We start from the raw sequence: 72,089 nt of genomic DNA on the forward strand, positions 1-72,089 counted from the left end.
CCATCGAAAATACGTCCGCCACGGCCGGGATTCGATCCCGCGACCTTCGGGTCAGCAGTCGAGCACCATAACCACTAGACCACCGTGGCGGGTAAAGCATTTGTTACACGCTCCAAGGTTTCCTTGTTTGCTCGATGGTATTATATGTATTATTGTATTGACTTCTTTCTGCGTTTCCGCGTCGCAGCTTGTGTCAGACCGCGGTGGGACGTCAGCACCTCATAATGATGGTTTGGCAGGGAATAAGCGATAATGCCAGCTCGTTGAGCAAGTTTCTGTTGTCGTTCCTACGTGAACTCACAGTTCACCGCATTCAAGTAATACACTGCGTGACGCGCTCTATATATGTTCGTAAACAAATTTGTCGTCGTCGTGAGTAATCGGAAGTGTCCACCATAGGCAAAAAAGTAAATAAATAAATAAATAAATAAAAAACAGAGGTCCCGTTCATAAAGCTTTGATCTCGTGAGTGATCTTTTGCTTTGAACTACGGCCTTCCGTAATATATTATCTCGGGAATTAGTACTAGCTGAACCAATTTTACGGTCGATTTTAGCGCGAGATTATTTCGTGAACGTGCATGGAAATATTAAACTTCGTGCACTATGTACGGGTGTAAGAGAAAGCGCGTCATCTATAGAGCCGCAGTTAACACTTGAAACGTGACGAAAAAAAAAAATCTCTCCGTTGACTGCACACGGTAGCAAACACGAAGGAAAGAGAAGTCTGGGAAGTAGCATGATGTGACGCCCAACCAGCCTTCATAAAGCAATGTCACGTGATGCTTGAAAGTTCTCTCGATGCTTGAAGTCCTGCAAGCAGCACGCCATACGTGTCTTGGTTCGTGGCAGGCTTGAATATAACTGGGCGCCTGAGGTGCTGCCCCTATCGCCAGCCCGAGCCGTTCGTTTTCGATCGCCGCATTTTATGCATATAGTTTTTCGGCCTCGATACCTGAAAACCTGGTTGCCGCCACACCAACAGTCGCTCCACAGCGGTCGCGTGATTAAATACGCGTAACAGCTTCCGATCGTCCGTGCGAGCGGCGGCATCGACGCACAGACGACGAACACAGCAAAATCACGCGCTGATTGCTATATATAGACTATTTTACGGACCTGTTTCGGTGCCACCATATTGCCGTTTTGTACCCTTAACAAATAAACGAACAGCGCTGCGGTAGACGCATGCGCATGAAAACGGTCCAAGGTGGCGGCGCCCATGTGTCTTACGTAAAATCGTATGTATAGAGAACATCGCTTGACATTAACGCGTTTGCTTAATTTTCTATTACATTCCTTATTATTTAACATTTCTGTAATTTTTATTACTGGGCTTCAAGATTGTGACGTGTATCTCATAGCTTTTGCAGCGGAGCTGTTAAGCGTTTCGTTATGCCGTTTCGCGTCGACAGAAAATGAACCCACGCTCGCTATCTTCGTCCCCTTCACATTCTGCTTCGCTCCCAGAACGCGTGCGCCGATTTGTCCAGCGTGGGATGCAATAACTCTGGTGGGTGAGAGAACGAGTACAGAGAGAAAGAAAAAGAGAGAAAGAGAGAAATTCTCGGCGAAGAAAATTTCTTGAAGAAGCAGGGTTCGAACCCGCGTACTCACGATACGAAGGCGAGCATCGTAACCACTCGGCTATCCAGGCACGCTAGCAGAGCATAGCATAGCCTTGTATAGTACAGACCAGATTTCATATCTGGTCTGTATAGTCAGCCGCGCCGCTACTCTCGACACCAGGCGCCGCCTGGTGGTGCAGACGACGGCGGGAGCTGCTGATGGCGGGAGGTGATAGCCGTGCTTGCGTCGCGTGTTCGCTTGTGTCAGTGCTTTCGGAGCTCTTAGAAAGTAGCGGTCTCAGCTGCTTGCTTGCCGCATACTCGGAACGGTAGTGCAGTGTATAAAAATTCGTCCGAGTGGCACCGCGCCGTCGTTGGGTGCCCGAACAACGAGCGAAAAAAGAAGCGGCCGATGCAACAGACCTGCGACGTTCACGGGAACCCGAGCGGCTTGCGTTTGTGCAGTGTGTATTCTATACGTTTTCAAGGCCCTTGATTTCAATAAGTAATAACTGAGCTGGTGCTCTTGCTCAGGAGGCTATATTTTCTACCTATTCAAACGGCTGCACTGCAAGTACATGGATTACAACAGGACCATCTGCCGGATGAAAAAAATCAACTGAATTACTAGAACGGCCACGACGAATCTTGAAATGAGAAAGATAGTATCCGTGCACCTAACCAGATATTCTCTCGAACTGCGAAGCCAATTAACAAATGTTTCTCAATTTTGCCTGAATACTTACAGGCGCCACCGCAGCTGCCGAGTGGAAACAGGCTTCAGTTATTAACATGCACAGAAATTTCAACACGCGGGCGTTTAAGCTTGCTTACGAAATCCAAAATGCGGCCACCTTGGCTATAAAGGTGGGGAGAGAGAGCAAAGCATAGCATAGAAAGAAATAGAGAGAAAGGAAGGGAAGAAAGAAAGAGGAAGCGAGAAATAGAGAGAGAGAGAGAAAAAGAAAGAGAAAAATAAACAGACACAAACAAGGTCGTCCTGCTCAGCACTTCCTTCAGGCTTGGCCCCACTAGTACGATGATGCCTTAATTCTGTTTTTTTTTTGGTTTTAGGTTCAATAACGTGTTAGTAACGTGTTAATGGAGATGCAGAGTCACATATTCGTACAAATGGTCATCGGTGATTTTTAATCCACTAGACAACTTGACATTGTCCGAGTGCTATAGATTTAATTTGCTTATTAGTTTGCTATGTGAGAGGCATCAACTTTTTAAAGAAATGTAAAAGATTATCAGTTTGCTTATGATTATCAATACCCCGGACTACATCACACATTAGATCTAATGGTTGAGCGATTGTTGAGAGGCTCATACGCAATCCGTACTGCGCAGATGACAATATATGATGTACTTCCAAGTATCTTGTTATGTGTTAAAGGAAAGAAGTGGAAGTCTTAATGGCTCGTTTTTTTCTTTGTTATACACAATATTAATGAGCACCAACAGACAATGTAGCTCAATCATTATTGTCTGTTAGTGCTCATTAATATTGTTATGTGTTTAGTATTACATTTTCTACTAGTCTACTTACAGTTCTAAAAAGTGACGCCAGTCTGTGACTTGCAACAAGAGTTTTACTGCCTGATTTATGTATCGGGTTTATTATCGTGGTCTTGCGCTCTGTGGGAACAGTGCACGTATTCGGTAATTTGTTGAAGATTACTCATATGTACTTAGCTACCCACTACGTATACATTTAAGAAATATGTTGGGCAAGTGGTGAATAGTGTAATTTCTGGGGTCAATATTTAAAAATAGGGAAGTTGAGCAGACTGATTTTGTGACTGTTAATGACGTGATTTGTGTACGGAAGGACGGTTCTTTGAAAGGTGGGTATTCATCATCGAGAGTACAAACTGGAAGTAATCAATGAGGGAGTTTACAAGAGCGTTGCTGCTTCAGAGGAGTGGCGTGCCCGTCACTTTTCTTAGGATTTAGTTACATGCGAGATTTAGTGGGGTGTTCTCGAAAATTTCGGAAGAAATGTTTTTTCTACTATTGTCAGATAAACTATTCATCGCCACCGAAACGTGAACGCACGTTGTGGGAACATATGCTACCTTTAAAATCTGTTTCAGGAGTCCGTATAACCTACACCATTGCACTTACAAAAATAAAATAAAAACTAAAGAGCAAATCTATCATCTTGCCCAAAACATTCAGAGAAAGAGTAAACATCGTTACGAAATCGATGGTTTGTCGATTAATCGTCTGGTCGGAAAGAGGCATAATTAGATCGATTTAGTCGCGAATTCAAAAGCGAAAACAATTTCTGCACGTCCAAAGCAATTTTCTTATGCATAAATTCTAGTCTGCGGTACGAATGTAGTCTGTCTGTTTTTTTCATACATACATTTAAGGCGGAAAGTTGGGCTAGTGGGTAACGTGAATAATAGGACATGTTTACCAGCGAACATGTTTACTATTCCTTCTTCTCGTCCACGTCTTTTTTTTTTCGCTAGTAAACATGTCCTATTTTTCATACATACGGCTGTTCAGCCCCGTATGCTACTGTTAACGCGATAATTTGTTCACTAACGATTTACTCCAGAAACGTTCAAGGAGTTATAAATCAAGAGACAAACTCCGTAACTTAGAGGCCTGATGAGTGGCAAACAAGCCTAAACCCAGCCAAAATTTTACTAAAAAATGAAAGAGAAATAAATAAATAAACAAACAAATAAGTTCTATCGATGTGATTAGACTGCAGTAAACTTCCCCCTTTTGATAGACTAACATGTTCAGATACTTTTGCATTAAACTTATGAACCATCTAACTTAACATTCTCGTATAAAAACTAGCTGCACTGTGAATATAAGGTGACCTGTGAGGAACTGAGACATCTAGCCAAATTTGTGAATATTTCAGAACGCAACACAATAACGCAGCCTCTCGCTATGCTACAGCGATGAAAGACATATTTAGCAAATCAGATGTTGGTGAAAGTGAGGAAACGCAGAAAGTATGCGGGTTTTATACATATCTATTACTGATGCGACCTCTCTGATAATACTAAAGCGAACATTGGAAATGCGCTGCGTAAGGTCCCACAGCAAACTAGCCAGAAATAAAGGCTTTAATAAAATGTTGAATACATGAATACCACTAAGCCTAATAAAGGTGGAGAAACTGGAGCGATAAGGCAGGCTTTTTTCGGCAGATTATCAGTCACGTTAGAGCACAATTAATACTTTCAATAACCCCCCTTTTGTGTGTGTGTGTGTGTGTGTGTGTGTGTGTGTGTGTGTGTGTGTGTGTGTGTGTGTGTGTGTGTGTGTGTGTGTGTGTGTGTGTGTGTGTGTGTGTGTGTGTGTGTGTGTGTGTGTGTGTGTGTGTGTGTGTGTGTGTGTGTGTGTGTGTGTGTGTGTGTGTGTGTGTGTGTGTGCGCGCGTGTGTGTGTGTGTGACCACGTGCGCTCAGTTACTTCTTTTGTTTTGCTCATTTCCTCATTATTTTATCTTTCTGTATAGACATCCAATTAAAATATTGTCATCTGCCTCTCATTTTAGGCTAGAAATAGCAGTTTATTTAACACGTGCGTCACTATCGTTATAATGCAGGCGCAAAAAAAAAAAAAATTTGGCTTCAAATGCTACGAAGATAATGGCCGTGTCCGCATATAAAAAGCGGTTTCCTGAGATGTAGCTCGATCATTAGTGGACGTAGGTCGTCGTGAAATATTGCCGAAATCAAAATTCTTCGTCTGACAACATTTGAACTGAGAGGACTTGATCTTAAAAGTTTATCAGGAGACAATGCGCAAATTATTTCTGCCTTCCATCTGTGGAAATGTTGAAACGCGGTGAACAGGCATTTGGGCCTAATGAACTAAGGACGTTGTAGCGCTCACTCATTCTCAGGGCGCTTCCTTCGTTAAAGCGAAGTAGATGCTGAGCTTTCTAGCGAGGACACCTCACGTGAAAGAAGTCGCGAGAAGTCTTCACTGATGTGACTGAACTTTCTCAAATGAGTATAGTGTTACAAAATATACACTTTGTGTTGCAGTTGAGTTGAAACAGCAAATTACGCTAAATGAATCATAATCTCTTCCGGTGTATCAATTTTCAGGAAAAATTATAACGGTACTGAATCCGGACAACAATTTGTATTATTTGATTTCTTTTTTGTTCTTGTTTTGTTTTTAACAGATATTTTAGGAATACGTTGAAGGGCTTGCTAGTGAAGGAAGCACCGTCGCTTGCTTATCGAAGTAGGGAAGAAAGTTCTCTGTGTCATACGCTTCAATAGTGTATCATGATGCTCAATTGTGTTATTATTTCATTTATCATGACCAGCTATCGCAGCTGGTCGTTCCAGCCCTGATCAGAGGCTATAAGAAGGATAATTTGTATTCTTTCTAACAGTTGGTTCTGGATAACGCAATTTAGCTTTAATCAGCACTACATACGGTCTTTCCTGATAGTGAAGCAGCGCTTGTTCCTTGGATCTAAGGCCTTAACAAATTAACCTGAACGCTAGAGTTATGCGTGCGAAAAAGCTATACAGGGGGTTTCAAGAAAGTTGTCCGACAATCCTCAAAAGTAAAGGAAATTGGATATTTGCTCGCTGCCTTCATACTTACTTTTTTCGCAGCAGCAGGCATCTTAAGATGACTATACGCAATCATGACATCATCAATTATGGAGCTAAAAGTAATTAGCTTTTTAATTAGAGGAAATACGAGGTCGGATCAAATGGGAGAATTGAAGTCCTTCATGCCAAGAGCCCGCTGCCACTTTGAGATTTTCAAAAAGCGGCGTGTGGTAATTAATACGAAGTAAGCAAATTCACCAGCGAAACCGAAACCGAAGCGCCGACGAGCGCAAGTAGCAGACGACCAGAATGAAGTCACTCTTTCCTTAAACGATTAGAGTGGTGTTCGTTCTTCTGCATTCGTTAGCCTACGTGCGCTATGTGAGCTATTGTTATCACCAGCGCAGCACGCACACGTGAAGTGGACCCGTGCTTGATATAACGACGCTCGCTCATTCCGGATCTCTCTGAAAAGTGCGGCAGTTGCGCTCTTCTGCGTTTAAGTCAGGATATCGCCGCCGAAATCGGTCGGATTTCATTACTCTGTAAAAATTACCAGCCGTCGCTTTTTGGAAATCTCAAAATGGCAATGGGCTTTTTGCAGGAAACGGTCCACTTCTCCCATTTGACCCGACCGCCTGTCTCCACTAATTAAATGAATAATTAATTTAATTATTTAATTACTGCCGTAATGATTGTATCTAGTCATCTTAAAATGTTCGATAAATATCGCATTTCCGTTCTTTTTTTAGGATTTTCGGACACCTTTCTTGAAACGCCCTGCATAATACTGAGGCACATCGTAGCAGGGGGCTCCGTATTAACTTCGACCTCCTGTGTGTGTGTCAGGCCCGTAGCCAAAAGGGGGTCAGGAAGCTCGCCCCCCCTCCCCCCGCGCCCCCGAAATTTTGATGACACATGGTGTTTTATCGAAAATAAATCATGAAAATAGGCGTTTTTCTCAAATAGTCAAGGCTTTCAGCAAGTGGGCCCCCCGAAAAAAATTCCTGGCTACGGGCCTGGTGCGCGCGCGCGCACCACGTGGTGCGTGTGTACACGTGGTGTGTACACGTGGTGTGTGTGTACACCTGTGTGTCAGAGAGAGAGAGGGAATGCAGGATAGGCAGGGAAGTTGGCAAGACTATGTCCAATATGGTATACCTTACACGTGTGGATGGGAATAGGGGTGTAAAAGAGAGAGGGAGCGAGAGAAAACTTGAGCAGTGTGTTTAGAAGTGATCACGTCCGTCAGCGGCCTTCAAGAACTGCATGCAAAAAAAATTCGGCAGATCCTACGTGCCATGGGAGTCGATGTTATGCGAAGCATGCGGCGGGAAGCGAAACGTTGCAAATTGACGCTATAGATTTGTATAAATTTTATACGCACACATATATATTGAAGAGCCGCATATGTGTTATATAACCAACGGCAACGTGGGTATAACCAACACCAGAAGCGGTAAGGTGTTATGTAGTGCTTGTACTTGTCACTTATGATGGAGAACGCACGCACGTTTCACGAACCCGTGTGAATGTGTGGAAGAAGTTCTTGACAGTTCTTGAACAAGGTCATCATCACCGTAATCAGTGAGCACAAGCAGCTGGTCATGACTTGTTATTGGATTCGGTAGTGATCGCGGTGACGAGGGGTCCATGTGTAGTGAAGTATGAGGCATAGTATAGCAGTTGGAAATCGTGGATGCCTCGGTCATTTCGTCGACAAATTGTCTGTCGATAGAGCCGGCGACATGTCAGAACCTATAGTCACCCTTCGCGTTCGTGAGTTATAGGGCGTCGAGGCTGGTAGGCCTGGATAGTGCTACGTAGACCAACATCAGTGGATGGCGCTTGTCGTATTCGTAGACTACCTGGTTGTATGTAGCCTAGTCTACAAAGCGGCTGTCACTCAATCCAGCATCATTCTCGGTCAGTATGAGGCCATCGCCCAGCCTCGTAAGAAATGGAGTGGACACTGCGTAGTTCTGGCGGCCTAAGTGCACTTTACAGTGCGATGATATCAATATCATACGTAACAATCGTTAATGTGTTCCTCCGGGTCGAACAATGCTTCAATATGGCTTGCTGAATCATAGGAAAACAAATGTAATGTTTATTAGCCAGCTATAAAAGCGGAGCCAACACTGGAACCACAGACGTTAATCTGATATGACGCCTGTATCGCAGGAGTACACATGGTAGGAGTATCATGTATTGTTTATTGCTTTCTTGCAAAATTAGATAGCCAGCACCATAACCACAATTGATGTTACACCGACATTACGCCTGCATAGGCTGTTTTTATAAACCAGTTTATATACCTGGCGTGGCTCTGTGGTAGAATACCTGATCGCCACGCAGAATGCTTGGGTTCGATTCCTGCTGGGATCCTAATTTTCATTCTTTCCATTCGTCGGGTCAACGCTGCCGATGTCGGTTTTTCTTAACGCTCTCATATTTAAGTTACCAATGTCTGTTCTCGGCGTTCCTGGGTAGATATAAACTGTCAATCACCTGTGGCGCATACTCGTACACCGTGGCCCGTGGTAAACGGGTATGTGCCACACGTGTCTGGAGGAAAAGGTTTGACGACGTACACGACAGGATTTTCGGGTTATTCATGTCATGACCCGACAGTCAGATTCGTCAAATCCTCTTGCCCTCCCATGCCAATTTTTGTCTACACCAAGTTAAGGAGGCGATCATGAGAGCACCCAGACGTAGGCGGCTAGATAGATAGATAGATAGATACGTAGATAGAAACGCTCAAAGTGCCAAAGGTTCGCTAAGAAATGCTTCGCATTTAAAAGGGCTGCTCAAGGCACACTGGAGAATCTGGCGATGTGGGTCAAATTGGGGACAGCGGCACAAGATGTGATCCATCGTCTCTTCATAGCGCACATGGGCGAATCCGGCATTCCAATGCGAGAGCTGTATGAGTTGATGAGTGCTACGTCGATCTACAGCCGACATAGCATTAGTGTCAGGCAGAGAAATGTTTGTTGGCAGTTGCAGCTGTGAAGTGTGTGTGCGCCTCCAAACGTACCATGGCGCTTTGCGGGGCTTCGTTCGTCTTTCTTCACTTTCATCCCGTCCCTTGGGCTGTTACTCTAACATCAACATTTAACAAACGGCTTAAGCCCGCACTCTTAATCCAAATACTTATTGGTATTCATACCATCGCTAAAGATGACGATATGCCCATTACATCTAGCTCTAAATCCGTTCTTCGTAGCAGACAACCATATCTAAGAGTGCTTTAAACCACCATGGTTTCGCTTTTCCACCAAGGGAAGCCGCAGTGCCTCAAGCAGAAGTCTCGCCAAAAAAAGTGTAATAAATGAAGGCGTACAACACCTTGCTACTTCGATCAACATAGAACCTGGTGCCGAATTTGCGAAGCGTTTTGTTCGTAAGCGATCTTTTCCATTGGATGCTCGCCTTCACTAATATGTAATAATATCTGGGGTTTAACGTCCCAAAACCACCATATGATTATGAGAGACGCCGTAGTGGAGGGCTCCGGAAATTTCGACCACCTGGGGTTCTTTAACGTGCACCTAAATCTAAGTACACGGGCCTCAAACATTTTCGCCTCCATCGAAAATGCAGCCGCCGCGGCCGGGATTCGATCCCGCGACCTTCGGGTCAGCAGTCGAGCGCCATAACCACTAGACCACCGTGGCGGGGCTTCACTAATATGTCCGGAATCAGGAATGGCTACAATTTTTTTTTTCATTAAAAAATGTAGCTTACGAGCTTCTTTTGAAATTCGGCTTGAAAATCTGCACTCATACATACACGTAAAAAGAGAGAGAGAGAGAGATAGAAAAAGCTCTAACACTTCAGCTGTTCGTAACGGAATATTTCAGCTAACTTCGATGCTGGAAATATCATTAGTGAAGGCGGCCGGCCAATCAGAAGACCGCTGACGAACGAAAAGCTTTGCGTCGCCTTTGCAGGTGATTTACCCAGCGTCACGATCAGCTGACATACGATCTCACGAACAATTCCGCGGGAAAAACCGTGTTTTACGTGCCAGGACTAAGAGATGAGCATGAGGCTCGCCGTATTGGAGGGCTCGGGATAATTTCGACCACCTTCTTTAACGTGCTTTGACATCGCACAATACACGGGCCTCTAGCATTTCGCCTTTATCAAACTGCGACCGCCGCCGCAGGGATCGAATCCAGCGACTTTCTTTTTGTTCAGCAGCCGAGCACTGTAAACACTCGACCATTTGTGTGCGTGAGTGTGTGTTTCAAATGAGGCAAAAGTTCAGGAGTAGATGGACGCTTGAAGAGATTAAAAATTCTTGAACACCCCGTGTTCAACAATTCTTCATCTGTGTGTGTGTGTGTGTGTGCATAGGCGTGCGCAGGGTTTCCCATAAGGGGGGGGGGTGCGAAGGTTCATCGCAGCGCCCCCCCCCCCTTACGAATCAATGTACGAGGCAGATTTTGCGCCCCCTCCCCCTCTTAGGGGACTAGGGGGGTCAATGTATGGGGCAGATTTTGCGCCCCCCTCTTAGGTGACTAGGGGGGGGCGGCCGCCCCCCTGCCCCCCCTTCCCCTGTGCTCCCGCCTATATGTGTGTGTGTGTGTTTTCGTGAACACGGTCATTGGGTCTCTAAAAAAACTTTTTGCGAAATAATTTTTCGTAAGATTGGACGTTCACCAATCGGGATGTTCGGCGTATAATTTGCAAACACGACAGTATAAAGGCGAACAGCACTTACTAACGTGATATTGTGTGAATTCGGCAATTGGGCCAATGCCTTTTTCTGATCCTAAAACCTTTTGAGTTATCAGATAGCGACGGTATTCCCACATTTGTCAACAACTGGTCGCGAGCGCTGGATGACAAGACTGGCGTAGAACCGAGCGGAGGCATCGCTAGTAAATAACAGCGGCCCTGATGCCGCACCGCTGTCGTTTCCATCTCCCGTCCCGAGATGGCGCGGCAGTCTGGTGAAAGAGAGTGGTGTGGTGGTGTCATCCTATCTGCTTCGTTCGCAGGCGCCAACGGATGCGTCGCAGACGCCGTGGCATCATTGCGGTCTACATCTTCCGCTGCCTATGTGTTCGTGTGAGATCATGCGACATGAAAAAAAAACAAAAAACAAAAATAAAACTGTTTGGTTCACCATGGTACAATGCAGTGATGGCACTAGCGAAAGGCCAGCGTTACTTTCTCAGTTGGAATGCATGGAACAACTAACGGTGACATACATATGACTTCTGACATGCATATGATTTGCACAGACAAAGCTATGAGTGAGTATAGCTTTTGGATTACAAATGCCGATGGCGAGCGAAAGCGCAACAACAGGCAAATAACTGGCCGCTCTTTTTTAACAAGGCTCGCCAGTTCTTTAGCATCTAAAATCTTCTGCGTACGGATAGGGTTGAACAACATTAGGGCGCCCATATGCGTACCACGTATAGCACAGAAGTGCGATGTATACGTACTTTTATCATCATACATACGAATTTTTAAAGGCTTCAATCGCTTTGTAAAATAACTGCTGACGTATTCTCAAAATATTCTTAGTTTTGCTATTGAGGAATTTAGATATACAGATGCTTCTTGAAAATGCGTCCCACTATCGTGCCTGTGTTCTTGACGAATAACCAATGCGTACAAAAACGTGATACCTGTCACGAGACATCGCTGTCAACTCTCTCGCCCTATTTCGTGGCGTGCTCATCTTTGCGGTAGTCCTCCGTTATTTAATTTATTATTGCCATCATCCTCGTAGTCATTTAGTAAGCGCTTTTGGGACATGCAACAACGGGTGGGAATACCTGGTGGGTCAAACCGACGCGCGGATACCTGCAGAGATGCCCTGACTTTCCTCTTAAAACTCAGCGCGAGCGTACGGGAAGCGACAAGCTGATAAAGCCCTTATTCCCTGCTGTTTGTAATATTAACGGGTTTTACGTCCCAAAACCACGATATGATTATGAGGGACGCCGTAGTGGAGAGCTCCCGAAATTTTGACCATCTGGTGTTCTTTAACGTGCACTGACATCGCACAGTACACGGGCCTCAACCATTTCGCCTCCACCGAAATGCGACCGCCGCGGCCGGGATCGAACCCGCGACTTTCGGGTCAGCAGCCGAGCACTTGAACCACTGATCCACCGCGGCGGACTTCCCTGCTGTCACTGTCCTTTCAAACGAAGGATCACTGGGACGCAAGTAGACTTATTATTACTATCATAATTAATGTTATTGATTAAAAGCACCCGTGAAGTCATCATCATCAGTCACCATATCGGAGGCGGTCCCGGCCTATCACTGAAAAAATTCTCTATGCACGCCTGGCCAGGCGTGCATGTTTTCACAGAACGTCATTTTTCGCAAGATCGCTTCCTTGGTTGACTTCCCGGCGCCTGCTACGCATGATGGAGGTCAGTGCGATAAGCAGTGGTTTGCATGGTCGATAGGCGAGCGCGGGAAGTACTTAAAATGTAGAAGACGTCCTTTTTAAACAGCGGCTCAAATTTCCCCAAACTCCATGAGAACCGAGTGGGCTCTTCAGTAATATGAACGGCACTCAGTGTGTTTTCCATTGAGACAAGCAATAACGTTTCATCATTATTTCGACATGCGTAGCATGCCAGGCGCCGTTATTTAATATATGGAGCACAGCAGGCAAATTTGACTAGCTAGTGACATAACGACAGTATTGCGCTATCGCAGGCAAATCGAATGAACAAGGCAAGAGAAATAGGCAAGCACCACATGCACATAATATTGAACGACAGAACGTCACTGAAAAAAACTTTCCATGAGATATGAAAGAAAAGGCTGTTACATTAACGATCTTCCGTATAATTATTCCATTTGCTCTCTATGGCGAATATGCACCACGAGCGTGGTGCCTGCAGATCCGCAATGCAATCAATCTAATAATAGCTAAGCAACGCGGTTGCAGAGGGAGGAGGAACATGAAGACAAGACATTGTCCGCTCTTCTCAATTGTAACATGCGAGCAAATAAACACTGCATTTTTTCACACGACAAACCAGGCTCTTCACGCGGATCTGGTACGCGCACTAACCGACCGAACTGTTTCCTTCACTGCATGCGGGCGTCCGTCGCTTTGTCCTGGTATGGGGGCGGCGGGAACGGCGGCGGGTACATGCGGCTCACGTCCGCCAGCGTCACTTCCTCCAGCAGGTAGGGCACTGCGTTGCCGCTGATCGTCCGCAGCTGCAGGTGAGCGCACGTCGACACCGGTACAGGCTCGCCGGCGAACGCGACTCGCCGGCCTAGCGAGCTGCGGCGGCCGAGCGTCTGCTCACCGCGGCCTGCTGGCAGCAAGCAAAGCGACACAAGCAGCAGTAGCGCGGCGCCCACCAGGCACAGGCCCCACCAGTGGAGGCCCGACGCGAGGAGAGCCATGCCTGCGACGAACACCAGGGCCACCACCGAGAAGCAGAGTGCTGCCGAAGCCCTATGCGTCTGTCGACTCGAAGTTGGGCTCTCCAAGCGTCGCTCGTCTCTCGTGGTCGGCTGCTGCGACGCAGTGCCTATCCGCCTCACTTCCACGGGGACCAAACTGATGCCTGGCACGCTGGAAGAGACCATGGTGTTGAAAATGCGCGCTGGCTTCTTTCAGCTGCACGGAAAGCGCCAGCCCTACTCGGTCTGCCCCATGTTTTGCTCTGTCATCGCTCAGGGGCGTGGAATGTAACACGGGCAGCAGCTTCGCGCCAGGAATGCTTGTCGCTCGGGGTCTGTTGTTATGTGCCCCTGGAGATATGTGCTGCGTCAAGGTGACGAGCGAGCCGGTCACGCCAGGCCTGTGCACATGCAGTCGTCTGCCCGCGACAGATGCGCCGGACGCAGTCGAGGTGACGACCGTGTGTTTTCGGAAGGCTACGAAGCAGCTGCACGCAAAACGAGGGGAACATAGGAAAGGAACAGCAGCGGCGCTTCAACTTCCTGTCATATGACCGGCGGCGCATTAAACGACGAGCACAAGGTTTAAATTCGAGGAAAGCTAAACAAACGCAGTCAGGAACCTAAATTCTTAATTTTTCCGGGAATCCAGGGCAAATTTCGCGCTTTCAGCAAGAGTTCTGCATCCTAAAGATGGACGCCGCTGTAGTCATTGTCCGAGTCACTGAGAACGGGCGGCCGCTTTGTTATGACTACGGCCCCGTCACTGCTTTTGTAGAGCACTGCCCTTGAGTCGCTCCTTTGGTTGTGCGCCTCTCGGAACACCTTCTCCGATGGCGCGGGGTAGGGTGGAATGTCGATGGCCATGAGGGAGTCTGCCGGCGGCTGACAAGGGTCTTCTACTGAAGTACTGAGTGACGGACGGCGCGGCATCCCGCCGTAGCAAGCGCGGCCCATCCACACGATGCCGAAAAGCAGGGCCACGGTAAACGCTGTGCCGATAATGAAAAGGCCGACGGTGATGTCGGCGAAGATGACGCAGAAGATGCCGGCCACACACAGGGCCACGAGGAAGGCCCCGATCGCATAAAGGGCGCTGCGCTTCATGGACGCCGGTGCTGAGCAGCGGCTCGACCGCCGCAGCTGTGGTTCGCCTCCATTTTCGCTTGGTACCTGCAGGGAGACAACACGGGAACCTAGAGAGGCGTGTACTCACGAAATACAAACAGTACACCGGGACACGCTTTCGCTAAACTAGTTTGTGACGATGTTGAGAGCTTGCCCCTAATGGTGTAAAATGTCGTAAAGGTCTCAAGACGTCCGATACATGTGCATTATCAACTATTGCTGCATATTTTTTACCTTGAATATGTCGAGACGGGTACGCTTCTTTCGTTATCAAGCAGAATGAAGGGAGGATGTCGGACGAAAACTAGTCGTTTCTTTTAAAAAGTTATATTTTAGCCTTTGATTGCAAACTTTCACTTCAGCCTTCCATTTACATGTTTTATAAGGACAGAGCTTGTCTGCAAGCTTGTGTATGTGAGATAGCATGCACAAACTTGCATGTAGCCTGTCAGGCTGGAATGTAGAAATCGCTGTCTACTTTAGATAATCCCGGTGCAAGGAGAAACATTTGTTTTTGTGTCTTGTCGTTTTATTTTCTTGGTGTTTGACCACGAAGACACTAATATGTTTCTTGCGAAAGAAGTTTCGAAGATTCGGGCGCGTGTTTTAATCGAGAACAACATACTTCGGTTGGTTGCTTTTCCAGTCGTATCTTCCACTGGTAACACTGGCGACACCAATTGGGGATGGATGGATGGATGCTATGAGCGTCCCCTTTATAACGGGGCGGTGACATGTCTGCCACCAGGCTCGAAGAAAAAAAAAAAAACTTTCTTGTTTTATGTTGGCCCTTATCCACATTGATTAAATCTATGTTATTATACCAAAAAAAAAATATAAATTCATGGTCCATCTCTCTGCCTCTTAAGGCAGGATCACCTTATTTTTCCCCATTATTTATTTTTGTACTTTATCTCTACCTTTCTGCCACCAATACTCCAACCGTCTCTTATTTCTATCGCGGACGTGTTCAGCTTTCCATTGTTGTCCCTAAAACCCAAGGCTTCCTGTAGAAGATATTCAAAATGTACAGCGCCATCTGTCGACAAGACCGTAAGCCCGATGTGCCATGTTTTGCTGGGCGCGAAAACGAAACAAGTCGCATATCGCAGTTTTTCAGGTGCTATAGCTGCTGGTTTTACAACTTCGTTCTGCGATGATTTCCCAGTGCTTCGTGCGCCGTTCAGGCAACTAGGGAGCCATAAAAATGCCGGGAACAAGGTCGCACTAACTTTAATCGAATTTCAGTGGAATGGAAAGTTGGGCTAGTTGGAATGCATGCATGACTGATGCAGCGCTAAAGACGGAGACGTAAGCGCGTCAATTGTAAGCGGGGTGGGGATGTACCAGATTCCGCTTACTTGCGGCAAATCGTACGGGGGACAAAGCGGCATGTGTTTCAACGTTCGTTTAAATGAATATAATCAGTCCTTTAAAAAGCCTAACACATCCCATCTAGCATCGCATTGTAATACTTGTGGCTGCTCTCCGGTCTTCGCAGATGCGGAAGTGCTTTCTAGGCACACTAGCAAAGTAACCCGCGGAGTTATCGAGGCCTTTCACATTAAAAGAATGGGAGACGCATGCGTGAGCCAAAAGTCAATTTTCTTGACGGATAAGGAGTTTGCTTATCTGCTTGGCTCGTGCAGTATCAGGTGACATGTTTGAATTTGTTCTAAAGAAGGTGCACGTGTTGTTGTTTATTAATTTGCTTTACCATCTTATGCGCATGTCTGCTATGCCCTTTTTGGTTTTCTCGGTTTGTTTTTCGAAAAAAATCTTTCAGTTGCGAGACAGCGCCCGTCCTGTGCACTCTGTGTTCCTTTACGTCTCCGTCTTTAGCGCTGCATCAATCATGCTTCAATCGAATGTATCAGTTATCTCAACAAAAGAAAAAAAAAAGTACTGACGCGAACTTGTTCGTCAGCAAGATCGGCACTGCTCGGAAGTGACCGGCGTGCGCAAAAGCTCTCTTCAACCTCAGTTCTTATTTCTCCACGTAATTTAGTTGCTCGCCTGCAACATAAGCTAGACTTGCACAATAGTATTACGATATACGCATTTTAAAACGGGCGGCCGACGTCGCACATGCGCGAGAGAGCATGACTGATCAACAATGGCTTGTAGGTGCTGCAGATCGACGAACGCGATGATTTACGTATATAAAAGTATGTAAGCAGTGCCACAGACGCTGCTGCGCGCGTCCGCGGAAAATCAGGGCCGCCACGCAGCACTCGATTGGCGCAAAGGCACCGACAGGCATCCCTATGCAAGCTTCACAAAGCAGTGTGCGTCCAAGTACATAGTTCGCATGCCGCGTCTACCCTTCGCTTTACATCGCCTTATCCCTCCCCTGTTATTTTATTTATTTATTTTATTTTTTGCTTTCTTCAGTCAGCTTCCGCTGCGAACACGTTGGAGCTAAGGGTTACGGAGCCCATACAGTAGATGGAACTGTTTGTTGGGTGGATCATCGCACTTATCTTTCCGCTGATCGCGGGCCCTCGTATGCTGATCGCAATAGCGCACGGTAACGCAACGCCGCCGCGCGATGTCAAAACAAATAGCGCAATATTTTAAAAGATACGTCAAGGAACGCACACGTATAGCGTTCAAGAAAACCAGAACGACAATACTAAATACGTGCGATATATTATGACCACAACGCATTATGAACAACCAGTGTGCAGTAAAAAATCATTACGTAATCGCGCCGCTCTCTTTGTACACAGTTGAAACGCGCGATCAATATTTTTGTTTGGCTTGCGGCGCACCACTCATGCACATGCTCATGCCTTGTTTCTTTCGAAAAAAAAAAAAAAAACTTTGAAACACGCCGTTGCGAAGGGTGTAGCGATACCTGTGGATAAAAAAAAAATGAGCCGAGGAAAGCGGCACAGCGTCGCACAGGTCGCGCAGAAACAACGTGGTTTCGATGTCTGACGAATGTTTATGATGCGTGTTTATAATCGCAGTGGGAAATACAATGGAAATGTATTGCAGTGCAAGGTTATCCTAGACGTTTTGATAGTAACATCTCCTCTGCAACGATCGCTTTTCTTGAACGCTTACCTCAGATCGGAAGCGCACGGAGAACAGCAGTTCGGCTTTGCGAAGCGTTGCGCCTCTTGAAGCTGCCGTCCGATGAGTTTTTAAGCGCGTAGAACTCCTATATTGTGTTCTCGTCAATTTGTGGGAGCACAGTGAGGTCTGCTGATCGTTCGGCGCTGGATGTCGCAAGAAAGGGCCGCATTTCATTGGTTCGAAAGCTCAGTACTCAACGAGCGCTGCTCAGCCTCCCCTTATGGAGCCACTAGCAGGCGATACGATTCTGCGACTGCGCCCAGCAAAAAATGCCGTACGCGCCCAGTGTTGCCGTAGCACCAAGCATTATGAATATTCCCTGAAACCAACCGCCACATGATGACCAATCCTCGGTCACCAGTATTGGCCGCGAGATCGAGCGGAGTCGCCGCCTGGCGGCTACTGGCTGAAGCGCGCCTAGTGTGGATTGCTCCCTGCGTCGTCTGCTACAGCCACGTCGTGTCTGCATGTGCGCGTACGTCCTGCACGTTCTCAAAGGGCGGTTTGTTCTGTTATGTTAGCGCGAGTTTAACTGCTCGTACGTATACCTAACATGGTGTACAGAAGCAAATGGAATTGCTCGGCGCATGCGCATTGTAATAAGATCAGTGAGTGCGAATTTCTAGAGGGCTGTGTATTGGTGTCGTACCCTTCGTTCGCCGGAATCATTTCAGTGTTGATGCCGATTTCTGGCTCAAGTACATCGTAAAGTGCGCTTTGCATAGTCCCAAACATGAGGAGCATTAAATTGTGTGTGAATACAGCATTTTAGCGACTCGGTGGTAAACAAGAACGAGGCTCATGCACTTTAGCATTGTTGTTAGGTGTATAATTGCGGTACTGTAGTATATTTATTTATTTATTTATTTATTTATTTATTTACAACACAATGTTGTGGGAGACCAGGGGGAAAAGTTCATGATGAGCTTTAGTTGCGCTTAAGATGTCCTTTTATTTTACGGTCGTCGTCCCGCTACAGCGAAATATTTCTATCGTGTGAAGTCAGAGACTTCGCTACTCAAACTGTCCCTAAAAAAAAAAACATACAATGGAATGACACGGCAGTGATAAAACGGAGTTGCCACGCGTAATTTTAACTTGGAGCGAAATTTATGCAGAACCACCCGTGTGCTTAGCCCGACGGCATGCCTTACATTTATGTCGTATATTTTCACGCAAAACCTCATCCTTTTTTTTTTCACATTATCTTGAGCGTTTGTGTGGAGTTGTTATAAATTGATGGAAGGCAGCGGGCATTATTACTTTGAAAAAAAAAAAAGACACTTATTCCGTAAAATAACCGGACCTTTGTTGCATCACTGTCGTGCACGTAATCAATCGATGAAAGCTCTGTGCTCAACTCTTACCTGCGTATGCGTATTCGCATGAACAGTGCTATTGAACTCATTGCACAGGAATATGGGTTAGTGTAGAAATGAACAAGAAGTAAACAATTAAGTAGTTCAGTCGTGCTACAGTAGTGCGTAGTACACAGAGCACAAGCTAAACACGTACAGAGAAAACAACAAAAAACGTTATATAGTGCGTAAGCGCAGACAGTCATCCAGGGCGAGCATCCCTTTCATCGGCAGATTACGCTTCTCTCACTAGCAATAGGAACGTTGGATGATCTTCGTGCATCGATTCAGCAATGAGGAGTGTATATATTACCAGTAAGCAGCAATCAATGCATTTTATTCGCCGACAATCGACTGAAACTGCTCACAACGAAGCGCCGCTGTGTGCATTTGTATACGCGCCTCCGACCGCCTCTCCACACTAATGTGGCGACGCTGCTGCCACGTATAGGTCGATCTCGCGGCCAATAAACTGTCTGTGTCAGTGCACCGTTGTTTATCCAGCCTTATCGTAACATTCATTTTGGCCCGATATGGTGTTTTAGGGTGAAGGTATCATCGGTGTCTATATATACCTTCACATAAGTATTGCGGTATTATATAGGCGGCTTTGACACTTGTGCGTGCGTGCGTGCGCGCGCGTACTGTGTTAATGAAGAATGTTTGCTTCTAAGAAATTCTTTGCTACAGGCCATATCGTCTGTAGCAAAGAATCGCGTTTTTCTCAATTCTGCTTAAAGTGGATCTGGCTCTTTAGGGAAAAAAAGCAAAACAAAAACGAAATACTCCTCATACGTCTTGGAAAGTATAAAGTTAGCTTTCCTGCGAGGCAGTTGGCCCGACTGATGGCGGTATAGTAGTTTGTAAATAAGTGTGTACAAGCAAGGTTTCTGTTATTAGGAGATAGTTCACGTAGACGTGGCTTTCGTGATGAAACCATGCGCAAGAGACAAGCCCCATGCAGCAAATGCATCCAGCGCCTTGTTTTCATTTGAATGGTGACTCGTGCCACCATTAGTTAAGCAAATGTGCAGTGGACTGGAGCACGCTTGTGAATTACCACAACGATCTATTACGCTGCCCAGCAAATACTATCACGCCAGGCTATCTCTCCTCTGTGTCTTAAACTGGCGACACAGGTGCGCTCAGTCAGCAACAAACGAAAGAGGAAGTCTGAGCTCGCGAACTTAAACGGACACCAAAGGCAAATAACAATTTATGTCAGAGAAAAGTTCATTATGTGAGAACGTCTAAAACGTCAATATTATAAACAGCAGTGCTCTGCTAACCGAGAAATTAAGGTAAATGTAGGACATGATATGCGCCACGAGTGGGACATTTTGGAAATGATCCCGATGCCGTCAAGAATCCCGAGTATACAGTTAACCACTAGTAAATCAAGTTTAGTTGCGATAAAAAAAGAACTTTCCGTGCATCACGAGGCGTAATAAAATGCTGCTTGTTCTTTTCTGTTTGATTCATGGAAAAAAAGAACCTCTTGGCGTTACCATGGGGAACGGCGCGAGTGGTTCAAAAGTTCCGTTTTCACCGAGCTGCGATTTGCTCTCGCGGTCGCGTCTCAGTGGTAGTTTCGGTATCGCGTACTGCTGCGTGCGCTTGGCTCTCGCTATTTTCGCGCTGTTGATACTCTAGTTCTGCTGCTGGCCAAGCTAAGCTCCGTTACAGTGAACTATACCGTAACAGTGTCTGAGTGGCCCATGGCTGCGTCTTGGCAAGGTTGATGGCCGCTGTTGCGCAAGAAACAGGCGGGCAACGGTAGGTACGGCAACTGCTACGTCACAAGGCGCGTTCAGAAGGCACGCTAACGCCTTTCGGACCACTAAAACGTGATATTCTATCAAAATAAGCGTTTCCCTGGCACGAAACAAGCACTACGGTGTTCCGGGAACGCTATTTCAACAATCAACGTCGACTTAATATTTGGCTTTAGTGTCCCTGTAAATCCCTTTCGCTCTTTGCCGTGGCTTGTTGGTAAACCGAGGCTGAGTTCTGTGGGTTTCTTCTCGCTTATATGAATGAATTATGAATAGAAGTATTCAAATGTTAGCAGCAAAGTAACAAATATATGGATGTGGTCGACTGATCTAGAGGTGCTCGCACCCTCCATATTTTTCTCTTCCTTTTCCCCCAGTGTAAGATAACAAACCAAGGAACTCGCTCTTTCCTACATTTTCTTCCCTCTTACTTTCTGTCTCGCTCGCTCTATTCCCGTGTTTTAGCGCTAGCTGCAACGTCCCAATACTGCGATAAGCACTAAATAACCTTTAAATGTACAGATTGTTCGTGAAAATGAGATGGAGACGACGCCATCACCCACAAACACTGAACCCCCTCCAGCAATTTTTCAATTTTGCATGTGTATATATACACGCAGACATACAAACGAACGCGCTAACATACATTAAGTATGTTTGAATCGCCTCCCCCCCCCCGGAAAAAACATTCCTGGCTATGCCCCTGTCCACAAAGTATTCCACACTGGAAGCGGCCTATTTAACTAGTGAAGGAAACAAGGGAAATTTTAACGGAATTTAATTTTTTTGTCTGTTAGTTCTCATTACTATTTAACTACTGGAGGACAAGCAATGGACGCGACACATAATACATATTTTCCGTGAGTCAACATCGGAGCTAAACGTATATTGAACAGGGGATGGCAAGCGGAAGTTACTTGTTTGACGGACCCTAATCGTTAGTATGACGCTCTTTCGGGCATTGACCCGCAGTGCGCGCACTGCGTCCTCCCGGAAAATGGCAAGCACGTTAATCGCGTCATTCATCGGTCCTTTCTTTTCTTAAAGATCGGCCGATTCATCGAGCCGCTGTGCACCAAGTGCTAGTTAGGGGTATCTGCACTCGGTGCAACTTGCAGATATTGAAACCGTGCTGTTTCGTTAACGCCGCTTCGTGTGACATACGAGGGCTAACAAACCCAGTTACCCAGTTTAACAAACCCAGTTTTTTCCTAGACTCCTGGAACAAACGAGGAGACGCGATTCTGGCCCCGTTGACATTGCTGCTCTGCTTACGCCAATCAGGACATATACGGAAGTTTGGCCCTTTGTCAGCAATTCGGGCGTAGTTTGGTTGTTGATTTCCCAGATTTTTAACCTTTGTTCCGTTTCGCTTTTATCGTCACACATATAGAAGGGCTTCCATCTGAAGTTTCCAACAAACGTCTTCACTCTCTCGGACATAACATGGGCGTGGGCACTTGTCATGCGTTTTAATGCGGGCCCTGCCACTTCACCTTGCTTTTCAATGAATACAAGCCTCGTAATTTTTTCATCAATATACATCACGAATTTACAGATATTGTTCTACAATATAGCGAAGGAACATTTATTCGTTCAGTCCTACGTCATGGTTTACAAAGGGGCTTACGTAGCGAGAAACGGCTTCTCGTTTGTAGGTACGTCAACCAGGAGCCAAACAAGATGTCACGCTCAGTTGAGGGAGGAAGGGCTGCCATTTGCGCGCCGTCTGATGGAACAGATGTGTGACTCTGTAGCCCGTACGTTGCACCAGCGACAAGAGAGATTGAGGGGGGGGGGGGCTCGTTGAAAGTCTAATGAAGGCTTTCCTCAAGGTTTTCCTCCCACTGCTGCCAAATTCCAAGGCGTCAGCCCAGCGAAGTCGCTGGCACGGTGACACAGGGCGTTCTGCTCCACGTGTTCGTGCGTGCCGCCGGAGTGACACTTCTCGGGGTCGCTCGGGAAAAAATAAAAAGTGGTGTCGAGCACGCTGTTACATTTGGTGCATTTGCATGCTTGCACTTTCCTCTCTTTAATTTATTAATTCCTGGAGGGGAGAGCTGAGAACCCTAACACATGCGGCGGACTGGAAAGAAAATAGGATGGAAGGGCGGAAAGGTGGGAGGTGGGGCGTATCTGTAGCCAAGTTTACAAAGCATTTTGTTCGTAAGCGCTCCTTGCGAATAGCAGCCAGCCTATAATAACAACATATTCCCTGCCGCTATATGGGCCGGCATCGAACTGTTATAGCAAATAGAGTAAGAGCTGCTTTTGGAACGACTATGTGATTATATTTACTACTACTACTACTACTACTACTACTACTACTACTACTACTACTACTACTACTACTACTACTACTACTACTACTACTAATAATAATAATAATAATAATAATAATAATAATGGCTAGTTATTATGACCTTATTTGTAATTCTATTTACTGCCACACCTATAAGAAAAAGCGAATATCTTGACTGAGCACGAGGAAAGCAAAGTAGGAGCAAACATAATTTTAGAATGTCGTAACCCGTATGTTTGTGCTGAAACATAGAAGCAACAGCACCACGGAATACAGTGCGTTGTTTACTTATAGCAGAGTCCTTCAATACAGAGTGCGAACTCTTCATGAAGCAACGACTATGTTGGCGCACTTAGCGAGATAAATTAACAGATGAGGTTTGCACGTAAACTGTAAAACACATTCGAAGAAAAGCGATGTGGTATTATGTACGGATAGTAAACCTACGGTCACGATCTATTTTTATCTTTAATAGGATAATAGCTGAGGTGGTCGCACGACAAGAAAACAAAGGCTTAGGCGGGAGGCATTTGGCGCTTAACGGTTCATTCTTCTGAGTCGAAAGAACACAATAAATGCACTTGCGTGCTGCGCTCTCTTGACGTATTTATTCCCGGAACATGTCGTACAGCTTCATCTCGTTCTGTGACTCGCCCCCAACAAAAAATAAAAGATAAGTAGAAGTTACTTTAATACAGTGCGTACCTCTTAACACGGAAATCTTTCAATAACTTTCGTGCCGACATGCCACTCTCCTGCCAATAACCCTGATCTCCCAATGCCGCGGCTCATACCTAGAGGCAATGCACTGCGCAGGTAAGTGCGCATTAAAGTTAATTCATGCCCGCGTTCGAGGTCACTGACATATCCGCCAGTTTGCCCTGAGTAGCTGCAGCCGAGCTCTTAGTCAATCGTCTTCAAGTATACTGTACAATGGCTCGCACGGCTTTCTCGGATGATGAGCGTCGAGGCCAGACTTTCAATATATTTTCTTTTGTAAAATGTCGACCGTGGGGCCTGCTGACGGCACACTGACAAGTCTCGCGTTGTTTCGTTAGAGCGGGAGTTCTCTCTCTCCCTTTGAGTCCCACGTTTACGCCTCCACGTGTTGGTTAGCAAACTGGACGATGGGCAGTTGTAACTGCCCTGCTTTTCCTTAATCCCCCCCCCCCCTTCCCGCCCTCGCTGTCTCTCTCGGTTGCCCTGTGTAGGTTTTCCCACACGACAGCGGCATTTCAAATACAGCGGCTGTCGTGTATTTCACGACGACTCTGGACTGCTCATTCTAGAATCCGGGCTTCTTACGTACGCGGCTAAAGCGCTGGCATAGTCCAGCCACAAGGGGTTACTTCGCCATCGCTCCACCTCCCCCCTTACCAGCATTAAATAAAAAAAAATTCTGGGCGCACTGGTTGACATACAGCCCCGCCACGGTGGTCTAGTGGTTATGGCGCTCGACTGCTGACCCGAAGGTCGCGGGATCGAATCCCGGCCGCGGCGGCTGCATTTTCGATGGAGGCGAAAATGTTTGAGGCCCGTGTACTTAGATTTAGGTGCACGTTAAAGAACCCCAGGTGGTCGAAATTTCCGGAGCCCTCCACTACGGCGTCTCTCATAATCATATCGTGGTTTTGGGACGTTAAACCCCAGATATTATTATTATACTGGTTGACATACGTAACGAGAAGAACAGCGCTACTGACAAAAGAATCCGAATAGTTCCGTAATATGCAATTTGCTTCGTTCAGTTAAATTTTTAAAACCTTGTATGCGTCCAGTATGTTACGTACTGAATTACTGTTACGTACCGAGGAATCTCTTCCTATGCCTCTTCGTGGGCCTGTGCGGTCTTCACTCATGTGTCACGATTGTCCCCATAATGGACTTTCCACCCTGCAGGCTACCGCAGGACTATGCTGTCTGCTGGTCGCTGTCAACTTCGAGGCTTTCTTTCGAAAAAGTTGCTGTGTAAATTTCCTTCACAGCTCCGTGCTACGATCGGACGGAATAATATTTCTTTTCCCTCTAGCTTCACTGTATTACGTCGATGGTTAGTGCCCGTCTGTGACCCTGTATCTGTAACTCAACATGTGACTCATAGTGACCACGCCTGGTGGCTTTGGTATAACTGTCATACGGTCACCAATGCGGCAGTTTGGGCATGTTGGTAATCACTTTTGAATAGAGCTAAAAGCCCACGGAAAACACGGACGAAAAAAAGGCATACATATACACAAGCATATACGGTAGTCATACAACATGAAAGGGCTTTTACGTATTTACGTATTTTTCTCTGCATGAAAGAACCATAAGTTATTTAAGACTTACAGACAACTCGTCGATGAGGCAAAATGGCGCTTTCATATTGCACAATATGCAACCGACCTTGTGCACATTCCTTTAATGACAGGCACCGCCACGGTGGTCGTGTGGTTATGGCGCTCGACTGCTGACCCGAAAGTCGCCGGATCGAATCGCGGCCGCGGCGGCTGCATTTTCGAAGGAGGCGAAAATGTTTGAGGCCCGTGTACTTAGATTTAGGTGCACGTTTAAAGAACACCAAGTGGCCGAAATTTCCGGAGCCCTCCACTGCGGCGTCCCTCATAATCATATTGTGGCTTTGGGACGTTAAACCCCAGCTATTATTTTTCTTTTAAGTACAATAAAAAAGAAAAAGAAAGAAAAAGAAGAAAACAGGCCCCGTATTTTTTAAAACCTCTTTTAAGAAACTTTCCGATTGGCCATAGCGCTGCGTTTATTCCTTCATGTCAATCAAGCAAATCGCTACGATAATTTGTGGGCACCTGAACCGCTACCAAGGATAGCTCTGAAATTTTAATGTTTCGGAGAAATTTGCTGAATACAGGTCTTATTCACACAGCCTGTATTACGTAAGGGTCTTGATTACCGGCGAGAAATCGAGCACCTGCCTTTCCGGGTAATTACTGTCGTGACAACAATAGTTTCATTGATTCTCTTGCAGGGTTTCTTTTTTTCTGCATCTCTATCTCGCTCTCTTGCAAAAATTTTTACTCACAAAACGCACGCGCTTCGGTCCAAATGCGCGCTGCGTGCCTCGGTTTCGGTGTAAATTGTAAATTATTATCTCACGTTGAGTGCCACTTGAACGGAGCGCCGCATGTGAGCGCATATAGATTACAGTAATCTGAATGAACTGACCAAAAATTTTGAGCGAAAGCACGATGGAAGGCGACACAGCACGCCGGCTCCGGCATTCACTTCCCATGTCCACCGCTTTCATGGGACACAGCGTGCATAATTTGTCCCCTTAGACGGCGTCGCCCATTTCCAGAACACGCAAGTTACTGCCGCCATAGTTTCGTGAGCGAAAGTGAACGAAAACAGCGAGGCAAACGAAGAGTTGTGTGAAAGCGCACATATTTTGTGTGTCGACCTATCATCAGACGAAAGTAGGTCAGCCGAATGAAAGCCTCTTCGGTCCGCCGCGGACAGACTCCGAACTGGACGTTGGTAGAAATACGATCTTGTAACGAACCAGCACGAAACACCTATCATCCCGAGAGGACCAAGCAGAGTTGCTGCAAATCAGTCTTTCTTGCCGACCCAAGGCGCCTCACTTTTCTTTCCTGAAGTCCTTCCTCTTTAGTCAACCAAGTCGGCACGCCAGCTTATTTCAATACTTGTGTTTTCTTCTCCCCCCCTCCTCCCGCCGCACTTCTGTGTTGGTTGGGGGAGAGTGTGCCAAGCATACACGTACACGCGCTAAGGAAGCAGTTGCTGCCTTGTAGAAGGCAAGACTATTCAAGGATTTTTCAAAATGAACGTAGCTGCGCACGTATTCTTCTTGTAGTTTGTTATATGCAAGCAAACGCAACGTTACGAAAATAATATTTTTGTTTTATTTTACGCAACACTGCATGCAACAATGCGTCAATCCAAGTAGATGTGCGTTGCAAGATCACTGGCTTCAATTTGCATATTTCAATGTGTGAGCATAGGTTATTTGTTGTAAGGATGATTAAAGAATTTTGATTAATTAATCAATTATGCGAATTAGTTTTCGAAGTCCCTGTTCGAGTAATCCAACTCATAAGTGGATTTGTCTTATGTGCCGCAATAGTAATAATTGTTGGGGTTTAACGACAAAAACCACGATATGACTATGAGGGACGCCGTAGAGGAGGGCTCCGGAATTCCGACCCCCTTGGTTTCTTTTGACGTGAATTTACATCTAAGTACACGGGCCTCAAGCCTTTGCGCCTCCATCGAAAGGTTTGGTTGCGCGAGTTTGCTGATATTGACAAACCTCGCAACCGCTTCGTGAGCCTCGGGAAGAAAATGTCACCGCCTCGAACAAATCGCTGTGGCATGCACATTACACATCTATCCTGCTGCTGACCTACAGGGCTGACCCGTTTATACATTGTCATACAAAGGTGGGTACTTGGTAATGAAATTTGCAAAAGCTCTCTTTTTCGACGCCGCTTGCATCCAGTGTCATGTGAGCTGCACTTGCAGCAGCCACAACTAATCGGTGCACTGTACAGCACGTGATAAGGGTACGCCAACGCTATACCGGATGCTGTTCGCCGTCACTGCGCATCTGCGCGAGGACCTGTGGTATTTTGCGACCAGCCGAGGTGCAGGCGACATGGATGGAAAAGCCGAATCCTGGCTTTGCTACAGCTTATTTCGAATGTGCAGCGCTTCCTGCAATGCGTGAACCAAGTGGTCACATTTACAGGGAACACCTGGGCGTGCCATGACTCCCACGTGCGTCGCTGTTAACAGGCAGCCCTGCGTAGGAATCTGATTGATGTGAAACAGCGCAATACATCTCTTGGGAACCGATACGAATGAAATTTGCTCCATTTAAAACAGAAATACATTCTTTCAAGAGTAAGATTTTGACATAGGAATATTACGAGAAGAGTTTGACTTTGGTCGTTGAATCAGCGCCCAAGTGCCTTCGTCGGATAAACACCAAACCGAATAACAGAAGATGTACACGAAGAGAAGCGTTGAAACTATAGTAACTCATGGTCGCAGGATTTCGCTCTTGGATCTGAGAGAGAGAGAGAGAAACCAAGTGGAAAGGCAGGGAGGTTAACCAAGCTTTGGCTCGGTTGGCTACTCTACACTTGGGAGGAAGGGGGAATAATACAAAGGAAAGGGTAGAGAAGTAGAGTAAGAAAGAGATGGATGAACAGTTAGCTTGAAGCTACACAACACGAACTCGCGCTGTTAGTTAACAGGCGCTCGTGAAGTCCGGTGGTCCTCAAGAAGCACAAGAGGGCTTTTGTCGCCTTGCGCTCTGAAGTATTTGGTATACTTATTTCACACAAAAAAATGTGCAAAAGAGTATTCAATTTGTGATGAAAATGGAGGAAAAGAAACTTCATTCACGTCAGCTTGACTACACCCAACAGTAGACAGCACAGTTTGGTACATAACTGTGAGAAACAGGCGATTAAACATTAGAAACTCGATGTGACACAATAGATCGAGATAGTTATACGCAATCAACGAAAAGAAACTGTAACATGGTAGGGCGCAGACAAGAACGCCAGCGAAAGAAGAAGACGAAGACGGTTGTTGTTGGTGCTCGCGCTTGCTCGGCTTGGACCGCTGATCGCTTCAGCTGCTGCAATCTTCTAATAAACGCGTTACTGCCTCAACGTTAAACGCATACCATCAAGTGGTGGAGAGTGCTGGTTCTGTTCTCCATCCTGGAACTCCGCAGCCGGACTCTACTTTCCCCTTCAACAATGCCGAACGATGCTACCACACCCCAAGCTGCCCGCTGTCCCGGTGTTCCCAGAGAGCGGGACCCCGTCATTTTCAGCGGTACTGATGAGCAAGACGTCGAGGACTGGCTCTCTTCTTATGAACGAGTGAGTGTCAACAACAGGTGGGATGACAACGACAAACTTGGCCGCGTCCACTTCTACCTGAGAGGAGTAGCGGAACTCTGGTTGAACAACCACGAGGCTGAGATTTCCAACTGGGCCTCTTTCAAAACGACCTTCGCGGACGTATTCGGCCGACCAACCGTGCGCAAGCTCCGCGCAGAACAGCGCTTGCGTGATCGCGCCCAACTGGCTGGCGAGTGCTTCACTTCGTATATTGAGGACGTCGTAGGCCTCTGCCGCCGCTTCAACCCTGTCATGTCCGAAGCCGATAAAGTCAAGCACATCTTGAAGGGCATTGAGGACGATGCGTTCCACATGCTTGTGGCGAAAAACCCTGAAACAGTCGCAGACGTCATTCAGCACTGCCAGAGCTACGATGAGTTGCGAAAGCAGCGCATTTCCACGCGACGTCCTAGTTCGGACATGGCCAGCACGTCAGCAGCGACCGTTGGCGCAATATCTTCGGACCCGGTGGTCCTGACACAGCAGATTCAGCAGTTTATCCGAGAGGAAGTGGCTCGCCAATTGTCTCTTGCGCCCTTTCTCCCAGGCAATACTCATGGGCTCACTTCATCGCTGCGACAAACCATCGAAGAGCAAGTCTCCGAGGCACTACCACCCACGTACCAGCCACCGCCTGTATCCGCGCCCCTCACCTACGCTGACGTCGCGAGAAGGCAGCCACATGCGCTGCCGCCCATCGCGGACACTGCTCCCCAAACAAACGCATTTTACGCAACGCGGGCGCCGGCAGGCCCGCACGTTCCTCTTTATCGCCGTCCTGCAACGCCTTCCAATAACCCTTGGCGCACATCGGATAACCGGCCAATCTGCTACTACTGTTGTCTACCCGGCCATGTTGAACGGTTCTGTCGCCGGCGCGTCCCTCGTCCAGGTACCATCGAGGACAGCTACAGCTACGTCCGCCCAGAGCCACCACAGTCAATGCCTCCACACGCTACTTCAGACACCTTTTCATCGAACCGCCGCGCCTTCAACCCACGTCGATCGCCCTCCCCGCGGCGACGTTCGCTTTCACCTATGGTTCGTCGACCACCACCCGCCCAAACGGAAAACTGACCATCGCAGTTCCGGAGGCAAGAACTGCGCCGCTGTCGAACTCTACAAGGCCTCGTTCTCTACCTGCCAACGAAATTTCTGTGTGCGTTGATGGTGTTGCCGTGCAAGCATTAGTCGATACTGGAGCTGCTGTATCTGTATTGAGTGAAGCAATGTGCCGCAAGTTAAAAAAAATTACTATTCCGCTTTCTGGCGTCTCCCTGCGCACGGCAACCGCGGATCACGTAAAGCCTTCTATGACGTGCACGGCTCGGCTACTCATTCAGGACGTTCTCTATGTGGTCGAATTCGTTGTCTTTTCGCAGTGCTCGCACGACGTCATATTAGGCTGGGACTTCCTTTCCACACATCATGCCGTTGTTGACTGTGCCCATGCCGAGCTAGAATTATCAGCGATCGCCGAAGTCGATTCTCGCAAGTCTTCTTTTTCTCGTGTCCTCGTCGCCGCGGACACGGACATCCCACCTTTGTCTTCTGTTCTTGTGCCGATCTCCTGCGACTATGCTCCCTTCTCTAGCGCCATGTTCACGCCATCAGCAGACTTTGCCTCTCGCAAGAACTTCATTCTTCCCTTTGCTCTTCTCACGATCGTCGACTCTTGCGCAACCATTTATGTGACGAACCTGCTTTCGGTCCCCGCCACATTATTTCGCGGAGAATGTATAGGCCGACTTGAGGACATTGATTTTGTTTGCGCCAGTCAAATGCCCGATCGCACGACAAGCCTCCAGGTCGACAGTGTCAATTCCGTTACCACGTCCGACGCATCCTCCCTGGACGTCTTCCTTCCATCAATTGATTCGGAACTTCCTGTTGCTCAACGGACCCAACTTTTGAAGCTCCTCGACCGCTTTCGGACGTCTTTCGACTACAAGCAACCCACTTTGGGCCGAACATCTGCAATCGTTCATCATATTGACACCGGCACCCATGCACCCCTGCGCCAGCGTCCATACCGGGTCTCTCACGCTGAACGCCGAGTTATTGACGACCAGGTGACCGATATGCTTAATCGTGGCGTCATACAGCCGTCCCACAGCCCTTGGGCCTCCCCTGTGGTGCTCGTTAAAAAGAAGGACGGTAGCATCCGATTCTGTGTTGATTATAGGCGCCTTAACAAGATCACACGCAAAGATGTTTATCCGCTCCCCAGAATCGACGACGCTCTCGACTGTTTGCAAGGGGCAGAGTTCTTTTCATCACTGGATCTTCGATCGGGTTACTGGCAGGTACCTATGGATGAAGCTGATCGCCCCAAAACTGCGTTCGTGACTCCCGACGGCTTGTACGAGTTTAACGTGATGCCGTTCGGCCTTTGCAACGCCCCTGCCACTTTCGAGCGTCTTATGGACAACACACTTCGAGGTCTCAAGTGGCAGACGTGCCTTTGCTATCTGGACGACGTCGTCGTTTTTTCAAAGGACTTCGATACCCATATTCTGCGCCTCGCAAGTGTCCTAGAATGCCTCACACATGCTGGCCTCCAACTGAATTTGAAAAAAGTGCCATTTTGCCGCCCGGAAGCTCACCATCTTGGGGCATGTTGTCAGCAAGGACGGTGTTCTACCCGACCCCGCGAAGCTCCGCGCCGTCGCCGAGTTTCCCAAGCCGTCAACACTGAAAGAACTCCGGAGCTTCATAGGCCTATGCTCGTATTTTCGGCGATTCGTCCGTAATTTCGCCTCCATAATGGCTCCTTTAACACGCCTACTTGCTGACAGCCAAGGTGTCACAGCATGGTCTTCCGCTTGCGACGACGCATTCGCGAAATTACGTCATCTACTGACATCACCACCGATTCTTCGTCACTTTGACCCAGATGCCCCTACCGAAATCCACACGGATGCCAGTGGAGTCGGCCTTGGCGCTATTCTTGCTCAACGCAAGTCTGGCTTCGACGAGTACGTCGTTTCTTACGCCAGCCGCACTCTCACCAGAGCTGAAGAGAATTATTCGGTCACAGAAAAGGAATGTCTAGCCATCGTGTGGGCAATCACGAAATTTCGACCTTACGTATATGGCCGCCCATTTGATGTTGTGACTGATCACCACGCCCTCTGCTGGTTATCGTCACTCAAAGACCCATCTGGTCGTCTAGCTCGTTGGGCGTTACGTCTCCAAGACTACGACATCCGTGTCGTCTACAGGTCAGGCCGCCGACATTCAGATGCCGACGCTCTTTCCCGCTCTCCTCTTCCCCATGAATACGGAACTGCGTCTGTTTCCAGCTACGATTCTGCGTCACTTACATACGCTGACATGCCATCTGAGCAGCGCCAGGACCCTTGGATAGTCTCTATCATGGAGTTCCTGTCTCGGCCATCACCACCTACCGCCACTCGTTCGCTGCGACGCACAGCTCGACATTTCACCGTACGCGACGGGCTCCTGTACCGCCGCAACTACCTATCTGAGGGCCGCAAATGGCTGCTGGTGATTCCTCGCCAGCTACGGGCCGATATCTGCGCCTCCTTTCACGCGGATCCCCAGTGCGGCCACGCCGGCGTAATAAAAACGTATGCACGCCTCCGGCTGCGGTACTACTGGCGTGGAATGTACCGCTTTGTCCGACAGTACGTACGCTCGTGCTCCAAGTGTCAACGCCGGAAGAGCCCAGCGCACACAGTCACTGGACCACTACAGCCGTTGCCTTGTCCCTCCCGGCCCTTTGATCGCATCGGCATAGACCTGTATGGCCCCCTTCCCTACACACCTGACGGGAACCGCTGGGTGATTGTCGCTATTGATCACCTGACACGCTATGCTGAAACTGCAGCGCTGCCAGAGGCCACATCACGTGAAGTCGGCTTATTCATTCTTCAAAAACTCGTTCTTCGCCACGGCGCACCTCGCGAGCTACTCAGCGACCGCGGACGTACGTTCCTTTCTGAAGCCGTGCAAGCCCTCCTTCGTGAATGCAACGTTGTGCATCGGACAACCAGCGCGTACCATCCCCAAACCAACGGAATGACTGAGCGCTTTAACCGCACACTGGGCGACATGCTGTCCATGTACGTGTCCGCTGACCACACCAACTGGGACCGCATACTACCCTTTGTTACGTACGCCTACAATAGCGCCACTCAGTCTACGACAGGATTCTCTCCATTCTTCCTTCTTTACGGCCGTGAACCTTCCTCGTTTATGGATACCATTCTTCTGTACCGCCCGGACGCTTCAGAATCCACGACTTTATCTGAAGTCGCCAATTATGCCGAGGAATGCAGACAACTCGCGCGTTCTTTAACCGCCCAAGACCAAGCGCGCCAGAAGGACCGTCACGACGTAAACCTGCCTACTCCGTCATATTCGCCTGGAACGTTGGTGTGGCTTCGCGTTCCCTCCTCTGCTCCTGGCCTTTCCACAAAGCTACTGCCTAAGTACGAAGGCCCCTACCGCGTCCTACGTCAAACATCCCCAGTCAACTATATTATTGAGCCTGTTCAATCATCTACGGACCGCCGTCGTCGCGGCCGCGAGACTGTTCACGTCGATCGACTGAAGCCGCACTATGACCCACCAGTTGTACCTGTTCCTTAGGTCGCCAGGATGGCTCCTTTTCCGCGGGGGAGTGATTTGTAACATGGTAGGGCGCAGACAAGAACGCCAGCGAAAGAAGAAGACGAAGACGGTTGTTGTTGGTGCTCGCGCTTGCTCGGCTTGGACCGCTGATCGCTTCAGCTGCTGCAATCTTCTAATAAACGCGTTACTGCCTCAACGTTAAACGCATACCATCAAAACAAACAACTAAATTGCTCTCTGTTAAATGCCAGCACTACACTCTAAGAAGAAAAGAGTATGTACTCCTTTCAAAGAGTCCTGACTTACCACGTATACGACTCTCTTTAAGGAGACACGTTAACTCTCATAGGGGTCCCACAGCTCCCTTACGATAGTTTAATGATTACCACGAGAGAGTTGACGTCTCTCTTTAAAGAGAGTCGTATATGTGGCAAGTCAGAATCCTCAAAAGAGCGTCAAAGGAATTTTTTGTTTTGGAGCGTAAGCACAATAAATATGGAGGTTAGTTTCATAAAAATGGGGTAATGAACTTTCTGTTCGTCCACATTTATGCAAGAGTATGGTGTAGATAGTCAGCCAACCTTTGTAAACCATATTTTGTGCGTAGACATGGTGCGCACTGGCTGTTATGCATGCGCAACGAGTATGTTATTTAAATGTAATGATCGTGTGCGACGAGTCAAAGTGAATGACAAGGTACTTGAAGTGACATAGTGAGGGTTTCAGGATTAATTTCTGCTACCTGCTACTTAATTAAGGTGCATTTATAGCCCAAATGCGGCCACCGGTACGGCTACCGGTGGCGGGAACCGAACCTGTGACTTCATGCTCAGAAACATAGCGCGCCGGTATATTCAATGAGCCCATCGCGGCTCGAAGAGATATTCTGTAAAAAGAAAGTGAACTGCGTAAACGAAGTATGCAAAAAATAACAAAATGTAAGCAGACAGAGACGGACACACCAGGACACGAGAGCACGGGTGGATGTGTCTGTGTCTATGAGCATATATTAAACGCCTCAGCGCTCTTTGTTTAAGCAATGCAGTACCAACCAGCACAAATATAAAATGTTTAAGAAAAGTAGAATATTACAGAATTTCATAGCTTCTCTACTGCCTGGACTTGCATTTTCTTGGCTATTAGACTTACCACCTGAAGCTTACGGCCGTCATTCTTCACAGACTCTGGACGTTACGTGCATGCGTACTTATAAGTGTATACACAGCTGATTAATCGATTGATTGAAACGAAGTCCATAGAAACGCCGATGATTCCTGGTGATACCACCAGTGCATGAACGACATTGACGTCTATTTAGTACAAGTGCTCTTAGCTCCCCCATACTTTTATCTGTGGCCAGGAGAATACGTTACCTGAGCATGCCGACAAACGAGAAAAACTCACTCCTGCGCCCTGCTGTACTATTTATGCAACCTGAGTCACCGAGACGTTTTTATGGAACTGCTTGCAGATGCTGTACATTCCGTGTGTTTCTTTGTTTCCTTTTTTTTTTGCGAGTCACTTGCACATAATGTTCCCGGACAAAAGCAATGTCTGTGTTCGCGGCAGTAAACTCATTCACCGTTCGTGAATATATGTCAGGATTACGGCCAGCATTTTATACTAGAAATCACGACGGACATTATCACTCATACATAATTTGCGTAGTTTGACGCCCAGGCATGTGAAGACCTGGAACGCCTAGTTGTGTAGGGAGGACCTTCGTTTCCCTGGCGTAGACGCGGGGGGGGGGGGGGGGATCAACACTACCCCCCCCCCCCCCACCACCACCCGAAATTTTGGCATCTGTATATATACGCGCACACATGCAAACGCACGCACGAACATACGTAAAGCATGGTTGAACCCCTCCCCAGAAAAAAAATTTCTGGCTGTGCTACTGCTCCGTTTCATAGCCCGAAATCTTCAGCGGCTTCGAAGAAACGTCGGGCATAGTTGGCGAGTGCTATAGCTGTGCAGGGTGTGTTCAGATAAGAACGTCGGTGAATGTCGGGCGACCCCGTTTAATTTCGCTGGAAAAAATATATTTTGCCATTCGAGTCGTCAGGACAACACCAATTTTAGTCTTGCAAAAAAAAAATTTTGCCTCCGTCGAAAAAAATGCTGATGTCTGCACTGGGCCAGAACCGTTTTTTGCGAATTGAGCGAAAACGGGATTTTCACGAGATCCTGCAAAAAAACTATTGTACCTGTCGGGCTCAAGATTTTTTCTTGACATACTATTGATAGCGTGATTTTACGAAATACTTTTATCTTGCAATATTGGGACCCTTGCTTTAAGGGGAAAGAAATTGTGAATACGGCACATTGTTCGTTAATGCCCTAATTTCACATTTTTTTCGCTCTGCTGGTATGACAGTCAGTATTTTCTAAATTTCACGCCAAAAAAAAAAAAACACTTAAGTAAGGGCATGTCTCTAAAAATGCAATATTTTGAAAATCACTCTAAAAAAAAAGCCACCTTAGCTTTTCTTTAAACTCCCTAGAATTATAAAGCCAAGCGGATGTTCTAACTTAACCTGTAAAAACGTGTTGCATTATTTTTGTGAGTTGCAAAGTGGCCGAATGGGCGTTAACGTGCAACCCCTTAATTGAGCGCATGCCCTGCGACACTGTGACAAGTGCCCGGTACTCACGATATAGGACAAGTGCTCGAGCTGCTGACATCGAATGCGACCGCTTTTGCGCGATGCTGAGGAGGGCCTAGCGGCGCTCAGTCACCAGAAAATATTTCTGGACGCACGGAGAAAAAAGTGCAAAAGTAGTTTATGCACATTGCGTGGCTTACGTCGTGCGTTGTGTAAGTCTGCAATGACAGAGTCGATATTACAGTATACGTGCGCACAACTGAATTTTTATATTGTTTCTTTCTTCGTTATATGTACATCTATTTCCTCTTATTTTTTATTTTCAACAGCTTCTGTTCATAGAACGTCGCTGTCGCCGCGTTAAATAATAGCTCGCACCTTGATGAATCAACGTCCGCTGAGAGAGAGAGAAAGCTCTTTAATAGAGAGTTTTAGTTTAGCGCGCGCAAACCTGTACGTACGCAACGGCCTGCGCGCTGCGTACGTTAGAGTTGAGGCTGTCTCCTACATTTTTAGTGTACCGTACGCAACAACCGAAACGTGGACTGCGTCTAGGCGTCAGCACCTTCGTCTCGGCGTGTTTTTCTGCGCCATCTATTGGCTAAGAAATAAACTACAATAGCCGATCATAGTTGACACAAGTCAAGGCACGAGACAAGGCAAGATTTTACGATGGCGCAAATTTTGTTGAGGTGATCCGTGGTGAACGGTGACGGTCGGTACGACTTCTACGAGGCGAGCAGCCGCGAGGGAGGAAAAATGCCTTCCAGCATCCTTTCGAATCAGCGCCTTTTGGCCACTCTTTCTTGGGAAGAGATAGACGATTTGATGCTCACAAACCGAGAGCGGTGGCTTTTGCGGCTGCAGTCTCGACGACATCGAATATCTCCTGCATCTTTGCAGCGATCACTGTCCACTGCACTGGGTCCGCGAACGGATTCAAGCTACTCACGTAGGCAAGGAGCTCCAAATCGAGGGCAATTCCGAAATGGACGCGGGATTTATTCGCTGCCATGACCGCCGTGCCGCTTGTGCTGCTGTCGGACGCAGCCATTTTGCTTGTCTCGACCGGTCGAGATCTCGCGAGAGAAGCGCCCGTAAGGTACGCAACGAACGCAGCGGGCGCAACGTAAGCGCCGAGATCTAGCGTGCGCATCTCTTGCGCGCGCAAACGCACGCATCTCCCTTAGGTTCAGCGCATGCGCAGTCTTGCTCTCTCTCACCCGTTGCGTGCGCAAGGCCGTTGCGCGCGCTAAACTAAAGCTCTGTAATGAAAAACAGAGAATTCTGCCGGCGTACCTAAAGGCGCCTACATGCTACTCTTTATAGGGAAGGGGATTGAGGACAGAAAGGCCCTAGGAGGAGGAGGGCAGGAAAGAAGAAGAAGAAAAAAAAGGAGATAATATCATCGTGGTATGTACATGTCACCACGTAATGATGCTGATGTAAGTTAAATTACAGTTTATCAATTCGGTGAATGTCCTCGAGGAATCTGAACAGAAATTATAAAATTTTACGTTGCTGAGAAGGAGAAGACGTAGGTCCAATTATTTTCCCGAGATCTAGCGGTGCTTGGGAAGTTGAGCATATTCTACTTTGGAGACAAGTTTTTTCTTCTCTGTTTGCCTGGCAATCTAATAAGATGTGCTCTATTGATTCTAGAGCACCACAGTTATCACAGTATGGGTCAGTGGTCAAACCAAGGCGGCACTGATGTTCTTTCTCTTCGGAAATGCTGCAAACAAATGAATACAATTTAGAGGAAAGCTTGGCTTTTTTGTGTACATTGATGCGACCTTACTTCTCCCACTTGCCCGAGACAAGTCTGGCCGTTACAGAAGACATTCTTCTTTCGCATGGTTCTACTGTGACGGATCGCTCTAAACACAGTCCTTGAGTATGCGACGGTTCTTTCTCGGAGTCGCAACTGCAGCCACTGGGTCAACACTCTCACAGGGGACCATCAGTCTCGAGTGCACTCTGTAAACGTGCGGCGTGGCGTAACAGTGAAACATAAGTCCTGTGGATGTAGTGATGGCACATGGTGCATGTTATCAAGCACTGTGAGACACACCTCTTTTCGTTGGCAAGCCGTGACCTTTCTTTGATGCTCTATTTATATTAATGACCGAGCCAGATTGAAGCAGTCGTTCTTAAATTCATGGTCAGAAAGTAGGGCCGTTGTCCCTGCACAGCATTCGTAACAACCGCTCGTATTGCAATGCCACGCCGTTCTCCCTTTACTCACTGACGCAACCTTCACGCCTTTGTGTGTGGACATGTTTGTTGTAACGGGATGCGCGTTGCGCTTGATGCAAATACGCACAGCAGAAACGCTGCGCATTTGTGCCCAGCTTTCGGCCCCTAACATCCACACGGAGCGCGTGTACAGTTTCGCGTTCAACATCAACGTGCAGGTCAGACGTAATGACGCTGGCACATTACGACCGCGCCTCATCTGCTGAAGAGCAAGTGGTGTTTGTATAGAGGGGCAGTCAGTCGCAATGTTAGCACTTACACCGACGTGTGCTAACGTGGTGGTGCGCTGTCCTACATCTACTCTTTTTTTTTTAAAAAAGAACAAAATAGAGCGATGGAAGCACTCGATTTCCACAGTTCGTTCTTCATCGATGATCCTAATTATCAGGCTGTTTGAAAGACTGCGACGGTTGTAAAGTAATTCAAGATCTAGCGTTAATAAAACTACAGCATTATCGTTAGATACAGGGACCAAAGAATTCAGGTTTAGTTAACGGTAGATATTTAGTTAACGACAAATAAATTGAAATTATTGAGAGGTTTAAGACTTGCAGCGGAAAGCATAGGGGACTGTATGCTTTCCCTAGCCTAATTGCTAGATTCATCTGGTTGTGTCTAACATATAAACGTGCCCCTCGGGAAAAAAAAAATTCCTTCTTTCGTTCATTCATAGCGAGGACCTCGTCGCGGTAGACTGAATGCCTTAGGTTAGCATACGAGAATTTGTTGGTCAGCTGTCGCATCGTGCAAGGTTCACGTGATGCCCTCTGGCAAAAAAGAGTATTTCACACTCGCTGCTTGGGATACGACCGGCGCTGGCTAACACTCCCGGGGATTACATGCACAGAAATAACCAACGAAAAGGACAGGAAAGGGCCTTCCGTCGTAGATCATCGGACGCGTAATACGAAGGTTGTGGGTTCAGATCCCACCGACGGAAAGGGTGAGTTTTTTGTCCACTTCAATTCATTTCAATTTACTTCACAATTAATACACTGCATTGAAAGTGAAATAAAACTGCGCGGGTGACGGAACACAAGTAGAAGAAGTTGACAGGACGGGCGCAGACTAACAACTGAATTTATTTAAAAACACGCATGCGCACAAGCACTCGCTACAGTATCACACACTTAGTACACTGCAGTTAAAGAAAACAATTAACGTCCTCTATGCTTTCCCTGGCCTAATTGTCTGTTCAATTAATTATGTTTTTACATGCGGCATGGGATGCGCGTGTTAATGGCCAATTAACGAATTTTCATGTATTGCCGGTTTTGTGCCTCCATGTATACTCTCGTTGACGGAAGTGTAGTCGACAATGGGCAGCTACCACTGCAAAGAATGATAACATGATTTCTATCGTTATGAAAGCAAGTTATTCTTATTGCACTAAATTCCCAAGTTCTCTGCTGCTACCATGCTCGAAAAAGTTTGTATTTTCAACATAATTACGTTGACAACACAACCTTTGTCAACATAACTGTGCTGACAATACTAAATAAAAGCCGCTGTCGGATTTCGGACCGCTGCCTTATAACTCGGAAAAATATAAGAAAGATCACACCTTCATTGACATCACGGTACTCGCAGATAAAATATCGGGAAATGAAACATGCGATAGGGAACACTCACATTTGGCATACAGGGTGTTTCAAGAAATCTGTCCGAAAATCCTCACAAATATGGAAAATGCCATATTTTCCCATGGCCTTCAGAATTACTTTTTCTGTGGTGGTAGGCACCGTAACATGGCGAGAGATCAGTTACGGCAGCAATTAAAGAAATTAACCTAATTAACTTTTTGAATACTGGAGACAGGCGGTCTCGTCAAGTGGGAGAATTGGAGCACTTCCTGCGAAACGCTTATTGCTGCTTTGAGATTTCCAAATAGCGACCGCTGGCAATTGTAGCAGGGTGATGAAATCTGACCAATTTCGCCGGCGAAACTATTCCAAGGCGTGTTCTCATTAGCAGGAAAGTCTGGCATTGCTACCAAGTCTTGTCGTAATACGTAATCGAACGTGCTTTGGGAACGAAAAGAGCTCCAAGAGACCTGTTTCAGGTGCTAAAAGCAAAAATATGCACATATATAGGCAAAAAGGTCGAAAATAGGTATTCATAGGCGCAACAAAGTCAGCAATGGACTACTTCTTAAGACATAATTCGAACTCACAAACCAAAAGGGTGGGGCTCTGGCGCTTGTTAACGAAAATACATTTGCCTACAATCCGATCTACTCATATGCCTTCCACCTGTACAAGCAGTATTGCCATAGCTAGAATAGTCTTCTATTTTTTGTTAGTGATAGTTTAACATTGGAGGCGTCGTATGCCGCCCAAGCTTGGGTTCATTAACTCGACACGAGAACAGCTGGCTGATTCAACTGCTGTCGACGTTAGGGCCCGCACTCTTAAAGCAGTCTAGAAGTACACGTTGCTGGGCTAGTCGGTTCATGTCTAAGTACAAGCCACAAAGTATGGCTGTTTCTTGCGCGAGGAAATAACGAGTGTATCAGTGACACTTCATTGTCTCTTTCGCAGGCAGAGCGCAAGTTCATAGATCACAGGTTCTGATTAGGGTGGTATGCGCTCTCTGTGTGCGTAGTTTGCTGCGCATGTCTGTGTCTATATATTTGGTTGAACTGTCTCTTGAATAAACAGTCGAAAGATTGCGCTCCCCTGGATCCCCTGGACCCCTTCCCTCGTTATTTCCTCGCGCAAGAAACAGCCATACTTTGTGACTTGTACTTAGACTCTCACGTCTCAAAGCAGTTCGTACGTGCTGATCTTCTTACAAACAGGCGTTAACCTTCTTGCAGGCGCCAAACATTCCTATGAGCAGGAGCAAGCTATGTGTGACATTGAAAAGAGTTTCATAAATTCAGCTCCAGAGTAATTATTCAAAAAAGGGTCCGTACTACGGGCCGACTCATAAGGACGTGCGCTGGCTAATTGCGATAACGAGCAGCACGAGATAATGAGACCAGTGAACGAAGAACATTTTTTGCGAAAGAAACGGGAGTACACTCCCAGGGTTGTCATTATGGAAAGCAGATTTTAAGCTAGAACGGTTTTAAATACCAGGAAGAGGCTAATAGAGGATATTCAAAATGTACAGCGCCATCTGTCGACAAGGCCGTAAGCTCGATCCGCCATGTTTTGCTAGGCGCGAAGACGAAATCAGTCGCATGTCGCAGCCTTTCAGGGGCTATAGCTGCTGGTATTTTATCTTTGCTCTGCGATGGCTTCCCAATGCTTCGTGCGCCGTTCAGGTAACGAGGGAGCCATGAAAATTCCGGGAACAAGATCGCACTAACTTTAATCGAATGTATCAGTTATCTGAACGAAGAGAAAGAAAGTACTGACGCGAGCTTGTTTCGTCAACAAGATCGGCACTGCGCTTTTGTTCGGAAATGACCGGCGCGCGCAAAAGTGCTCATGAATCTCAGTTCTTATTTCTCCGTGCAGTTTAGTTGCTCGCCTGCAACATAAACTAGACTTGCAGGACAGTATTAAATACGATATACGAATTTTAAAGGGACTGTCTACCGCTCGGAAAAAATTTTCTGATTGCGGTGAAAATGAGAAGATCGTTCGTCACATCGGCAGCAACGAGCATGCTTTTCTCCCATAAAAAAAGGAATTATATTTTTAATTTGATGTTGAAAATCGTGAAAGAATGACCGCTAGCGTCACCCAACGGCGATGTGGCTCAATCTACTGGTAGGACAAGAAATCCTCGCAGGTAGACTCATTTTGCTTAAAAACAAACATGTACAACTTAAAATTGTGTTTTACGCACTTGAGGCAGCTATCGGTTGCGTCAGAAAGTATTTTTTTTTTGCCTTTTTTCCGCGTCTAAAAAGGCGCCTGGTGGCGCTGCTTGCGGCGCCGCCTTCGATTTCGTCTGCTTCAGATCACGCGCTATGCCATGCAGCCCTCCGCGCTGGTCGTACCGTGCCGCTGTATTGCTGTTAGGATGTCTCACATGTGCTGCGCTGTGAAGGCGTGCATTTATAGTCTCCTTTTGATGAATCAACTTGGCTTGGATTGCAGCAGCAGTTCTAAAATAAACGCATAGACTGCGATTACAGCAAAATAAGTGTTCTGTAATCGTATAATAAGCTTCGTTTAACCGCTAGCGCGCAGAAAACGACTGTTACATTAATTATATTAGTGTTCATCGAAAATAATTTAATCCTACAGAAACCACATGCGCTTTCGGTTTTAATTTTTATCGGCACTACAATCGTCATCGCGTCCACCAACCAGTGTTGTGTGCATGTTTCATGCCAATGGAAGAAGACCGAATGCAGATCGAAAAATTCTGTTTTAAAAATTTCTGCTCATTTTCCAGAGAAACCGCTGCAGGGTTGGACACTTCAGGCTGTATGCTTTCGATTGCGGTACAAAACAGAAAAGCGATGAAGGACGGTAGACAGTCCCTTTAAAGCAGACGGCCGACGTCGCACACGCGCGAGAGAGCATGATTGATCGACATTGGCTTGTCGGTGTTTTGCAGATCGACGAACGCGATGATTTACGCACAGTCGCGCTCAATATGACTTGCAACACGGGAGCGTGTGGCCTCACGAGTTTAAAGATTTCGCATTCCTTCCACTAGCCCTTATTTCTACAACTAAACGCTGTTCTCTCACTGGGGGATGTTCCCGAATAAGATAATAATATTAAGTCACAGAAATGAGCAAGTTGAAGCCGTGCGCAATCATTAAACTCGTAAGGCCACGCGCTCCCGTGTTGGAAGTCATATTGAGCGCGACTGTACATATATAAACGTATGCAAGCAGTGCCACATACGCCGCTCCGCGCTTCCGTGGAAAATCAGGACCGCCACACAAGACTCGACCGGCGCAAAGGTCCCCACAGGTATTTCTATGCAAGCTTCGCAAGGCAGTGTGCGCCGAAGTACACAGTCCGCATGTCGCGTCTGCCCTTCTCTTTACAGTCAGCTGGCGCTGTGAACACGTTGGAGCTAAGATTTACAGAGCCCATACAGTATATAGATGGAGCTGTTTGTTCGATAGATCTAGAGTTACTGTATAATGATACCTTTAGGTAGCAAAGTTGCGCATCTGCCTTCCAAACTCCGCTAGCAACCATGCATTGCGGAGGAGCTGATGCTCGGGCCAATTTCTGTGTTTTTCGACGCCGCCGCTGCAGCGAACTGAATTAACACTATAGTCATCGACAGCCAATGTTTATCCCCGGTCTTGCACACGCCAGACATATTAATCGGCGACACGGTAGGCATGTCACCTGCAAAAACGGAGTGCCACTTCACCACATAGCTGTGGTTGCTAGCCAGACCTATGCGCAACTCTGCTACCTAAAGGTAGCATATACAATAACTCTAGGTGGTTCATCGCACTAATATTTCCGCTGATCGCGGGCCCTCGTATGCTGACGCAACAGCGCACGGTCATGCAACGCCACCGTGGGATGCGAAAGCAAAGAGCGCTATATTTTAACAAGATGTGTCAAGGAATGCACACGTATAACGTTCAAGAAAACCAGAACGACAAATACTAAATATGCGCGATAGATTGCGACCACAACGCATTATGAACAACCAGTGTGCAGTAAAACAGCATTGCGTACTCGGGCCGCTCTCTTTGTATACAGCTGAAACACGTGATCAGTATTTTTGTTTGGTTTGCGGCGCACTGCTGATGCCTTGTTTTAAAAAAAAAACTAGGAAACATGCCATTGCGAAGGGTGTAGATACCTGTGGCTAAATAAATGAGCCGAAGATAGCAGCACTGCGTTGCACAGGTCGCGTAGAAACGATGTGGTTTCGATATCTGACGAGCGTTTATCATGCGTGTTGATAATCGCCGTGGGAAATACAGCGGAGATATACTGCAGTGCAAGGTTATCTTAGAAGCTTGATAGGCACATCTCCTCTGCAACGGACACTTGAACGCCTACTTCAGATCGGAAGCGCACGCCACTAGAGAACAGCAGTTCAGCTTTGCGAATTGCGGTTACAGCGCAGGGGAAGACACGAGCCAGGGACCGACGAAGACGAGCGCTGACTTCCAACTAAAATTTTATTGTGAAAAACAAGCAAATTTATGAAAAGCAACACGTGCGATAAAAACTGCATGCGATAAATGCCCTCCGAAACACGAAGCCAACATGAGCAAGCACTCTAATACAACAAAGCAGGAACAGCCCTATGAAGAAAAACAAGAGCGCATGTGTGGGTGCAAGAAAGCAAGTTCCTTGTCAGTTAAAGCTATCGAAGGCTTACTAAAGGAGTCACTTTCAGCGATTGCTGCAGCCTCTATGATTAGTCTTGTGTTCTCGTTAGGATGCTTTGCTAGTATGGCCGTCTTTTCAAAGAACGGAACACAGCCGCATTGTGCGCAATGCACACTAAGAAAGCCCTCTCTCCCTCTCCTCACTTTGTTGCTGTGTTCCTGCAGTCGGATGTTCAGACATGTATACCTGTCTGCCCTACGTAGGACAGACCGCAAGACAGGGGTATCTTGTACACTACCTCTTTTGAACAAACAAGATACTTCTTGTTATGGTTAATACTACAAGGGCTACGCGCCTTGGCAACAAGATTAGTCCTAACACAAAGCTGTGAAAGTTTTTTAGGAGCCCTGTCTCGTGTCTTCCCCTGCGCTGTAACCGCAAATTGAAATGGAATACCAACTAGCCCGTACTCACACCTTGCTTCAGCTTTGCGAAGCGGTGCGCTTCTTGCAGCTGCAGACCGGATGAGTTTTTAAGCACGCAGAACTCCTATATTACGTTCTCATCGACTTGTGGCAGCACAGTGAGGTCTGCTGATCGTTCGGCGCTGGTTGTCGAAAGAAGCGGCCGCATTTTCTTGGTTCGAAAGCTCAGCCAACGAGTGCTGCTCAGCCTCTCCGTGGCCTCTCCTTATGTAGCCGCTAGCAGACGATTCCACGACTGCGACCAGCAAGAAATGGCATACGCGCCCAGTGTTGCCGGAGCACCAAACATTATGAATATCCTCTGTTTAGAAGAGTAGTATAATAAAGAAAACTCACAGACGCACACACACACGCACAGACAACGCATGCGCGCACGTCTGGCTAGATATCGTCGCTACTGGCTAGTAACTGATTTATACGCGCCTATTCAAATACACGAAATACCCAGAGAGGCTTCTGTATAACTCTAAGGCAAAATTACCAGAAAGAGGAGCAATGGAGCCCAATAGGCGCGCGCAATGAACAGATAGACCGTTGAGGAGCAACCGCAGAGGGATGCGTGCCGGGTGCAACCCCAGTCTGCCAGGGGATCAACCGCGCGGGAGATGCAGGTCGTGTGCAGAGATGCATTCCGTGTGCAAACCGTTGTCCAGGGAGCCAACCGTTCTCCTCGCTCTTGGGTCAGTCTTCCCACTTGTTTTCGTGGTGGCGTGTTGGCGGTTGTGTCGCGCTCGGAGAGTTCGACAATCTAGGAACTACGCCGCGGTGCCTTCGATATACACGTATGCGTGGATGAGTGTGTGGTGCTGCTTTTACGTTTCGCCGTTCCCATGAAGTCTGGAGCTGGTCTCGACACGTCGCGACGCCGCGCTGTATATCTCCGGCGTAGTCACGGCACTGCGTCGCCACCGGCTGGGAATGGCGGCCGAGAAGACAGTAGGCCTATCGGATCCATGATTTCAATCTGACTCTGGGCACAAATCGGCGCTTGATTCTTTCACAAGTCAGTGATCGCTCTTTATTCTGCATGCCATAACTGTCGCGTGCGCGAAACTGATCGCGATTGCCGGTAACGGACTCGATCGTGTTATATATCGCGCGCACGAAATTTACCGCGAGGGCCGGCTTGGGCGTCAGCTCGCCTGTGCTTTGTGACCGTCTGGATACTGGCCGCCCGGACGCTCGATCACCGAGGATTCGGCGTGGTGATGAGCTCGCCGCTGTTCTGCGACTCGTCCAAAACGCATTGCGGTTGCCGGCAACGAGCTCAATTGTATGTCGCGCGCTTGATATGCGCCGACATGGGTTGGCGGGTGCTTTAGCTAGCCGACTTTAGCTGCGCTTCGGAACTCTGTGGAAATTGGTCGTCATTACTGTCGGCTTCCCCGTCGCTCGCTCGCAAGCAGCCCGGTGCCGTTCGTGGTGACGGCCCCGCATATGCTCGAGATTCGCTGGCGGCAGCGGCGGCTGACGGGCTTGCTCGAGCTGTACGACGCCGCTCGCAGAAAACTCGCCAGTTCGGCGTGATAGCTGCGGCTGCCGCACTTTAGCTGTTGCGCTATGTGACTCGAAATGCGTCTTTGATGGTGTATGACATCACGGTGAAATTATTTGCATGCCATAATTTAGACGTGTGTCTTTATTTCACCTTGCACGTATTTGCCATGCGCGTGCTTCTTCATCCTCTCTGTCACGGGTGACTAACTGTTTGCAATCTTCTTGTGCTTTGCAGGATGCAGCCGTTGTCCACAACGGGCAGAATGCTATGTTTGCTGGCGCGGGCAATAACAGTCATCTGTCGCTTCCGTTGGAGAAGCTTCACAAAAAGGACTGTACGAGATATGACAACGCGGCTGGACCTGTACTGGACATTTTAGAGTGAATTAAATGAAAGAAAGCAGAAACTTTATGTGTATAGAGAAAAAAAAAACGTTTCATTGACTCACTTTTGTTTTTCGTTGTCGCATTGACTGCGAAAGCAGTGATACACGCATGACTAAATATTTTTTTCGCATGTTCTTTTCCGCGCCATTTGTTGCTTACCGCGGAAAAAAACACGCAATAAAGGTATTAAGCTTTGCGGAGAGTAACTGTAGGAAATCTTCCCTGGGGATTAACGGATCATTTGAACTGGGGATAAAAATTCATCCGAATGGAGCATTTGAGTTGACCGACCAATCGTCCGGCGAGGTGCAACTGCGGGGACTAGCGGTTACCCGGTAAGGTGTAAATGTGAGGACTAAATGTTAGTCCTTTGAGGTAATCTTTGGGGACTAACAATTGGCTGCTTGGGGACTAACAGTTAGACCCGATGCCGAACGTTAGTCCTTAAAGGGATTAATGGTTGTAGCAGCCCCATTAGTCACTAAAGGGACGAACCACACACCTTTTTAACACCCTTTTGCCTTAGAGTGTATATGTGAAGACTGCTAGATTGATTTGAGTGACATTTGTGTCGTGTAGACTGTATGAAGCAGGATAATACCGTATGACCTGGAAAATTTTGCAAAAGTTGCCGAAAATCGGTAGGTTAGAAAAAAAAAAAAAGAAGCACCGACTTTACAAATCAGTAACCTTGCGCTAAAAACAGATCCTGTCAACTGATTTCGATAGATCATCTAAAACAAAAAAAAATTGATTTGTGGATTTACAGTTTACGTTAATTTGTTACAGTGTTTACAAAGGCTTTACTCCATGTTACAACGTTACAATATTTACAGAGTTCTACTCACACACTTTAGCGTGGTGTTTAGTACACCAAGTTTGCCATTTTTATAGGCATTGTGAAATGTTACGACAATTTTCATTTCTGAGTTTCGGAGTTCACAACTTGATAGCTTTAACTTTTTGGTAAATTCGCTACGTTTAGCAGTTTTCACAAAACCATCGACGGCCTATATAAAAACAGAGTCCGTATTCACAAAAACGTATTTCGCTATAGAAGTTAGTAAGAGAATAGTGCAGCCAATCCTGACGCAGTACACATCATTAGCGAAAGGATCCAGCCAATGGAGAAGAGCATTGGCGAAAGAGAAGGTTTGTGCATACAGCCCCGATTTGACACAATCACAAGAGGGACGCACATGAAACGGCGCTGGGTCCTGTGTGTTCACTGTACCGCATTTTGCGCTGTTTTGCCATAAGGTGTCACTTCTTTTCAAATGTAACAAACCTTGTCAAATTTGGTGCAGTGATGCTCGAGAAAAATTATTTCTTTTTTGATGCGCATTTTTATAGGAATACCTGAGCTAAACCTTCTTAGATGTGCTTATTCTTTTACATAAATAAGGCCCTGATGGCAAATGGAGCTGACATGTGAAAATATCGGTGAATTTTGCAACTATCGCAAATTCACGAAGTACCTTTGACACTGAATGCCTCCGTAAGGACAAGTACCTGCCAGTTACAGTGGAAACATAATTAGTGAAAGAAGTTTGCTAATGACAAAAAAAAATAATTTTTTTTTAAAGTTCGGTACTTCTACACAGTGTTTCAGGGCACCCACGAACACCACACTGGCGCAACGCTGTATGACCTTAATGAAAACCAGCGGATAACACAAAGACACAAGCCCTCGAAAATTCCCTTTCTTCATTTGTTACAGGTATGATAACTTAAACGAAAGAGTTGTACGAACGATGATGACCGAACATGTTGGGTTCACAACATCCTAAACAGAAAATCATGATCAGTGAAGTAAATGTAAGGGTAATTGACCTGAAGGGAAGGATGAGGGCTTTAAGAAACGATAACACACGCTCGTTTAGGTGCTCGAGATGATAGAAAAAGTTGGGGGTAACGATTAAGTGAAAAGGATCGGTTAACAAGGAAAAGCCGCGTGAAAAGACAGGGACAAAGAACACACAAAACTCGCTCTTTTTCCTCAATTGACTATGAACCAACCATGCCAAATCGAAGGCCTTAACTTATGCTTGACAAATGATATTAAAGGGCCAGTGCCATCGAGAAACAATACCTCCATCTCCAATGAGTGTTACCGAAGAACCTGAGCCAGGCAGGCCGGTGCCGTGATCGCATCCCTCCACGGACCTGCTCGCAATCCACTCCCTCTCTCTAATGCACTTCGTACGTCACGCGGCAAGTTTTATCTTACAAAGGGCAAAATGACGCGCTGCGACTGCGGCATATTTCTGTTATTACACTTCGTACGGCATCGCCAAACACCGGCGTCCCACCATCGCTGAGAGATGAACAAGCTTCCGGAATGATCTTTTCTTTAAGCAACAAGATAAATAATCTCTGTCTTGGTATTATTAAAGTCGTTAGAGTAAAAGCCCCGCAAACACCTTAAAAATTTAATAGAAACACATTTATCATCTTCGTATGGAAGCTTAAGTGTAGCAGACAACATCTTGTGAAACCAGGAAGCTAAAGAAGTAGCGCTGGTGACTTGCGCAGTTTTTGCCATGCACGTTTTTTTTTTCTGCGAAAATATATCGAAACAAGACGCTCTACATTGAAACTCTCGTCTCGATACTGCAACGCCTTAGATAACTACTGGACACAGATGTACGTCGAGAACTTTGCCTTGTCACGAGTTGACGTGCCCTAGCAGTCATTCAAATCTAGTTTTTAAGTAAAAAAAATAAATGAAAGGAAACAACACCAAAACCAATTATCCTTCAGTTTGATGATATGTGGAGTTTAATGGCGCAAGGGTCATGTTTGGAATTGTCCTTCAGTTTACCAACCACTGTTTGTTCGCGTATTTTCTTGCTTTATAGTTGCAATGAATGCAGGTGTAGAAGTTACTTCAAGTACGAAAACGAGATGTAGCGCAGCATACGTGCAGCCGCCACCAGGCAACACCAACACGACGCTAAGCACGTTGTACATGATGTGGACACTGTAAACGAGTTACGTACACTGAGAAAAATTAACATTTTTTTATTAGGCCGATACATATATAAGAAGAGCAGAAGATGAGTACTGCATAACAGAGCATATAATAGCAGCGTGAAGTACGTCGGCGTCCTCATATTCGCACAACTGTACTTTACCCAATTCGAACCTTTGTGAGATTGCTGTGCGAGTTACATTTTTGTTGTTGTTGTTCTTAATAACAAATATACACTCGTGTTTTCAAGAAATAAACCACGCCGCGTTCCTTTCAGAGAATTGAACAAAAGAACGTTCAAGAGGCACAATACGCTGGCACTATCGACAAAGACATTTTTTTTAATAACTTCTTTGTACTTCTGTTGATACAGAAGCCTCGAGTTGGTATTGAAAATAAGTAAGAGTAACTTGCGAGGAAGCTATTTGTCCCAGGGATAATGGAGAAGAGGCAGCTCTTCTGCCCAATATCGCACAGGCAAATTAACCGAATAGTAAATGCTTTCTATAAAGGTGACAACGAATACAAGAACACGAGTTTGGAGCGGCACTGAGTTATATTTAGTCAAGTTTCACAAGGGAACATATCCATTATAGTAGACGATGCAATAACAAAATGACTTAGCGGCATTGGAATTGACCACCATGTTGACTCCATATTCCACTGCAGCCACGTATGAGATACGGCTGTGAAATTGTAGCATGCGTTTGACTTAAGTGCTCGTTCTCTCTCATGCCTATTGGGAACTGACGGGAGCACGTACCGGAGGCAAGGTGACTTAGAACACACAAACGAAAAAGGAACCACCAACCTTTACAGCGAAACGCCGCGCGACGTCGTGCTGCTAACGCGCTTCTGCCTGCTCCCAAATCGACATAGCTACGGCTCGCGTCATAGGTGCGGAAGTGTACCATGCACCGCGTGGGCCATCACCTCATATGTGTGGCCGACACGGTGGGCACGCTCCCGAACAAATAGGAGGCTTGGAGCCAGAGAGAGGCGGGGGACTCACCGGCGAGATCTCGTGCGCAGCACTGCCTCGAGCAAACAGGGACTGCGGCGCAGCTGTGCGCTCGCCGATAAACGTCCGCGCTGTTTTGAAGAGCAAAGGAAAGGCTCTAGTTTCATAGACACAACAGCTGCTGCTGTTCCTCGTGCCTGCTGCCACGCTGGTCGCGAGCAGCAGCACTGCGCGACGCCGGGGCCGCACACTAGCGGTCTGCGCGGCCCACGGGTGCAGCCCCGGTCGACAGGGGCGAGCCGAGAAGAAGCTCGGGGGCCGACGATCGGCCGCGCGTCATCCGGCCGCCGACATCACACGGAGATCGGCGGCCGGGAGACGCGACGCCGCCTGCACGGAGGTCCGCGGCCAGCACCGCGTCGTACGAAGGCGGCGCGCACTTTCCGCCGCCGGGATCGCGCGATACATGGGCAGGATGCACGGGCGGGGCTCCATCGAAGGAAACATCTGGCAGGAGGCTCGGCCCGCAGGTAGCATCACGTTCCGGCGTCCACGACTCGCCGGCCGACCAGATCAAATAGTTAGCCGCCGAGCCGTGTGGGAGGGCAGTTGGCAGCTCCAGTGTGTAGACAAAGCGGCCCTGCAGTCGGTCCCGCTCACTGCGGTCGCTCCGCGGCAGCTGCGCGCTCAGTTTGCGCCCGACGCGAGGGTCGTTGACACCGCTCATTTCGAAGAGGCGCTGGTTTTGTGCAGCGCAAGTGCACCAGGGAGAAGGGAGGCTCCAGTGCCGTCGTGTCGACGCTGGGCGCGGATCGTCGAACAGCGTCGCGCCGCCGTCGTCATCTTCGCGATGCGCCATGACCACCTCGTAGGCGGGCGGGCGGCACTGCCTAGAAGCGCCCACTTGAGTGACGCACGAGTCCACAATGAGCGCTCCAGTGACAACGACCACCACGCCGCAGACGACCAGTCCCAGTCCTAGAGTCCTGCTGTACGTCGGAAATACGGCCAGCCCGCTGCACACTAAGGCCAAGCCGGCCAAGAAGATCACGCCATACGTCACTTCACGCGGGGTGCTGCGCAGGGTCTTCATCTCCGTGGCCGCTTCCACACTTGGGCCGGCACCACGCGGCCGCCCAAAGTTCTCCAGTGGTGCCCCTGCAAACACAAGAGTCACTCACTCTTTCGCAATCAGCATTGCCTTGTCAACACTGGGCAGCGGAAGCGCGACTGAAACGGTAGATAACGAACGCACTCGAGGAGCGCTGTTCTTCACGCCCCGCAAAATACATCCGAGCTCTTCATCGCGGCATTCAGAGAGATACGCCTGCTTCTACCCACTTTCGTGGACAATAAAGCCTCGTCTAATGCTTCCGTGTTCTGAACCACCCGGCTATATCGGCTCAAAGAAAAGCGCAAGCCGCATGCAGTGAGTGACCCGAAGGCAGCCGCCCTTTGTGTCCGCATCAGTCAACATTCTCGCAACGTTATCACTACAACACGGGTCGCCGGTTCACCTCGTGTTTCCGACGGTTGTGTAGCACCGAATCGGTCAAGTGAAACTTGTTTGCTGGATGCGATCAAGTGGAAAGACACGCGGCCTGGCGAGCCTCCGCTGTCCTGACTTGACGTTTCTAATGAGCCGTCGTTTGCAACGAGGCGTTGCGTCGTGGCAAAACTCACTGAGAGCATACACACAATGGCACCGAACTTGTCATTTCCTAAGTCTATAAAATCAACTCTACGCAAAACTGTCCGCACTGGCCCCGAGCGATCACGTATCCCACAGCAACCCCTGTTTACGTAAATCAAACAAAATGTCTCGAACATATGCTGCCAACCACAACATTTTGAGTGGTTCCTATTGAATAATCCGCTCTAATCGTGGCAGATCTTCGAGTCATTAGCTTTCCGGCGTAGAATTGGGAAATGTCGCTTCGGATCTAGGCTGTAATAGTTTTCAACAGAATTGCAATTAGTGAACTGCGAAAAGCCATAGAAGCCTAACAGGCAGCTTACACTAAGCACGGCTAACGAAAGAGGCCGTGCTCACACGAGTTGGGAACACTCACTTTTTAGACACCAACCATCATCACGTTAAGGTATGTAGGTGGCAGCGGTCCGGCACTCCGATAACAGAGCGAGCACAGGCCCATCGATGCTCCCTGTCTGAAAACGGTCTGTATGCCAACAACTGCCAGACGGATTCATGTTGACCGCACTCGCACCACCTGACGTAATGATGTTCACATTGACCTCGGCTACATTTGGGCTCGGTTGCACGAACGCCATGCGCTGGTCGGACCTGGTTCATGCTTTCCAGTCGAGGTCTCGCTAAACGCTCGCTGTCGAGTCTTCCGGCAACAGGGTGGCATGATAAGTGCATTCAATCGCACTGCACGCCGCTCCAAGGTGGCCGCAGCACGTGTGTTCTGGGCTTCCTGCAGGGCAAACGGTGTTGTTTACGCAGCCGCGCCCGCATCACGAGTCTCCTGGTAAAGCACCCGACACGCTGCCAGGGTCGCTGAGCGGGAGACTGCGGTGCATTGTTAGGTAACCATCGGTTTTGCTCCTGCAACACGAGGTCGCCGATGACGTGGCAAAAAGCATCACGGCGTCCGTTTGCACGCAGCGCTGACACAGGATGCGCCCTCCACCGATTGCACATTGCGCGGCATCCCCAGTGTGGGCAAGGGTAGCAAAAACGCACAACACGTCCTGTACGCACGTATATGAGCAACATAGCATGAAGGGCAGGAACCACCGCAGTTCTGACGCTGCTGGCTTGCAAAACTAATCCACCTAGATGCAACTGGTGGGCATCAGTGCCCTAACCAAACCTGCGTCATCACGCCGCGCACCATCACTCCCAGTCAACCGCTATAGTGAAGACAACAGACACTAAGAACCAACAAAAGCTTCCTCGACGTAACGATTACTATTTCCCATGGGCGCCTAATTACTAAAATCTTTCAAAAGCGAACTGATAATCATAAATTCATTAACTTTGAAAGTAGCCACGTACGTCATCGGAAGACTGGGATCCCATACAGCCAGGCACAGCACTTGAGGCGCATATGCTCCGAAGAAGACGATGTGAATTCTTGTTTTCAGGAAGTCAAACGAAAATATCCCGAAAGAAATATTAACGACGCGATACGCCGGGCTGCAGGACAACGACCGTATGGGCAGCTTAAACGGCAGCAAGAAATCTATAGCTGGTGCCAGTCTGCTAACTTGGTACTAAAACATTCTTCTTTCATCCCCAAGGTTAGAGGCATACTTCGTAAACATTGTGACAGACTACAAACAGTCTTTCCTGAGCCACTTCCTGTCATGTATAGACGCTCGAAAAACATAGGTGACATACTTACGTCTTCTAAAATTAGCACCTCTAACCAACCCAACGGCTTGTACCTGCTTCAACAAAGCACGTTGAAAATTTTCCCTCATATAACACCTACGCTGACTGCCTCCAGTACATCTAACCGATTCACATTCATGTTTAAAGGTAGTTTCAACTGTGGTTCATCTAACGCGTGCCTACTGGAGTGGGGCAAGGACCACAGTGAAACAGCTTTCAGAATCCGTTTTAACAATCACAGATCGCATGCCACATCTCAACCAGACCTTCCACTATCTAGACATGTAAACATGCCGGGTCACCCATTTAACAGCCCCAAAGTAAAGATACTAGAATCTGCATTCCGCACCAGCCATGACCGCGACCTTATCTAACACTGTCTCCTCTGCAATGTAAAAATAAATAAACTTTTTTAACGTTAGACTAAGCGAAAAGACGCGCTTATGTACAGTGTATCGTCAATATCGCGTATTTGCCTTTCTGCATGTAGCTTGAATTGTATGCTTATTTATGACCCTCACTGTACCGAGATTATAGTTGTCATGCAATGTCATTGCACCTGTGCATGTGTAAGTGTTCTTACTACGCATAATCACGGTATTCCGTTGAATTTATCGAAGAGTCCTGTACTGTACTTTGTATTATCTGTATTTTTATCCTGTTCTGTACCTGAAATGCCAGATATTCATAAGGATTTGTGGTACTCATTGCAGCTGTAATCAGCGCTGATGGCGCACTCCTGTTTTTTAACGCTGCTTTTAAAGCCATGTATGACTTCTTCTAATACTCTGACAAAGGCTGTCCCACCAGCCAAAATCATGCATTAAATACGCTTTCCCAGCAAGTTTCGTCGTCCCTTCCTTGAATCTGTTAACATCGGGTCGAATATGTGCAGTTTATCAGTTTATTCGTTATTAGGCAGGTCCAGTTAGTATCGTCTGTACTGCACATGCAATCCTCTCAAAAAAATAAAAGGTTGAGAATGATGAAGGGTAGTCTAGACTTTCATATAGATGACGGCTGCGGGGACACGAGAAGTGCGCTGAGGCCGCGTGAGCTTTTCACATGGAAGCCTCGCTATCGAAGCTCCATAGAGAAGCACCTACTCATTTCAACTCCAGAACACTTACCTCGAGAAACATGGCATGACATCTCCTGTAACTCGACTGCGCTAAGGCAGGAGGACCGCAGCGGCACACTACCTGCGCAATAAAGTACATCTGCACGTAAGAATATATGCGAGTGGTTGTAGTACACATATATACTACATGACCAACAGCGCAGCAATTTCAATTTTCAGGTAACGTTGAAGATTTTTGTTGAATGACTGATGTTTTGAAGGTTTTTTTTTAACGCGGCTTCGGTTTACATCTCGCGTGCGAAGTGCCGGAGAGTTGTGAGCTCTCGGTTGATTACCGACGAGACGCGTCCGTTGGATGCAGAGTGGATGCAGACCCGTAGCCAGGTTTTTAACACGAAAGTGTTTTATGCCGGGGTCCACTAAGTACATCCGTCACGGATATGACGTTGATAAAATGGACGCCAACGGGTGAGAAAGAAAAAAAAAACCAAGAAAAATATACCCCACTGGGAATCGAACCCACGACGTTGCGGCCGCGACGGCAAGCGCCCGACGCGCTACCGAGTAAGCTAACTCGGGAGATGCAAGACACGGCGCGAACGCGCCTTATATCTTTCACACATTCTCTTTCGCGGCGGGCGGAGCGGGGCGGTGCCGCCGTCTGTGAGGTGTGAAAAGAAGTAATGCTTCACGATCGACACTTACTAGCGCTTCCTCCGAGATTGCACGCGATATCGGAGGTAATGGTTAAAGCGTCTCGATACCAGAGAGGTAGACTGGCCGCGCTGTCGTCGCCGAGGCACCCTTGACGCAGTTACCCAGTTACGTTCTTTGCCTTTGGCTTCGTATTAGCGTGCGTCGGCTCATCGGAGCAGTGCAGCTTCCACGTGCACCAACGGGATTTCTCCGCGGCCGACTGCTTCAATTGCGAGAGCACCGACTAACAAAACTGCTGCAATATGCGTCGCAGAAAGGGCGCGATTTCGACGGGCGAATGTCGTGCCTTGGTGGAGCGAGAGCCGCGCCTGCGAGACAGAGGCCAGCGGGACGCACGCATTTGCGGCTGAGGCTACGAACCTCTACCTCCCGTGTTGCTGAAGCGCAGTGTGTGTTATGTATGCATGAGCACAGGCGTCGGCTACCCATTACTAGAAAGCGCACACCGTGCCGTTTCTCTCCTTAATTGACGACGCTTTGAAGAAGCGCATACCGGGTACCAGTGTTGATTATGAGCTTGTTGATATCATCCTTACGCGGGATTCACGATTCGCTGTGTCCAAATATCACATCGTCAGCTACCAGAACGGTTTAATAATGATCATGGGCGTTAGTCGTCGCGATAGAGACATGTTGTCAACATGGGTGCATCCACGTCAAACGGTGCTATAGCTGCCAAACACGAATAGACATTGTACAAGCTCTCATACATCACTACACAATAAGCACTACTTCTGTGAAGACACGTTTAACTTTCGTGTTATACCGATTCCTATGACGGAGGGATCAGCCATGTTTTTTATTTATTCTTTTAAAGCGAAGCTGTGTGTGCCGAGGCAAAACGGATGTCCGTAGGCACGTTGTCCCTACAGGACAGGTATGTGCCATAGAAACGGGGCCAACCCCACTACTCACCACTGCTCCACTAAGTATGAAGTGTCTGCGGTCAAAAACGTGTGTGCCACAGAAGTTGGGCAAACCCCACCGCTCACCACTGGTCCACAAAAGTGCGCATGCTACTCAAATTTCTCCTGAAGATCGTGCACGAAACACCAAGCGCATGCGGCAAGCCAGACCAGACGGCACATACCGCGGCAAAAAGGTTTTTTTAATTTATATATGAAAAAGATGAACGTGGGAAGGACAGGCTACGTCAGAGCCGGCTATCCCATCAACATGATAGTAGACGCATGCTGCTCAAATGGAAAACTTTAAAGGCGCATACGCTATATTCAGAAGGGACTTTCCATACCTGCCTGCGCCTTTCACGAAAAATGTGTGCTTTTCTCTACCTTTAAATCAAAATTCATTGTGTCGCTAGTCATCTACTTTCACAGAGTGAATGACACCGGGATAAACGCAGTGGTAAAAACCGGGGCCCCCCCTTTCAGCTTCGCTGGTCAGCCATCTTAAACGGGTCTAAGGACGGTAACGTCTTTTTTTTGTTTTTTTGGCGGGGGGGGGGGGGCACTCACTGAAGGTCATAACCATTTGAGTAGCTACGAAGGGTGGAAACTTGAGCATGTTGGTAGGTCGTTAGACTCATTACAAATGTACGAACAGCGTAAAAAACAAGGACTGGCGAAGAACACATTTGTTTGAAGGACACGGGTCTTGTTTGGCACCGCGGTGCCAAACAAGACCCGGTACTGACAAGGTACTGAGTGACACCGTTCTCGCACATAATGACCACCCCATTCAAGAGCAACTTGACTTGTCTCTTGTTGCTAAAGTTTGTAAGTGACTTGACGATTTTTGGTTGCTTGTTCATTGTTTGGATACTGATTTTGAACTTCTTGTTTCTATACTTCTAAAATTTGTTTAGGGAACACTTGCATCTGCTGGAACTTACGCATGAGTTACGATCCGGTAATTAATTAAGTTTCAAAGAACTTAAGCTGCGCTTTAAGAGGAATCAGTTGTGCTGACACTTCCCGGCGAGAAGTGTAAAACCCCTTTTATCATTCCACTCAGCACATTAACCACTGGTGAAAGGGGGGTATTATTAACGTGTGTCTTGTTAACGCTGTTAGGAGGTCATGCCAGCACCAAGCGCTGGTTACCCGAAGGCCTATGTCTGCTGTAGCAGTAAAGCTTCTCATATAGTTCAATCATGGCGCGCAATTTCAGTATAGAAGTGCGTCAGATATCCTATAAGAACCGTGCTACAGTGCTCCCTTACCTGGACAACGTTTCGTATAGGCTGAAGAAAAATGGGCAACGCGCTGGCACCACTGTTGTTTTTCCTTCACCGGAATAGCGATGCAAGTTTTGTAAGCTTGTGAATGCTTCAGCTGCGAATCGGCTGCGATGCTCTGTGGTACACAGTACAGTATATAACATATAACACAATTTGTACTGTATATAACCTATATATATATATATATATATATATATATATATATATATTGAGAAGAGGTTTATTGGCGGTGCGTTCCTGTGGTGACGCTCTGAACAAAAACAGCGAGTCGGGGCAGAGCACCGTCCAGCAAGATGCCAGCGACAAGCAGCGCGAGGCGAGCGTTGGCGATACTGCTGACCGGCGACGCGTCTTCTTCTTCACAATTCGCCCCCGCCGGAAAAGAGCCATCCTGGCGACCTAGGAGTCTGGAGGCAGAGGGCTGTGGTATGGCTTGAGACGTGCCACGTGGACGAGGTCACGTCCACGCCGGCGCATGTCGTCAGATGGGGAAACTGGCTCAATGATAAAGTTCACGGGGGATGTTTGCTCCAAAACACGGTAAGGCCCTTCGTACTTTGGGACGAGCTTTGAGGAAAGCCCAGGAGCTTGGTACGGAACAGCCAGCCATACAAGAGATCCAGGGGAATAGCTGGGACTTGGAAGTGAGTCGGCGTTGTTTTCCTTCTGGCGCTGTTGTTCTTGGGATGTAAAGGTGCGCGCGAGTTGGCGGCACTCTTCCGCTTGTCGGGCAGCTTCGGACACAGGTAGGCATTCGGAAGCGTCCGGACGATATGGTAGGAGAGTGTCGATGGTGTGCGAAGGTTCGCGGCCATACAGGAGGAAGAAAGGTGAGAATCCCGTGGTAGCCTGTGTCGCGGTGTTGTATGCGAACGTTATGAAGGGAAGAACGCGGTCCCAGTTACCATGATCAGATGTCACGTACATCGCGAGCATGTCACCGAGGGTGCGGTTGAATCGTTCGGTGAGCCCGTTAGTCTGCGGGTGGTATGCCGTGGTCCGTCGATGAACAACGTGGCATTCGGAAAGCAGAGCTTCGACGACTTCCGAGAGGAAGGCTCGACCTCTGTCACTAAGGAGTTCCCGAGGTGCGCCATGTCGAAGAATGAATCGGCGTAGGACGAAAGATGCTACGTCCCGCGCAGTGGCACTTGACAGAGCAGCAGTTTCGGCGTAGCGTGTCAAATGGTCCACAGCGACTATGATCCACCGATTGCCATCCGGTGTCATTGGAAGTGGGCCGTAGAGATCTATGCCGACGCGGTCGAAGGGGTTGGCAGGGCACGGAAGTGGCTGCAAGGCTCCAGACGCGCGTGAAGGCGGTGATTTGCGACGCTGACAGTCGGGGCAGCACTGAACAAATTTTCGTACAAAGTTGTACATGCCGCGCCAGTAGTAGCGATGGCGAATACGTTCATAGGTTTTGAAAACTCCGGCATGGCCACATTGTGGATCGTCGTGGAAGGCAGCACATATTTGTGATCTTAAGCTTCGGGGAATTACCAAGAGCCATTTACGGCCTGCGGGAGCGTAGTTCCGTCGATGTAGCAGCCGATCACGAATGGCGAAATGGGCAGCTTGGCGGCGGAGAGATCGGGATGCAGGAGTGGTCGAGGCTCCCGAAAGATAGCCGAAAAGAGAAGCGATCCATGGGTCACGGCGTTGTTCAGTAGCTACGGAGTCAATGTCGAGAGATGTGACTGAGTGTGTGCAGTTCGTTGCGCAGGCCGAGTCTGGAGGTAGAGGCGAACGAGACAAGGCGTCCGCGTCAGAGTGCTTGCGTCCGCTGCGATAGATGACGCGAATATCGTACTCCTGAATTCGGAGTGCCCAACGGGCTAGTCGGCCAGACGGATCTTTCAACGTGGCGAGCCAACAAAGGGCATGGTGATCCGTTACCAGGTCGAACGGGCGACCGTACAAATACGGGCGGAACTTGGTAAGCGCCCATACTAGAGCTAAGCACTCCTTTTCAGTGACGCTGTAATTGGTCTCTGCTTTTGTCAGCGTGCGACTCGCATAGGCGACGACGTATTCGGAGTAGCCGGGCTTACGTTGGGCGAGGACAGCGCCAAGACCGACCCCACTAGCGTCTGTATGCACTTCAGTTGCAGCTGTTGGGTCGGAATGGCGAAGGATGGGAGGAGAAGTGAGCAGACGACGGAGCGTAGCAAACGCGACGTCGCACTCAGGAGACCAGGAGGAGAGGTCTGTGTCGCCGCGTAGGAGCTGGGTCAACGGCGACATGATGGACGCGAAATTTCGGACGAAGCGCCGGAAGTAGGAGCATAGTCCGACAAAACTTCGAAGCTCTTTGATGGTAACAGGCTTCGGGAACTCGGCGACGGCACGAAGTTTCGCAGGGTCGGGTAGAACACCGTGCTTAGATACTATGTGGCCTAAGATGGTCAGCTCCCGCGCGGCGAAGCGGCACTTCTTAAGGTTGAGTTGCAGTCCAGCGTTGGTTAAACACGTCAAAACCTGTCTGAGCCGATGTAGATGGGTAGGAAAATCGGGAGAGAAAACGACAATATCGTCGAGGTAGCATAAACACATAGACCACTTGAGGCCACGCAATGTGTTGTCCATGAGTCGTTCAAACGTGGCAGGTGCGTTGCAAAGGCCAAAGGGCATCACGTTAAATTCGTACAGCCCGTCAGGTGTAATAAATGCAGTTTTCTCGCGATCAGCTTCAGCCATCGGAACCTGCCAGTAGCCAGAACGTAAGTCTAAGGACGAGAAGAATTCTGCTCCTTGAAGGCTGTCAAGGGCGTCGTCGATGCGCGGCAAAGGATAGACGTCTTTCCGCGTCACCTTATTTAAGCGACGGTAGTCGACGCAAAAACGAATAGACCCGTCCTTCTTGCGAACTAGTACGACAGGAGATGCCCAAGGACTGTGGGATGGTTGAATAACGCCACGGCGTAGCATATCTTCGACCTGGTCGTTGATGACGCGACGCTCTGCAGCAGAGACGCGGTACGGTCTTTGACGCAACGGCTGGTGCGAACCGGTGTCAATGTAGTGGTGGACTTCCGACGTGCGGCCCAACTGCGGCTGAGAAACATCGAACGAAGTCGTGAAGTGTTGGAGAAGTCGAAGAAGCGCGGCGCGTTCTTCGGCAGTCAGGGTATCAGCGATTGAACTCGTGAATATTTCACTCGACGAGCCCTCCTGTGTTGAAAGGGCAAGAAGGTCGGTCGAGTCAGTATGATACGATTCGTCTGGCACGTTCAGAAACAACGAAGGGTCAAGCTCTTGCACGCGACCGAGACATTCGCCGACAAGCAACGTAACCGGTGCGGAGAGGGAATTGTAGACAAAAATATTGCTGTGGCCGGCAGCGATGTCAAGAGCAGCAAAAGGCAGTGGGACGGCTCTGCGACTCATGAAGGTGTCGGAAGGTGTGAACAAGACCGTAGCATCGTTGAGGCCACCGCAAAAGACAGGGACAACGGCAAGAGAGGCAGGCGGAATGTCGGTGTCCTCGCGCACGACGAGTTTAGGCAGCTGAACAAGAGCGTCGTGGCATGGCTCTGCACACAGCGGCGAAAATTCAACTTCAGCGCGTGCGCAGTCGATGACGGCATTGTGACGTGATAGAAAATCCCACCCGAGGATGATGTCGTGCGAGCAGGCAGAAAGAACAATAAACTCCACGACGTACATAGTGCCTTGTATGAATACGCGGGCAGTACAGGATGCGAGAGGTGTGATGTGCTGTGCGCTGGCCGTGCGTAGCGACAGTCCAGAGAGCGGCGTGGTCACTTTGCGTAGTGAACGGCAGAGCTTGGCGGCTATAACAGAAACGGCTGCGCCGGTGTCTACAAGGGCAAATGAAGGCAAACCATCGACAGATACGGCGACTACGTTAGCAGGGGAAGTGCGAGGACTTGGGCAGTTCGAAGATGGCGCAGTTCTTGCCTCTTGAACTGCGGCGTTTAGTTTTCCTGGTTCGAGGGTCCGGGTCGGCGACGCATTGGGGAGAGCGATCGCCGTCGAGGAGATGGTGAGCGGCGCGACGGAAAGTCAGGGTGGTCAGTGTAAGCATCCGATGGTGAGGGTCCGGTAGGAGATGGGCGCATGGGATGAGCGCCGTATTGGAACGGCCGGGTAGCGTCGCTGGATGTTTGAAAGCGACGGCGACAATATCGAGCAACGTGCCCTGGAGTACCGCAGGCGTAGCAAATGGGGCGATTGTCAGGAGTCCTCCAAGAAGTGCTGACTCGCGGCTCGGCCCAAGATGTAGGAAGAGGTGCAGATCGGTGGGCATATTGCTGCATAGGTGGGTAAGGCTGCTGGGGAGGCCTACGCACCACCTGGGCATACGTAATAGGTGAGGCTACGGGCTGCATAACCGGCGCATATGTAAGAGGCGCGGCCACGGACTGCTGATGGTGAGCGACGGGAACGGCTTGAGCGACCTAGCTCTTCGGCAATAACAGTGCGGAGCGTTGGCGGCAGACGAGAGGGCGGCTCCTGTGTGAAGGGGACCAAGGAAAGTTGACGAGCAACTTCTTCGCGCACGAAGTCCTTGATCTCCTGAATCGTCGGCGAGTGCTCGGGAACAGTACCAAGACTCGAGAGCGAGTCGGCGTGCGATGAAAATGGCCGAGTCAGGGCGCGCTGCTTCCTCAACTCGTCATAACTTTGGCATAAAGTGACGACTTCCGAAACTGTGCGAGGATTCCTGGCCAGGAGCATCTGAAATGCGCCATCGTCGATCCCTTTGAGGATGTGCTGAATCTTGTCCGACTCGGGCATGGCGGCGTTGACACGGTTACAAAGATCGATGATGTCTTCAATGTAACTTGTGAACGTTTCGGACGGCTTCTGTGCTCGTGTGCGCAAGCGTTGTTCGGCGCGGAATTTACGGACAGCGGGTCGGCCAAACACTTCAGCGAAAGACGTCTTGAATACTGACCATGTCGGGATGTCGCTTTTGTGGTTGTGATACCACATTTCGGCAACGTCAGTGAGATAAAACACGACGTGGGTCAACTTGTCGGCGTCATCCCACTTGTTGTGCGCGCTCACCAGTTCGTAGTTTGTGAACCAGTCTTCTACGTCGGTCTCACCGGCACCGCTGAAAACCTTGGGGTCCCTCAGCCGAGGAACTCCGGTGCCGCTGCCGGACTGGGCGGACGGGGCCGGTTGGTCGACGTTGGTTGTCATGACGGGCGGAAGTGTTCTGCTTCGCAGCTCCAGGTTCAGTTGACGGGGACCCTCAGCACCCTCCACCAATTGAGAAGAGGTTTATTGGCGGTGCGTTCCTGTGGTGACGCTCTGAACAAAAACAGCGAGTCGGGGCAGAGCACCGTCCAGCAAGATGCCAGCGACAAGCAGCGCGAGGCGAGCGTTGGCGATACTGCTGACCGGCGACGCGTCTTCTTCACAATATATATATATATATATATATATATATATATATATATATATATATATATATATATATATATATATATATATATATATATATATATATATATATATATATATATATATATATATATATACGCCATGTGTACTGTATATAACGCCATTTTTGACGTTATATACAGCAGTATTACTAAAATAAGTGTCAAACATTTGTATGACTTGCATAATTTGCTGCGAAAAGGCCCCCGCTGGAATCCTCCGCTGACGTGCTATGCAGTGAAGGCGAGGCGAAGGAAAACTTCGTACGACCTTGTGGTTGTTCAGTTAGAAAATTTTTTTCTCGCTTAAAACAAAAACTACTCTTTTCAATCTTCCTGCACATCATACCCACAAAGCATACTACACAAAGATGCAAAAGTCATATTTTTACTTGGCCCGCTACATTGTGAAAATGAAGCCCCAATATGCGTCGAAACGCTATTTTTCCCGACTTTGTCACAATACTGTGGCAACGTTTCTTCTTCTTTCGATCCCGCAGTATTTTTATCACTTACTATAGGAACCTACAAAACCCTCAATGTGAATATATTACTCGCGGAAAAATCGCTGCTCTTTCTAAGAAATGCTAAACATGCAGCATCTTGCGACTTTTCGTCAAGGCCAAAAATAATGAAGGTTGAAACAAAAGTGAATGAACTATCATAGTCATGAAAGAGCAGCGCCTTGAAATTAAGAAAAAACTTGTTTCGTAGTAATGGCTCAAACCAGTGATTTTATATAAATTTTTATGTACGACACCGTTTCACTTCCGTGCCCCAAGTTCGAAGTATCCTCTAGGCAACACAATTTTTTTTCTCGAAATAACACGCCTCAATAACTACTTCTCACATGCACACATACTAGTCCAATTTTTTATCACCATGATCGAAGATGGTCGAAAATTTTCCTGGTACACTTGATACGGAATGACCCATATATATATATATATATATATATATATATATATATATATATATATATATATATATATATATATATATATATATATATATATATATATATATATATATACTGACGTTTCGGCTTGTGGACCAGCCTTTGTCAATGTTGGCCCGCGTCAGCCAGTTGGCGCGCTCGACGGTGCAAGTTGCAGCGAGCGCGGGCCAAAAAACCACCGTTAACTTGTTGGCCTACCGCTGCAACGGAGCCGGCGAGTCGCGGCCACAGCTGATTTAGTTCGCTCAAATCACCGCTGAGAGGAGCACGTTCGCTGCCGCGCGTATGCGCTAGTCACGTGGTTCTTTTTGTATTTTGCGGGCTTTCTCTGCAGCTTGGAAAAAATGTTATACGTGAGACTTTCTTTATCGCAAATAACGCAATGGGGGTTTCTGTGGACGCTCTCGAACTTTGCAAGTCGCATTTCTTGCCTAAAGCCAATATTTAGCAATTTCTTTAAATAATCCTAATTAAGAAATCAATTAATTACAAAACAACAAACTGTCCGTGGTGGGCAAGGTGGCTGTCAGCAATTTGGGACTGATTTCACTCGCCTGTCTCTAACATTGTATTTTTTAACCCGTGGCTAAAAAAGCAGGGTCACCGGGTATATATATATATATATATATATATATATATATATATATATATATATATATATATATATATATATATATATATATATATATATATATAATAATTAGTAGTTTTGTGCTAAACTAAACCAGCCAATAAAAACCGTTACTAATGAATATTTATTTTTGGGGGACCAAACGGCCCTCACTTTTTGCAAAATATTCATTAGTAAAGGTTTTTATTGGCTGGTTTAGTTTAGCACAAAACTACTACACTGTTCTACATAATCACCTTTAAATTCGAAGCATTTTTCGTACCGCTGCACCAGTTTCCTTAGTCCCTCTGCATAGAAATTCGCCGCCTGGGAATTCATTGCTGTTTGAGTTGGTCGGTAAGCATTTTTAGTACCCACCTTGCACACACTCTGTGATATCTGAGCTTTCAGTTACAATCGTGCAAATTGTAATGGGGCTAACAGAGGAAATTCACCCGACAGACTGTTATAAAGCACGACACTCAATTAACGAAACATCTGTGGCACTTTATCCCACATGAGCATGGAACAAAGCAAACCCGAGTTCACTCGTAGCGCGAGCGTCACGAGCCGAACACGCAGCCGGCGAGCCGCGCTGCTTGCTGGTGATGATCGCAGTCGCCGATGCCACAGCTTCTTTCCTTCTTAAAAGTTCAAACGATCTGGAGCACGGCGCTGTCGCGTGAGCGCCGCAAAGGTTGTGTTGCCGGAGTCAGAGAATCGCTTGCGCTTTCGCCCGGAAGTTCTTGACGGGGCGATAGCCTGTCGGTGTCGCACGATTCGTCGACCGAAACGTCCCGCCGTCGCACTTGGTCAAAATGCCGCCGTTCCGTTCCCTGAGTCGTGTCCATTGTGACCATGCGCTCTCCCTGCTGGTCACGCACGATACCCGGTATCCACTTTTTCCGCGGCTGAAACGTTCGAGTCCAAACACGCTGTCCAACCTGCCATCGCTGTTCACGTTCATTGCACGGCTTTGGTTTCACAGCCTCGGTGGTTTATTTATTTATTTATAATTCCTTACAGGCCCATTGAAGGGCATTGAGTAAGGGGGGTATCAGTAATTACAACACAAAAAAAAAATACAAGCAAAAAACAACAAATAAGAAAAAGAAGCAACAGTGATTACAAATAGCAAAGTGCAACGGCGTTATACAATACTAACTTGCAACGAAATCGCGTTATCACGAAAATTTTCACGGTTAGCGATGGATGAGGTGTGATCCGGAAGACCGTTTCAATGTGCAATAGCTCTAGGTATTGGTGATGAGTTGAATGCCTGCGTGTGACCATGAATGCGCATGAAACTACGTGCGTTGTGAATGTGTTGAGGTGTGCGCACAGGAGGATCAAGCGGCGAACAGTGAAAATCATTAATATAAATGCACCTGTGAAACAGACATCAAAGAACAATGACGTGGAGATCTTCCAATGACTGAAAAGCAAGGTTTGCAAGATAATAATACAAATTGAAAAATTAGTTGCTAAACGAAATAGCGCGCAAGAAAAAAAAAAAAATCACAGCATATCCACGGAGTGAATGATGATGAGTGGGCGAAGCTGCGGAGGTTCATCGGTAAACCGTGAATCTTCCGTGAATTCTGCCCAGTACATCATCACCGACGTGAGATCGGGCGCGTTTATACTAAAGGTTCGATGAGTTATGACGACTTGAAGCTTACTTTAATTTTACATGTACGCTGTGAATTTTCATTGTTTAGAAAACCATTGCTTTAGAAAAATCTGGCGTCTTTCGTTAAGCAGCTGGCGTCTTTTCGTTTTGCTTTAGAAACATCTGGCGTTCTTTCTTTTTGCTTTTACAAAACATCTGGCGTCTTTCGTTGGTTTATTTCATCAATCAACGGCGTTTTGAACAAAATTTTTATTGTTTAATCACGCACAGGAGAAATCTCACCAGGCACTACCTTGGAGGTAAACAATGGCTGCTAATGGGAATGAGAGACAGAAGAAGTCGGCTTTTAGCTAACATCTTACACTTCTACTTCTACTAACGTTTCCTACTGGAACATGCCAATGCCTGCTAATGGGGAATGAGAGACAGAAGAATTCGGCTTTTAGTTAACGCGCACGCTGCGAATTTTTTATTGTTCAACAACGCACAGGAAAAATCTCCCACCGGCACCACCTTGGAGGTCAAAGCGTAAGACTTGTTACGGACTACGACTACTACCACTACTACTACTACGACGACGACGACGACTACGAGGGACGAACGGGTGCCGCCTTAAGGAGCTTCGCCCCTAAAAATATATCGATTTTGATGCCCGCGCGCCTGACGCAATCCTTTATTAAAATAGTGAGCTGAACGTCCAGAATACATTTCTGTTAGTTATTGTGCACCTAATCCGAAGTGTTCTGAATTGCTAATAGGTATGCATAAGAAGTATAGGTCATTTTCAATAAATGGCCTGTGCGCATGTTCCCATTACATTATCACAAAGTCGTCAAAGTAAACCCTGTCTGTAGTTTCCTGTATTTTATTGTTTGCTTGACTGTGCTATCACACACGTGTCGAGCTGCTGGGAGGCTCATGCCATTAGGCAGACCAGTTCGGGGGGACTCTTGCCCTGAATCGCTAAATTAATGTAGCCATTATAAAGCCAGCTCATTCCTTTCCCCCCTTCCCCAGTGCAGGGTAGCCTAACGGGCTCGGCCCTGGTTAGTAGTATCTGGGGTTTAACGTCCCAAAACCACGATATGATTATGAAAGACGCCGTAGTGGAGGGCTCCGGAAATTTCGACCACCTGGGGTTCTTTAACGTGCACCTAAATCTAAGTACACGGGCCTCAAACATTATCGCCTCCATCGAAAATGCCGCCGCCGCGGCCGGGATTCGATCCCGCGACCTTCGGGTCAGCAGTCGAGCGCCATAACCACTAGACCACCGTGGCGGGGCGCTCGGCCCTGGTTAACCTCCCTGTCTTTCTTCTATTCTTCTTCTCTCCCTCGCTCTCTCCACTGGCGTTCCTGGGGAAGGAGGGATCAAAATTTCCAGTTTTGCATGTGTATATACATAACTTGCAACTGCGTCACAGCGCGGAACTCTGGGATACGATTTTGCGACATGCGCCGCCATTACTGAGCACATGGCAGCAGACGACACCGACTCAAGTTGTGCGGTTCTCGTAATTCCCGTCAACGCTGCACATTGCAGCGGCGATTTCTGTGATACTTGGCTGCTGCACGAGAAGTGTAAATCAATAATAAAAAAAATACGAGAAGCGGGGACATACTGCTTGCCAAACGGTGATCACAAACCCGTGCGACCGCACGAAAGAGCTGTCCGATAAGTGGAGCACATGACTTATGCGCGCGTAAACAGGAAGGACCTCAGACGTTGCACAACAAGTGTGTGCGGGTGTCACTGTATGCGGGTGTCACTTCATAACAGGCAAGTTATGCTTCCGAATCTCCTCACCTTCTCGCCGAGTGTAGCACCATGGAGTTATGCGCGAGGTCATTTTTTTGTCAAAACGTGAAGCACCGAATTGAACACAGCGATCGCGCCTTGGTTTTCGGGAGGCTCTCTTAGCTCTTCGGTGAAACGAGCCCCGACTGGGCGCCAAACGTTATTGGGCCATGGTTTTATGCAGCAATCAGCGACGAAATCTGTGCAGTTTGAGCGCCGCAAAATGCAGGCGGCGAAGAGCGCCGCTGTAGGTGACTTGTGCGAAGTTGTTTCAACCATTACGTGCGACACCACTGACGACACTGCAGGCTGCATAATGTCCTGAACGATTCTCGTTCGTCATAAGCGCAAGGCAAACGATCAAAACACGCGCACTACGCCGAACGATCCGCGCACGAACGTAAGCACAGCGCTGTCACTGAGACGTATGTGCTCGGTAATGGCGGACGGAAGACAGGAACTGACGTCACTTGAAAGTTATGTATATACACGCACACATACAAACGCACGCACGAACATACATAAAGGAGGATTAACCCCTCCCCCCCCCAAAAAAAAAAAAGAAGCTAAACCCTGCTATTCTCGTCTCAGGATGGCCAGCCGGTAATTACCCTGGCTGACCTCCCTTTCTTTCACTCTCTCTTCTCTCCTTTTCGCCAACTCAACAGTGCGAGTATGTAGGCATTGGAGGGAAAGAAAGAAAAAAATAAACTTTATGCACAGCGACCAATGCATGATCGAAGCATGCAGCGGCTCTGGAGTGCCTTCTAACTTTTTTCCCTAAGCGCCTGTTTACTGCGGGGCTCCAGCGCCTCGAAACATGAAAGTGCTGCGCGATATTATTTTTTCTGCTCGCAGCATAGCAGGACAAGGGGCAGGAGCTCCGGGCCGGACTGAAAATCCCATGCATGCAGTGATTTCTTTACGAAACCGTAAACATGTTTTTCAGCGCTCATTTTACGTGCAAAATGCTCTCGCATAGAGTATCAACGGCAAGAAAAGTTCGAGTTGTTCCCGCGTTATCTCTGCGGGCAGTGCAACGCGGCGACCGTGTAATCCTCTTTGGCGTGGCTCTCCCGAAGCGAACGACCGCAAATGATGGGCGCCGAGAGAAGCGGCCGACTGTACGCGCTCTCGTTGCGGACTTCGCTCTCGTGCAGTTCCCACTCGTTTTCGCGCTCGAACGGCTCTTGACGCAATACGTGGCGGGATGCCGGCCGCGCTTCGACGGCGCTGGATTTGCATTTCGGCTATTGCGCACGAGAGGACGACCGCAACGAACGACCGTTTGATCTCGGCTCGCGTGGCACGTGTGGCTGACCGCGCGACCCCGCAGCGTCGAGGCGACGAGCTCCGTATTTACAAACACGGTTGGCACGCCAGTTACGCGCAGGAAGCGCAATGCAAGGCTGCTATATGAGATTTTTCATGGGAGGAGAAAAGGGGACATGGAGGTCGAACAGTCTGGTTTGGCCAATGGGAAACAACGGACGGATGAAAAAAAATAATAATAAATTCTGGGGTATAGGGGATAAAGTAGCGACACTCTCCTCCTCCGCCTTGATTCCTCCTCGGTTCTCCTCCCTCAACGACGGTGGCGCCGCCTGCATTGCTCTAGCATAGCAGACAGAGTCAATACGTGTATGGCTAAGCGGTGCAGTATACTAGCATTCCTGATTGCCGTGCATCTTCACTTGCGGCACAGTCATTCTCTCCAGTGGGCTATACAAATGTATTAACTGTACTTTTCGATTGTTTTGATAACTATTACGCAATGAAAGTGCCTAAACTAACGTAACGGTGACTCACATATCCGAATGTACGTACTGTGTACGCTACAGTTCAGCGCGTAACTTTTGTAAAGAGCCCGTATCGCCAGGTTCTGTTGCGAATCGTTGTAAATGACACGTGCGAGACTGAACGCTGACGTCACGGTATGCACCAAGCCCTCTGAAGCCTAGCTAATCCTTGTCGGTATTGCCACGTGAATTCGCAGGATGTATCAGTCATGACGCACGAAGGCTGGCACGAAGGTTGCGTGGCAGCCGCTCCGAAGGTTCGGAAGGGTGTTTTACAGCTTCAGTACCGCTTACGCGCCAATGTTTGTAAGCATGCACGAACGCACAAACGGCGGGCGTCGGCGCTATTGTCTTTAGCGCGTCAACGTCATCAGCAGTACGCGCTGCGAAATTGCACGTGCGTCTCGAAGGCTTGTTTTGCTGTCTAGCGACGATCACGCCACGTATCTAGGTCGGGCCCGCACCTTGTGCATAATATACCTAACGCATAATATACCTTTCTATCGCGAATCCACCGCCCGACCGTCAGCGATAAAGTGGAAAAGAGCCCCATTAGCTGTAAAAAGCGATTCCGTAATAAAAAGAGCCACACATTTGCAATCCTAAGGTGAGATTTAGCGACCGAGCCCCATGTTTCATCAAAACAACTGTGCTGAATTTCTGAAGTTCTGAAATTCCGGCGCGTGTCCACGCGTCCCCGTAAATTAGGCCGTCCGCGTTTTCCAGCGGAGCTGTTAAGCGATTCGTTAGGTCGTGCGGACGAACAGAAAAACTCACATGGTCCCTTATGGACTCGCTTAAGATTACACGAAGGCGAACGCCATCGTCGTTTTCTTCAGTCGATGCATCGATCCCCCCCAGCCCTGTCTGCAGGCATTGCAAGCTTTCTGCAAGTCACCTGGTTTTGCACTGCCTCCGTGACTGGCCCACCGATCACGGAGGCAGTGCAAAGCGAATACGTGATGTGATGACATAGTCATGTGAAGTTTGTTTGCCGAGTGTAAACGACGCTTGTTTGCCGAGTGTAAAACAAAGTGATAGGAAGTTATTTCCAATTAAAATTGCTTCATTATTTTGTATGTAAAACCTATTGGAGAAAGTTTGCGTGACCGTGAGATGGAAGTGAAACCTGGACAATTTCAACTACCAGGGTACGCATTTCTCTACAATTGTGTTCCAGATTTGGCATCACGAGAGAATGAATTATTTTTTTACAAACTTAAAACAAACACGCTTGTTTTTCCCTCGAAAGTACGCATTATCTATTTATGGAAATAACAGTACTCTATTGAGTGAGAAACGCTCAACGTATCATCTGCTGCGATGCAAGGTGAGTCTTTCGAAGTGGCCAGCCCCCAACTCATCTCTCGTTTTGTTGTGAAGTCGAGTCAGATGAGCGTGACGGTGCGTCTAGTTAACTTCGCCGTCGTTTTGCAGAGGA

The 72,089-nt window shown here is 47.8% G+C and overlaps 2 protein-coding genes across 2 annotated transcripts; both read right to left on the reverse strand.

Moving 5' to 3' along the window:
• Window positions 1–14,188: 14,188 nt before the first annotated feature.
• LOC125756220 (uncharacterized) lies at window positions 14,189–51,401 on the reverse strand. The gene is made up of 2 exons (XM_049411936.1): window positions 51,123–51,401; window positions 14,189–14,705 (listed from the first exon to the last, which is right to left on the reverse strand). Exon 2 carries the CDS (start codon window positions 14,637–14,639, stop codon window positions 14,220–14,222), a length of 420 nt encoding a protein of 139 aa, XP_049267893.1. The 5' UTR covers window positions 14,640–14,705; window positions 51,123–51,401; the 3' UTR covers window positions 14,189–14,219.
• Window positions 51,322–53,886, reverse strand: LOC119379339 (uncharacterized). The gene is made up of 2 exons (XM_049411935.1): window positions 53,144–53,886; window positions 51,322–52,229 (listed from the first exon to the last, which is right to left on the reverse strand). Exon 2 carries the CDS (start codon window positions 52,162–52,164, stop codon window positions 51,322–51,324), a length of 843 nt encoding a protein of 280 aa, XP_049267892.1. The 5' UTR covers window positions 52,165–52,229; window positions 53,144–53,886.
• Between the last annotated feature and the right edge of the window lie 18,203 nt (window positions 53,887–72,089).

This window comes from Rhipicephalus sanguineus, chromosome 1 (assembly GCF_013339695.2).
Source record: "Rhipicephalus sanguineus isolate Rsan-2018 chromosome 1, BIME_Rsan_1.4, whole genome shotgun sequence".
In the NCBI taxonomy this organism is placed as follows: Eukaryota; Metazoa; Arthropoda; class Arachnida; order Ixodida; family Ixodidae; genus Rhipicephalus; species Rhipicephalus sanguineus.

Excerpts from the sequence above, each read along its gene's own strand:
- LOC125756220 (XM_049411936.1), bottom strand. The coding sequence starts at position 14,639 with ATGAAGCGCAGCGCCCTTTATGCGATCGGGGCCTTCCTCGTGGCCCTG.
- LOC119379339 (XM_049411935.1), bottom strand. The coding sequence starts at position 52,164 with ATGAAGACCCTGCGCAGCACCCCGCGTGAAGTGACGTATGGCGTGATC.